Source organism: Coregonus clupeaformis, unplaced genomic scaffold, assembly GCF_020615455.1.
Source record: "Coregonus clupeaformis isolate EN_2021a unplaced genomic scaffold, ASM2061545v1 scaf0030, whole genome shotgun sequence".
Classification (NCBI taxonomy): domain Eukaryota; kingdom Metazoa; phylum Chordata; class Actinopteri; order Salmoniformes; family Salmonidae; genus Coregonus; species Coregonus clupeaformis.
This window is the reverse complement of record NW_025533485.1, coordinates 53,829-125,917: the sequence shown is the minus strand read 5'-3', so window position 1 is coordinate 125,917 and position 72,089 is coordinate 53,829. Positions and strand designations below refer to the sequence as shown.

Below are 72,089 nucleotides of genomic sequence, written 5' to 3'. Positions count from 1 at the left end.
ACCAGGACGACTGATCCGTGTAAAGGAAAGAATGAATAGGGCCATGTATCGTGAGATTTTGAGTGAAAACCTCCTTCCATCAGCAAGGGCATTGAAGATGAAACGTGGCTGGGTCTTTCAGCATGACAATGATCCCAAACACACCGCCCGGGCAACGAAGGAGTGGCTTCGTAAGAAGCATTTCAAGGTCCTGGAGTGGCCTAGCCAGTCTCCAGATCTCAACCCCATAGAAAATCTTTGGAGGGAGTTGAAAGTCCGTGTTGCCCAGCGACAGCCCCAAAACATCACTGCTCTATAGGAGATCTGCATGGAGGAATGGGCCAAAATACCAGCAACAGTGTGTGAAAACCTTGTGAAGACTTACAGAAAACCTTTGACCTGTGTCATTGCCAACAAAGGGTATATAACAAAGTATTGAGAAACTTTTGTTATTGACCAAATACTTATTTTCCACCATAATTTGCAAATAAATTCATTAAAAATCCTACAATGTGATTTTCTGAAATTTTTTTCCTCATTTTGTCTGTCATAGTTGGCGTGTACCTATGATGAAAATTACAGGCCTCTCTCATCTTTTTAAGTGGGAGAACTTGCACAATTGGTGGCTGACTAAATACTTTTTTTCCCCACTGTATGTATATATATATATATATATATATGTATGTATATGTATTTATATGTATGTGTAACCGGTGCTGTACTGCACGGCTGTATCTCTGCGTTGTGTGTGATTGATTGGGACTATAGACGTGGACTTCGGAGAGCAGGCTGTTTTAATGAATCAGAATTCTCTCTGCATCCAAAAGAAAAGACAAAACATTTGTAGAGCACAAACATGTTCTGCCCGTTGTCGCCTCTTTCTACAACATCGACGGACAATACAAAGGACTGGGATCAGTGGAGGAGCCTAGCCATCGTTCACACATACAATACCTTAGCTAGCTAGTAACCACATGTTGAACTGAACTGGGATCAGTGGAGGAGCTAGCCATCGTTCACACATACAATACCTTAGCTAGCTAGTAACCACATGTTGAACTGAACTGGGATCAGTGGAGGAGCTAGCCATCGTTCACACATACAATACCTTAGCTAGCTAGTAACCACATGTTGAATTGAACTGGGATCAGTGGAGGAGCTAGCCATCGTTCACACATACAATACCTTAGCTAGCTAGTAACCACATGTTGAACTGAACTGGGATCAGTGGAGGAGCTAGCCATCGTTCACACATACAATACCTTAGCTAGCTAGTAACCACATGTTGAACTGAACTGGGATCAGTGGAGGAACCTAGCCATCGTTCACACATACAATACCTTAGCTAGCTAGTAACCACATGTTGAATTGAACTGGGATCAGTGGAGGAGCCTAGACATCGTTCACACATACAATACCTTAGCTAGCTAGTAACCACATGTTGAATTCAGAATGTTAATATCATCCTAAAAAGTACAATTACAATTGCATCTTAACAATACCATCCACTTATGAGTAAACTCTAAATATACAACATTATTCATGAACAAAACACTGTGTGTCATGACTTTGTGCTTAAAGGAATCTAACTTTTCTGAAGACGACAGAAAAAGCGTGCCTACCTCTCATAGTGCATCAAAATGATTTGAGCACAACCACGCAGGCAGGGCCAAACGTAAGTACACAGTCCCCTATTCCCAGGATGCAGGCATGTGGATGCAGGCATAACACATCATTTTCTCTCTTTCTCTCTCTCACCCTCTCCCCTTTCAGATGTCTCTCTCTCTCTCTCTCTGTCTCTCTCTCTCTCTCTCTCAATTCAATTTCAATTTAAGGGCTTTATTGGCATGGGAAACATATGTTAACATTGCCAAAGCAAGTGAAACAGATAATAAACAAAAGTGAAATAAACAATAAATATTAACAGTAAACACTACACTCACAAAAGTTCCAAAAGAATAGAGACATTTCAAATGTCATATTATGTATATATACAGTGTTGTAACAATGTGCAAATAGTTCAAGTGCAAAAGGGAAAATAAATAAACATAAATATGGGTTTTATTTACAATGGTGTTTGTTCTTCACTGGTTGCCCTTTTCTTGTGGCAACAGGTCACAAATCAATCAATCACATTTATTTATAAAGCCCTTTTTACATCACAGAAATCTTGCTGCTGTGATGGCACGCTGTGGTATTTCACCCAGTAGATAAGGGAGTTTGTCAAAATTGGATTTGTTTTCAAATTCCTTGTTGGGTCTGTGTAACTTGAGGGAAATATGTGTCTCTAATATGGTCATACATTTGGCAGGAGGTTAGGAAATGCAGCTCAGTTTCCACTTCATTTTTTGGGCAGTGTGCACATAGCCTGTCTTCTCTTGAGAGCCAGGTCTGCCTACGGCAGCCTTTCTCAATAGCAAGGCTATGGTCACTGAGTCTGTACATAGTCAAAGCTTTCCTTAATTTTGGGTCAGTCACAGTGGTCAGGTATTCTGCCACTGTGTACTCTCTGTTTAGGGCCTAATAGCATTCTAGTTTGCTCTGTTTTTTTGTTAATTCTTTCAAATGTGTCAAGTAATTATCTTTTTGTTTTCTCTTGATTTGGTTGGGTCTAATTGTGTTGCTGTCCTGGGGCTCTGTGGGGTCTGTTTGTGTTTGCGAACAGAGACCCAGGACTCTGTAAGTGATGGCTTTGTTATGGAAGGTTTGGGAATCGTTTCCTTTTAGGTGGTTGTAGAAATTTAACAGCTCTTTTCTGGATTTTGATAATTAGCGGGTATCAGCCTAATTCTGCTCTGCATGCATTATTTGATGTTTTACATTGTACACAGAGGATGTTTTTGCAGAATTCTGCATGCAGTGTCAATTTGGTGTTTGTCCCATTTCGTGAATTCTTGGTTGGTGAGCGGACCCCAGACCTCACAACCATAAAGGGCAATAGGTTCTATAACTGATTCAAGTGTTTTTTGCCAGATCCTAATTGGGATGTCAAATTTTATGTTCCTTTTGATGGCGTAGAAGGCCCTTCTTGCCTTGTCTTTCAGATAATTCACAGCTATGTGGAAGTTACCTGTGGCGCTGATGTTTAGGCCGAGGTATGTATAGTTTTTTCTCTCTCCCTCCTCTCTCTCTCTCTCTCTCTCTCTCTCTCTCTCTCTCTCTTCCCTCTTCCCTCTTCCCTCTCCCCCCTATCCCCTTCTCTCTCTCTCATTCTCTCTCCTGTCTGTCCCATCCCCCTCTCTATATCCCCCCCTCTCTCTCTCTCTCTCTCTCTCTCTCTCTCTCTCTCTCTCTCTCTCTCTCTCTCTCTCTCTCTCTCTCTCTCTCTCTCTCTCTCTCTCTCTCTCTCTCTCTCTCTCTCTCTCTCTCTCTCTCAGGGCTAGATTGATAGGTCCTTTGGTTGGGTACGGGGCTTGGGGTCATGTGTCTGTCCGCCAGCAGCTGCTGTCCCCTGTCAGAACCGGGACTGACAGGCCTGGACAGCAGTGCTAGTGCTACATTAGCGTGTTAGCGTAGCCAGACCAAGGCCACGTCCCACATGAAACCCTATTCCTTTTATAGTGCACTACTATTGACCAGGGACCATAGGGCTTAGTGCCCTATGTAGGGATTAGGGTGCCATTTGGAATGGACACCAAGCCCTCTCAGAGTAGAGGCTAAGGTGCCCCCTGGATAGACGGCAGGATTAGTAATCCTATTACTGCACTGCAGCACAGTTTAATAAAATTGTGACATATAGGGGATATTGAAATTAAACAAACTTGGATAAACCATATTGATGGTCCAATGAAGGACATTTATTATAATCATATGGAGACAACTGCTACAGGGAATAACTAGTATGCTGTTTCCTCTATTTTATTTTTGATGTGTTGTTGCTGCTTATTTTTTTTTTGGTTCTATGACAGTGTTGTAATATTAAATGTGTCCACAAAGAGGCAGTGTTGTCCCATTCTTCATCGCAAAACCATGCAACAGATACTGTATCTTGAAATGAAGTTGAAAGGTGAGACCCTACTCTTTATTTTTTGTTTGGTTGTATGCACACCTCTATTAACGATATTTGATACATTCCACCACCAGATTAGGTTGATATCAACCCTTGACAAAAGTCAGACAGGAACAAGTTTAAGCGGAACCTCATAACGTAGTGTGTGGTATCCTACGGAAGGGATAACATACGCGCACTGCTATTTACCGGAACTGTTTCCTGTGTCAAAGGATCTTGCTAGCCGGAACGAAAAGTATCCACATTCAACTACTGTGTGGTAAAGAAAATAACTATCATTTTATGACACTATATTGTAAGGTGTATTCGTAATCTGATTATATAACGAGCTGTATTTTTTGGTACGTTGATTGTTCGTCAAACTGGAAGGCAACGACTGGTTAACTAGCTAGCTGACTTAGCACACAGCTAGCTAGCGTAATAGCTTCCGATAGCTTGGGGCTTCAGCTGTTGTTTGTACGGTTAGGTACTTGATGGCGTGTCTCTGATTCAGGGTTTCAAGTATTTGGGGCATGCCATGTTAAATGTTTAGTGCTGTCCCCTATAGCTAGGTGTCTAGCTAGTTCAATGCTACGACAATGTTTGTCAGCTAGCCAGCCAACTAACATTAGCTAGCTAGTCACCTGAAATGAGACATTTTTTAAATGTGGCCGAAGTGATTTTAATAAATGTCGTATGTTTCAGGGACAAGAGTTTCGGATTTCAAGACAAAATGGGTGAGAGAATGTTAAGGCGACATTTTTTTTTTTTGCATGTCACCAACTTAATGGAAGAAAAAAAACTAATGGAGTGTAAAGAATAGGCATAAATTACCTATAAATTGAAACGCAGTTCAACAGTCTCACTTTTTCCTCATCCACTCATTAGATGGTGAAGAGAAGACCTACGGTGGCTGTGAAGGCCCAGATGCCATGTATGTCAAGCTGATCTCCTCTGATGGCCATGAGTTCATAGTGAAGAGAGAACACGCCTTGACCTCAGGGACCATCAAAGCCATGTTGAGTGGACCAGGTAAGGCCCTTCACTTCAGGGACCATCAAAACCATGTTTGAGTGAACCAGGTAAGCCCTTGACCTCATGGACCATCAACGCCATGTTGACTGGACCATGTAAGTGGTGTTTGATTGATATAGCAAAGAATCTGCCGGGGGCTGGCCTAGTGGTAGAGCTGCTGCCCCTGGAGGCAGTGGTTCAATACCCTATTCTTCCACTAAATTTCTCTCCTGTAGCCCATTCATCCATCTCCTCATCTCATATTCTAATCTGTTGAGAGGGCCAGGTAAGCAGACATTCAAACTGTTGAGGCAGGACAGGACAACATGTTTGATTTACATGAAGAATGCAAAGGGTGTGCGGTCAATGAAGCCCATGACTGAAACAGCTTGCTAGTCCAATGAATCACATACTGGACATCCATTGAATTAGCTGTACACACATTTTAAATGTTCAATCCTGCTCATAATAGGTTCAAAGTATTGGCATTTTCATTACTTTTTTTAATATAATCCCAAATATTAGTTGAAATCCTGTTCCCAACTTGATCTCAATGCTTGTAGGCTGGGAGTGCCAACTGTTAGTCATTTTGAATAAACAGAAATGTTAGTTCTGAACCAAATCTCAGATCAATAAATCCTCGTTCTGTGTATCAAACTAACAAACGTATCACTTACTTTTTTTTTACCCCAGGTCAGTTTGCAGAGAATGAAACCAACGAAGTGAACTTCCGAGAGATCCCCTCCCATGTCCTGTCCAAGGTGTGCATGTACTTCACCTACAAGGTCCGTTACACCAACAGTTCTACAGAAATTCCAGAATTTCCCATCGCCCCCGAGATCGCTCTGGAGTTGCTCATGGCTGCAAACTTCTTGGATTGTTAAAACTCAAAGAAATGTAGCAACTTAAACATTTTTTCTTTTATATTTGTTTTGACTATTTAACTTGTTTGCCATGTTGCTTCAGATATAAAACAAAGTGAATGATTAGTACTTTGTCAGTATGCTTTGTAAGCTTTGTTTATATAAAAAAAAAATTGCCACAGGCTTTATGTCCAATTTTAATTGGTAGTAAAGACTTTCATTTGAATATAATAAACTGAAATGGCTGCACCAGTTGCTCCAGAATGTGGCGACCCCCTCGTACACAATCATTCCTTACCTCCACACCACAATAAAGTATGTTTGAGTGTTTTGGTGCTAAATGGGTCCCTTGTGTGATGAGCATTTACAGGTTTATATTACATTAGAACAGAATAGCTGTTGATCAAAAAGAAAGGAGGACCGAGGCACTCTTCATATAATTAATTAAAATGCCTTTATTAGTTTGACATGTTCAATAGAAGCGAGGTTTTTTTCAAATCTGACGCGTTTCGGCTGCATGGCCTTCGTCAGGGAGGCTGTTGTGTTCATCACATCCATTTATCTGTGGGCCTGGCAGAGCAGTCTTGCCTAACCGTTGTGATTTTGTGATTAGATGTTCATTAGGTCATACCTGTGAACATAATTGAATGAACCTACATAAACAGTAAAGTGTTCAATCTCTATTCACAAAGCTTCTGCGTAGAAGTGCTGATCTAGGGGCCTCCCGGGTGCTGCAGCGGACTAAGGCTGACCGGGAGACCCATGAGGTGGCCAGCGTTGTCCGGGTTAGGGGAGGGTTTGGTCGGCCGGGAAGTCGTTGTCCTATCGCGCTCTAGCGACTCCTTGTGGCGGGCCGGGCGCATGCACGCTGACTTCTGTCGCCAGTTGTACAGTGTTTCCTCCGAAACATTGGTGTGGCTGGCTTCTGGGTTAAGCGAGCAGTGTGTCAAGAAGCAGTGCGGCTTGGCAGGGTCGTGTTTCGGAGGACGCATGGCTCTCGACCTTCGCCTCTCCTGAGTCCGTACGGGAGTAGCAGCGAAGGGACAAGACTGTAACTACCAATTGGATATCACAAAATTGGGGAGAAAAGGGGGTAAAAAGTACACACACACACACAAAATGTGCTGATCCAGGATCAGTTTTGAATTTTAGTTCAAATCAAATGTTATTTACCACATGCGCCGAATACAACAGGTGTAGACGTTACAGTGAAATGCTTACTTACAAGCCCTTAACCAACAATGCAAAGTAAAACAAATAAAAAGTGTTAAGTAAAAAAAATAAAAGCAAATAACTAAAGAGCAGCAGTAAAATAAAATAGCAGTAGGGAGGCTATATACAGGGGGTACCGGTACAGAGTCAATGTGCGGGGGCACCGGCTAGTTGAGGTAGTTGAGGTAATATGTACATGTGGGTAGAGTTAAAGTGACTATGCATAAATAATTAACAGAGTAGCAGCAGCGTAAAAGGATGGGGTGGGGGGGCAGTGCAAATTGTCTGGGTAGCAATGATTAGCTGTTCAGGAGTCTTATGGCTTGGGGGTAGAAGCTGTTGAGAAGCCTTTTGGACCTAGACTTGGCGCTCCGGTACCGCTTGCCGTGCTGTAGCAGAGAGAACAGTCTATGACAATTTTGAGGGCCTTCCTCTGACACCGCCTGGTATAGAGGTCCTGGATGGCAGGAAGCTTGGCCCCAGTGATGTACTGGGCCGTACGCACTACCCTCTGTAGTGCCTTGTGGTCGGAGGCCGAGCAGTTGCCATACCAGGCAGTGATGCAACCAGTCAGGATGCTCTCGATGGTGCAGCTGTAGAACTTTTTGAGGATCTGAGGACCCATGCCAAATGTTTTCAGTCTCCTGAGGAGGAATAGGCTTTGTCGTGCCCTCTTCACGACTGTCTTGGTGTGTTTGGACCATGATAGTTCGTTGGTGATGTGGACACCAAGGAACTTGAAGCTCTCAACCTGTTCCACTACAGCCCCGTCGATGAGAATGGGGGCGTGCTCAGTCCTCTTTTTTTTCCTGTAGTCTGCAATCATCTCCTTTGTCTTGATCACGTTGAGGGAGAGGTTGTTGTCCTGGCACCACATGGCCAGGTCTCTGACCTCCTCCCTATAGGCTGTCTCATCATTGTTGGTGATCAGGCCTACAACTGTTGTGTCATCGGCAAACTTAATGAAGGTGTTGGAGTCGTGCCTGGCCATGCAGTCATGGGTGAACAGGGAGTACAGGTGGGGACTGAGCATGGACCCCTGAGGGGCCCCCATGTTGAGGATCAGCGTGGCAGATGTGTTGTTACCTACCCTTACCACCTGGGGGCGGCCCGTCAGGAAGTCCAGGATCCAGTTGCAGAGGGAGGTGTTTAGTCCCAGAATGCTGACTGTTTAAATGATTTTTGTACTAATCTAAATTTGACCCAGCTGATTATAAAGCCTACTCGTCCAAACTTAAAGGACCCTAAGAAATCGACTTTGACCTCATATTTACAAATACTCCAGAGAAATCTGCTGGGAGTGGGGTATTTGCTTTGGATATTAGTGACCACTGTCCCATGGTATGTGTCAGGGATATACGGATGCCTCGATCCAAACCTCGTTTTATCAACGAGGAATTTTAAACATTTCAGGCCTTTTTTTGTGACCTTTATTTTGGTGACTTTGATTGTATTGCTTCTATACCTGACCCAGAGTTGGCTCTGAACCACTCCTCAAATGTTTTCAATTGTATTGTAGATAAACATGCTCCCTTTAAAAAACAGAGAATTAAAAATAGGGTCTTGCCCTTGGTTCAGTCCAGAGCTATCTGAAGTCAGAGATGCTTCCTGGGCCAAAGATAGATTCACAGACTCGGGCCCAGACTGGCAGTCTCTCAGGCGATTTGAGAAATCTGTGTGTAAAACTAGTTAAAAAAGCAAAATCAGATGATCATGTTAATACACTATCTGAATGTACAGGGAACCCAGGTACATTTTGGAAAGCTGTTACGTCACTGAAGGGTTGCGTCTCCTCTTCTCTCCCCCAAGGAATTAATTTAGATTCTGGCCCTATTACTGACAGAATGGATATCATTAATGCATTTAATCACCATTTTATCTCTGTGGGCTATATATATATATTTGAATGTATTTCAAAGCCAGATCTTGAAAAGAGTAGTGTGGATGTTGATGGTGAAAATCTTTTGAATGATACTGAAAACGCTGTTCAGGAGTTTTCTTTTCGGAAATTCACTGATAAAGAAGTCTTGCTAACATTAGACAAAGATAAATCTACAGCGGCTGATCATCTGGAGCCTGGTCTGATCATCTGGAGCCTGGTCTGATCATCTGGAGCCTGGTCTGATCATCTGGAGCCTGGTCTGATCATCTGGAGCCTGGTCTGATCATCTGGAGCCTGGTCTGATCATCTGGAGCCTGGTCTGATCATCTGGAGCCTGTGGTCTGCTCATCTGGAGCCTGGTCTGATCATCTGGAGCCTGGTCTGATCATCTGGAGCCTGGTCTGATCATCTGGAGCCTGGTCTGATCATCTGGAGCCTGGTCTGATCATCTGGAGCCTGGTCTGATCATCTGGAGCCTGGTCTGATCATCTGGAGCCTGGTCTGATCATCTGGAGCCTGGTCTGATCATCTGGAGCCTGGTCTGATCATCTGGAGCCTGGTCTGATCATCTGGAGCCTGGTCTGATCATCTGGAGCCTGGTCTGATCATCTGGAGCCTGGTCTGATCATCTGGAGCCTGGTCTGATCATCTGGAGCCTGGTCTGATCATCTGGAGCCTGGTCTGATCATCTGGAGCCTGGTCTGATCATCTGGAGCCTGGTCTGATCATCTGGAGCCTGGTCTGCTTAAGTGTGCAGCTCCCTTTATTGCCGGCTCAGTAGCCCACGTTTTTTTATTTAACGTTGTTATCAGGAAGTATTCCAAAAGCATGGAAATCCGCAAAAAATATTCTGCCACTCCATAAGGGGTGGGGAAACAAATGATCTGGACAACTATCGCCCCATTTCAAGACTACCTTGTTCAGCTAAGATTCGTGAACCCTTGGATAATGTACAACTTCGTTCCTTTTTATCTGATAATTGTATTTTTAATATAAACCAATCAGGGTTTAGGCCTGGGCATAGTGCTACCACGGCAACCACGCTAGTTGTTAAGGATCTTATTCAATGCCTTGGATGATAAAAAGAGCTGTGCTGCCTCGTTTATTGACCTGTCAAAGGCGTTTGACACTGTTGATCTGTTTTGCTGAAGACGTTATCAAGAATGGGCCTGGGATATACAGCCTGTTTATGGTTTCAGAATGATCTTAGCGACACAACTCGGGCCATCTTGACAGATGGGGTTAAATCTGAATTTCTTGAGATTCAAAAAGGTGTCCCTCAGTGTTCTATTTTGGGTCCATTATTGTTCATCTTAACACTGTTAATACTTGTAACATTCCGCAATACGTTTTATCACAGGGGACAATTTTAGGACTCAGCATTGTAGTCTGTATAAAAATGTGGAATGGACCTCTCTGTCTGTAAGAAGAGAGCTGCATTCTCTTTTATTTATTTACAAAGCAATCTGACAGAAACTCCCTTCATATGTAACTTCATTAATTAAGTTAAGAATCATAAGTTACCGAATCCGTTCTCAGGAATGGATAACACTAAAGATCCCTTCAGTCTCTCAGAAATCTGCGTTTAGTATTTTTGCCCCTAATTTGTGGAACAATCTGCAGAGTTCACTGCAGTTCGATGTGCTGGTGCCACTCAGCCAGTTTAAATTAGTGATTGAGGACCTCTATGTAGTCGAATGTGATTAGTTTTTATTAAATATGTTTATTTTGTTATTGTGTGCTGAATGATATTGTTTTATACACATATACAGTAATCCCTCGTTTATCGCGGGGGTTACGTTCGAAAATGACCCGCGATAAGTGAAATCCGCGAAATAGAAAACTTTTTTTTTTACAATTAGCAACTATTACATGTATACAAATACAGTGACTCACGTGTAGGCCGTTTCACTGCTCTTCAGACTGGGCCGCTGCATCCTGACTGCGCTCTGCAGTGTTCTCTTCTTCTGAAGCCCGCGGTGCAGGTGTGTTTGTTCGGGAGAAGAACATAGTGATAGGCAGCTGTTGTCGCTCTTTTTTTCTTCTTTGCAAAAAGATCCTTGTACACCGACATGCCACCATCGATTACGTTGGAGAACTGTAACGAACGGCTCATCAAAGGGTCCCATTCCTCAGCTACTCGCTTAAGTTCAGTGGCCATTCGCACCATGGTTGCTAAGCGACCAAGCGTTAGTCCTTCCTCCTCATCTCTCGTGTCCTCTTCTCCCTCTTCTCTTTCATCGTCGCTTTGTGGCTTTGTCATTTCTGCCAGCTCTGCATCGGTCAGCGGCTGTGCGTCTCCATCAATCAGGGCGTTTATGTCATCCGGACTCATGTCATTAAAGCCGTCTCCTCCAAGCTGTTTTATGTACGTACACATAACTGCACGAGACGACAAAATGATAGCACAATTCGTAGCATGTTTTGATACAAGAAGCGGGAGTGAGTTTTTAGCGAATCAGAATGCAGAGCACAATGCACCAAAAAAAAAAAAATGCATTATGAAAATCCGCGAAATAAGCGAATCCGCTGATAAGTGAACCGCGAAGTGGCGAGGGATCACTGTATGTATGTTGTTTTATTATTCCGTTTTTATTGTAATGTATACAGGGCTCTCTTGTAAAATAGATTTTAATCTCAATGTGACTCCCTGTTTAAATAAAGGTTAAATAAAACAAATACAAAAATATGAGAAATACCTTTATTGCGGCGTGGAGAGAAATATCCCATTCTTCCTTACTGATAATAGGCTATGTGTGCGTGTGTTCAGTCAGGAAGTCATCCTCAGGGATCTGGGTGATACAGACAACAGGGAGGTGGTGATGCTGATGTTTCAGCGAGAGACAGGGTTTGGTTTTTGATGTCCTAGAGATTTACCGGCGGCGGAATGGTGAGACACCACCTGCACCTTGGTGACTGCAGGGAGATGCTGACAGACAGAGAGAGGAGGTGTTGCGCTCAGGGACCAGACACCTTGGTAACTGCAGGGAGATGCTGACAGACAGAGAGAGGAAGTGTTGCGTTCAGGGACCAGACCCCTTGGTAACTGCAGGGAGATGCTGACAGACAGAGAGAGGAAGTGTTGCGTTCAGGGACCAGACACCTTGGTAACTGCAGGGAGATGCTGACCGACAGAGAGAGGAGGTGTTGCGTTCAGGGACCAGACCCCTTGGTGACTGCAGGGAGATGCTGACAGACAGAGAGAGGAAGTGTTGCGTTCAGGGACCAGACCAAAGTGAAGGAATGTATTATTCGTTCGAGCTGCTGTCCCCAGAATCTTCAAACTGGTCAGACTCCTCTTCATCAGAATCTTCATCCACCTGTGATTCCTTTGAGGGACTCCAGGTCTCGTCAGCACCAATTTCATCATCCCAATCGATGCTGTCACAAATGAGACAGAACAATAATATAATGGTAAATTGTAAATACAAACAACAAAAGTATGCACACTGGCACATCACAAATACTAATACAAAGCTTCCACACTATTCATTAGGTCATTGACCTCATCTTCATTTACTTCTATGGTGTCTTCAGAGATGCTCATATTCATCAGGCTAAATAGAAGTCATGGAACATAACAAAAAAAGTTAATTTACTGAATAAGATCTTGTCAACAATGGCAATACACATATAGGGTGATGATGTCTGGGAATAGGTAACGAAACAAATATTTAGTTTAGCCTGTTTTGGCCTTCTGTTGCCTCCATGGTTCTCACATCTACCTCAACTACTCCAGGCTCCTCCATGGTGCTCCAATCTAGCTCAACCACTCCAGGCTCCTCCATGGTGCTCCCATCTAGCTCAACCACTCCAGGCTCCTCCACGGTGCTCCCATCTAGCTCAACCACTCCAGGCTCCTCCACGGTGCTCCCATCTAGCTCAACCACTCCAGGCTCCTCCATGGTGCTCCCATCTAGCTCAACCACTCCAGGCTCCTCCATGGTGCTCCCATCTAGCTCAACCACTCCAGGCTCCTCCATGGTGCTCCCACCTAGCTCAACCACTCCAGGTGCCTCCAGGTTATACTCCAAGCATACAGTATCTTCATTACTGGCTAACATTTTGAATACTAGAGAGGGAGACATGACAGTACCAGAGAGATACACCCCCACATAGGCTACTCAAAGAAGCCAGGCACAAAGAAAGGGACGTAAAAACACAGAAACCAACCATAAATGATGCACACACAAGAAAGATCACACTACCCAATAGCCATCATTGAAAATAATAGGAAAAAGGGTATCTAGCTATTCTCCTATTGAAATCAAGCATGTGTTCTCAGCTATCTGACTGTGTGTTGCTGGATGCCACTCCAATGCTTGATAAAGCAGGCTGCTGAGGTAACACGTTCCTTGGAGTGGATTGTGGTGGGACCTTTTCATATTTCACGCATGTCCCATTATTATGCCAGGCATGTCACATAATATCTAGCTAGCTAGCTAGCTTGCTAATGTATGTCACAAATCCTAGCTAGTGAGCTTGCTTGTCAACTCTCCACCAAGCTATATAATGTTAGCTAGCTAGCTTGCTAATGTATGTCACAAATCCTAGCTAGTGAGCTTGCTTGTCAACTCTCCACCAAGCTATATAATGTTAGCTAGCTAGCTTGCTAATGTATGTCACAAATCCTAGCTAGTGAGCTTGCTTGTCAACTCTCCACCAAGCTATATAATGTTAGTTAGCTAGCTAACATTGTTTCAGAAATGTTATGTGATAACTTTAGTCCCTTTGGAAGTCTCAAAAAGGCGAGGCAACTATACTGCCGAGCACCATCACAGCTGCCAACGTCACAGCTGAGCGCCATTACAGTTCTATCACTCTCAAACAGAGAAATGCACATGAAACGTTAGCTATCCGCCAATGCAAAATGTAAGTAGGTTCTGAATGATCACGACTCTCAAAAACACACGCTTATGTCAATATCCGGACTGGTTTTAGATCGTAAATACCATGTACACCTTAGTTATTTATCGAGACAGCCATATAATTTCGATATTATTGTGATGAAACAGGCAGGGAGCAGGTCTCGAACCCTCAACCTTCTAGCCCGAAGTCCAGCGCGCCATCGATATGGCAGAGTCGATATCCGGTCTTATAAACCCAGGGTCGTTACAGTATTGAGTAGTAAGCTAGCGGGAGGGAGTTGTGTAACGACCCTGGGTTTATAAACGCGGATATCGACTCTGCCACAGGAGCATGCTTTTGGGGGCACAGTCGATGGCGCGCTGGACTTCAGGCTAGAAGGTTGAGGGTTCGAGACCTGCTCCCCTGCCTGTTTCATTACAGTATAAAGCTAACCCGGATTCTCCAAGCACCAACATCACAGCTAGCTACTGTAGCTAGCTGGCGCCACGTCTTGGTAACGTTACCTGTCGAGCAGAAAACAGGCCGTATCAGCATCAGACTTCAGCCCTTTTAGGGCCATAACTTTTCTCCAGCCATTAAAATTGTTACCTATTAACTCTGGTTTTTCCCTGAGCCTTATCATTTAGTCGCTTGACTAAACTTGCTTTTTTTGGCACCTGTATCCGCAACCGGTGGGGTTGGACGCTTGCCTAGCGATGCAGGGGTTGACTCATAACCCGCTGTCCCGGCGGTTATATCCGCAGGGCTGACGGGGTTTAGGGCCGGTTGAATAAAGACAATCATTACCTTGAAAAATCTATAAATGTATAATTATTGTGCAATTTATATAGGCAACATTGAGGTTTTTCTTTCATTGGTTTAGTCTATATGGAATTACTGCATAAACCTAAACTTTAGGGCTTAGCTGTACATGCGCCATATAGCCTACACAGCCAATCGCCAAGTAATGCTTTTGGGAAGGGCAGAACAAGTTAACGTCAATCCACAAAGGCAATAAAGGACATTGTCGAAGTTTAATTCAATAAGACAAAAGCTGCGAAAGAAGAGTTGAAAATAAAGAGAAGGGAGGGCCAGAAAAGTAATGTTTGGGAAAGATTTGGTGAAGTGGTAAAAGAGGATGATAGCAGTGTGATGATTGTTATGTGTGATGATTGTGGGTTCGGTTTAGATGGGTTAACTGGAAACTGAAATCTGGACATTGACTAACCAGAATATCCTACTGTTTTTTTGGCAAACTCCAAAGTCCTCTGATAATACTAGTCCCGTGTGAATAGACATCCCTGTGTTTTGAGAGAAATGAGTTTGAGTTGACAGGTGTTGCTCGCGGTTTGAGCATCTTGAGAGAATGGAATCTGTAGAGCTGCTGTCGTCATCGTAAAAGCATCATAAAAGCTGATAGTATTTCAACCATATAAAATATGCATCCAAGCTGAACTGAAATCTTATCTTCGACTGGATCAGTGTCCTTATACTGGGACGGTTGCTGACCAACATGTGATATGTGACTAGAATGTTCCGGGACATAGACATGTCTTATATGGGCAGAAAGCTTAAATTCTTGTTAATCTAACAGAAGTGTACAATTTACAGTAGCTATTACAGCAGAAAAAGACCATGCTATTGTTTGAGGATAGTGCACAACAACAAAACACTTTTGTCACGGCAACTGGTTTGATACATTCACCTCTGATGGTAAATAATGTACTTACACTAGGCTTACATCCAGGCTCTGTCGTAGCCGGCCACGACCGGGAGAACCATGGGGCGGCGCACAATTGGCCCAGCGTCGTCCAGGGTAGGGGAGGGAATAGCCGGCAGGGATGTAGCTCAGTTGGTAGAGCATGGCGTTTGCAACGCCAGGGTTGTGGGTTCGATTCCCACAGGGGGCCAGTATGGGAAAAAAAAAAAAAAAAAAAAAGAATGTATGCACTCACTAAAATCGTAAGTCGCTCTGGATAAGAGCGTCTGCTAAATGACAAAAATGTAAAATGTAAATGTAATGTGTGAAGGTTAATGTACTTTCGGTAGGGAAGCTAATGATCCATCATGTATGACATTCCTGGGAGTGTGTAAACTTAAATGTGTTATTACCATAGCATTTTTGTATGTTCTCTATAGTTATGCACATGAAAATGTATAAATTGACCAATTTCGGAAAATTTGGGAAAACTCCTGGCAGACTTCATACAACATATTGTGTAGTAATGTAATTCTTCACTGGATAAGTCTGAAACTTTGTACACACAATGCTGCCATCTTGTGGACAAAATCTAAATGACATCTATATTCCTACATCACTGTCTGGCCTTTCTCTTGCATTTCAAAGAGGATGCAAAAAAATAATAATAGAAAACGCATGTTTTTTTGTTTGTGTAACCGGTGTGAAATGGCTAGCTAGTTAGCGGTGTGCACTAGTAGCGTTTCAATCGGTGACGTCACTTGCTCTGAGACCTTGAAATAGTTGTTTCCCTTGCTCTGCAAGGGCCGCGGCTTTTGTGGAGCGACGGGTAACGGTGCTTCGAGGGTGACTGTTGTCGATGTGTGCAGAGGGTCCCTGGTTCAAGCCCAGGTAGGGGCGAGGAGAGGGACAGAAGCAACACTGTTACATTTGTATTATCTTTTTACCAGATCTAATGTGTTATATTCTCCTACATGAATTTCACATTTCCACAAACTTCAATGTGTTTCCTTTCTAATGGTACCAAGAATATGCATATCCTTGCTTCAGGTCCTGAGCTACAGGCAGTTAGATTTGGGTATGTCATTTTAGGCGAAAATTGAAAAAAAGGGTACGAGCTTTAAGATAATTTATCAGAAACAGGTTGGGTCGTTTTCACAGCTTTGTTTTTCCTTACAACCGGTCAAACTGATGTCATTTGGACATTCTGCACAGAAAATCTTTCCCGTTTTTTTATTTTTATTATTGTATTTTCTCCCCGGTCCCTAAACGTCTTTTGCTCCGTGAAAGATGACAGAGAAAACTTCACCGATGTCAACTAGACTGTAGCATTCATTCTATAATCCATTACACATTATTCTGCTGAGTAAAGGTTTATTTAGTCTTCTAGGGTAACATATAATGACAGAAGAGAAGCTACATGTATCTAATTATAGACAAGTTGACTAACAAATAGCAAAATGTTGAAAATTATAATCAGAAACATCTAGATCAGGCAACAAAAACAAGTCCTGCAACCCCTGTCAAAAAATAAGGGTTAGGGTTGGGTTAGGGTTGGGTGTGGGTTGGGTGTGGGTTGGGTTAGGGTTGGGTTAGGGTTGGGTGTGGGTTGGGTTAGGGTTGGGTTAGGGTTGGGTTAGGGTTGTGCTAGGGTTGGGTTAGGGTTGGGTTAGGGTTGGGCTAGGGTTGGGCTAGGGTTGGGTTAGGATTGGGCTAGGATTGGGTTAGGGTTGGGTTAGGGTTGGGTTAGGGTTGGGTTAGGGTTGGGTTAGGGTTGGGTGTGGGTTGGGTTAGGGTTGGGCTAGGGTTGGGTTAGGGTTAGGGTTGGGTTAGGGTTGGGCTAGGGTTGGGTTAGGGTTGGGTTAGGGTTGGGTTAGGGTTGGGCTAGGGTTGGGCTAGGGTTGGGTTAGGGTTGGGTTAGGGTTGGGTTAGGGTTGGGTGTGGGCCTCAGATTTTCACTTTATCACAGTCGGGCGGTTGCGGATTAGTTATTAGCAATTGCGGGTGGGTGTTTTGGCAATGGCCAAAACAATATCATGATGACAATAAAGATGTCAAATGGATCATGATCATTCCTTTTATGTGAGAGGAAGAATATGCTATTCATCGTTGTAGTGATGTGCTCCCTCAGAGGAGAAGGGGGAGTGTTTTATCCCTGCACCAATTTCACTGAAGCCTTTCAGGCATCTGGCCAGCGCTCCTGGCTCCCTCCCAGCAGAGGAGAGGCTGTGTCTATGACCTAAAAAGGTCATTTGGGAGTCAGATTATCAGGCGCTCTGCAATAACACGGCTGACATGGATCCATTCTGCTCACGGGGACGTGAATAGGAGGAATAGTCTTAGTATCTAAACACACTGGTTCATCCAGAAAATAATTATGTTCAGAATGAAACAAGATAATATCTGGTATGTGTGAATGTGACCCAAAACAGATTTTTGTTGTGGAAATTGTGATCATAAAAAATGGCTCAGTGTGTGCTGACTGAGGTACAGTATGATAATGAGTGTGTTGGTGGGCTGGTATTCAACAGTCTGTAATAAAACCATCAATGTTATTCACTTTTCCACACCTAAAAGTGGTTATGATTATCTACAGGAAAATCTGTGGAATATGCAGTGGCGGCTCCTGAAAAAATTCTCAGGAGGGGCAATTTTTCTGATGATTTAGGTGACCTACACACATTTAAAAAAAAGATATGTCCAGCAACAACATGAAGACAGGGGCAGCATATAAGTCAATACCAGAAGCATTTATTGACTGATCTCAAAAGTGTTGGCTTACCAGGGTTGGTGGAGCCCTCAGTTTCATCTTTGCCTCGCAAAGCTAACTCAAACACTCCGCAAAACTTCACACACTGGATTAGCCGGCTGAGGATGTGGCGGTTCTTGCTAATGTCGTAGTAAATATATTTGTTATAGTGAATATGGAATATGATATGTTGAGTAAAATGTTGTGCTAAGATCTATTTAGGTCAGGAGCTGGTTATAAGTTCTGTTCCTATCCAATAACAATGGACAAAAGGGTCCTATCTTGTCAGCCTTGTCAGCAGGTGGCCAAGGACAACACCCACGCCATAGGCCTCTCAGTTCTTCCAACTCACGAGTTCTTGCTCTGAGGACACACACACACACAAACACACACACACACACACACATCATCACTGTTAAACACACACACACACACACACATCATCACTGTTAAACACACACACACACACACACACAAAAATCCCCTCTCTTAGGCTGAACATTTGAAGACAGAGAACCCGACTCAGAGCCAATGCAACAGTGACAGTAGCCTGGAGGTGACCTCGCCCAACTCATCAGGACCAATCAGAAGATCAGAACTACTAGATTGAACCTACTTCATTTATTGCATAAAATGTCTGCACACAATGTTTCGGGGCTCTCTTCAGATAATAATAATAATAATAATAATATGCCATTTAGCAGACGCTTTTATCCAAAGCGACTTACAGTCATGCGTGCATACATTTTTGTGTATGGGTGGTCCCGGGATCGAACCCACTACCTTGGCGTTACAAGCACCATGCTCTACCAGCTGAGCTACAGAAAGTGGATACTCATGGATGCGCATTGCAATTGTAAAATGTCAACACAATTGGAGACACCACGTCATTTTTGGAGACATGTTATTGACAGTAAACTATTGTAGATGCGACTGCTAACTAAATAAAACATTTTAGCTGGCTAGCTAATCATCTTAGCTAAATGTGGGGCAAACAATTCAGTTATTTACCGTTAATTTGAGTGATTGGGGTGAAAGAAATCGAGTTACATAGTGATACTTTACGATATACTGTATTGACAATATCGCAATATTTTAGCGCTAGTTGGCTGTACCTGCACCAAAACACCATTATTGTTCCTTCATAGCTTGTTCTCAATCTTTTCACATTGGGAGCCAATTAGTTTTCAGCACTTTTATTTCCATGACTGATCAAAACTCGTTCTCATGGCTTTCTGATCCCTCTGCAACAGACATATGGTGCGCAATAAAATCACAGTATCGAATCGCAATACGTATAGAATCATGAGACTCGCAATGCTGATGCATATATCTTATCGTGAGGTTCCTGGCAATTCCCAGGCCAAGTTCATTTGCCACAACAAATCTCTTCGCTAGCAAACGCGATGTCTTCTCCAAAACGACAATGTGTCTCCAGCAATGTTTACTTTTTTGACGTTCTATGGCATCTCCACTTTCCAAGCATATATGACCACATGTAATATTTTGGTAAGTGATGCAAATAGTGAACTATGTAGGGCCAGGATGTAAAATATATGTAGCTGCAGCAATTTCTCTTATCTGATATGGTAAGTAATGGGGCTTAATTTATAGCTCCCTAAGAGTTTGACGAACGGGTCCGTGAACGCGATTCCAGATATATTTACCTCTGAATAAACTGCCTTTATTACACCATATCCACATCCAGTAAACTTGTGATTATCAACACTAACCTCATCGTTGTGGCGGCGGACAGCTAGCCTGTATCCCTCGTCATCCAGTTGAGTGAGTGGCAATGTCTTTTTTCGTTCGTACCAATTTTTGGAAAATCCTCGGGTGTAGGACTTTCCGCCTTTAGTAGAAACCTGTTGAATTATTAAATTTGGTCTGGGAGGTCCTAATTGTTTCGTTGCCAATTTATCTTAATTTGTTCGCCGACAAAAAGGAACTTCTTTCAAAGACACAATCGAGTTGGACTGAAGCCTAGCCATTTTGATAGTAGTAGTGAATTGATTGAGGCTGCTACCTGGTCTTTTCTTAGTTACGTTCATTCGTGGTTACGTTATGTATGACGAAGCGCGTAAGTGCAAGCCCACAGACACCCATAGAGAATGTATTGAAAGCTTTGAAATGTGAAAAAAATAGATTTTACATGACAGGCTATGAGAGACTTCTGGGCGATTTTCAACCTGACTGAAATCGCCCAAAAACGGGCGGGGCCATTTGAAGCACGACTTTAGCCTGATTTGACATTTAGTGGCTGTCAGATCAGACGTGAACACTGATAACTGCTGTTGCCGTGATATAATTTTTTATAAATTTATAAAAAAAAATTTTTTTTTTTTTTTTTTTTTTATAATTGATTAGAAAAAAAATCCCTTCCTTTTCCCGTTTGGCAGTGCGTCGCCCATATCGCCCTATTGAACAAGCCGTCCCTGGGAATATGAGAAACAGTGTGAAAGGGCCCTTTATTTATCTTGACGCAACTACATGAGGTCAGTGACCTTTCAGTTTGCTTTTTTTCATTACAGTTTCTAGTCCATCGAGTGACATCTCAATTGAATTTACATTTCCAGATCAAATGCGCTGCTCTGGATTCAATTCAAGCGTCTTTGGTTACATTTTATGTTGCCCTACACAGTACCTACTGGGAAGGGAAATAATTGTCCGACTACATTTTCATAACGCTTGCCGCAATCAGCGCCCTTGTGTTTAGTTTGTGTTCCGTCAACACAACGCTTCCCGCATCCCATGTGATAGCCTGACGTAGCTTTCGTTCTGCGTTGCTTTGCTGTGATGCAGGGGGGTTTCCATCATGGCGTCGATGCAGGTAAAAAATTATACTGACAGTGATCTCTTTTTATTCTAATGTTGATCTTTTTCTCTGTTATTTCAAGTCAGTTAACACATTTTTAAATCAGTATGGCGAGTTTTCGTTTCAACCGTTATTTTATATCGTTAGTTTATACCTCAATGGTTTCAACGCCTGCACCTAACTAGTTATCATCAACAGCTAGGAAAAAGAGAGTTGCTAACGACGTTAGCAAGCTAGCTTGTTAAATACTCTCCGTCGGACTCTCAGTTGCACGTTTGAAGTAGTTAGCTAGCAAACTTAACTAACAAACATAGCTACCGGTAGTTATGAGTGCAGTGACATGGCAGAGAGCAACATAAACAGCTAGCTAGCAGACTAACTAGCTAAAGTTGTTCGCTACGTCAGGTGGCTGGGTAAGCTTGTCTGAATTCATGAAGTGGATTAGCTAGCTCTGTGTTCTGAAACCGTATCCAGCTGAAACCCTATCCAGGCAACTGGTTGTCAAAATGTTAGCTAGCTGTTATGATAGTAGCTAAACACTTATAAGCTAATAGCTGTGTAACGTTAGTTATATTACTGCTAGTGTAGACAGAGAGCTAATGCGAGGAGCAGAAGCAAGGTTAACGCGTCCGTATACATACACTGTATATACAAAAGTATGTGGACACCCTTTCAAATTAGTGAATTCGGCTATTTCAGCCACACCCGTTGCTGACAGGTATGAAATCGAGCACACAGCCATGCAATCTCTATAGACAAACATTGACAGTAGAATGGCCTTACTGGAGCGCTCAGTGACTTTCAACGTTGCACCATCATAGGATGCCACCTTTCCAACAAGTCAGTTCATCAAATTTCTGCCCTGCTAGAGCTGCCCCGGTCATCTGTAAGTGCTGTTATTGTGAAGAGGAAACGTTTAGGAGCAACAACGGCTCAGCCGTAGGCCACACAAGCTCACAGAACGGAACATCCGAGTGCTGAAGCCCGTAGCACGTACAAATCGTCTGTCCTCGGTTGCAGCACTCACTACCGAGTTCCAAACTGCCTCTGGAAGCAACGTCAGCACAATAACTGTTCGTCGGGAGCTTCATGAAATGGGTTTCCAAGGATGAGCAGCCGCACACAAGCCTAAGATTACCATGCGCAATGCCAAGCGTCGGCTGGAGTGGTGTAAAGCTCGCCGATATTGGACTCTGGAGCAGTGGAAACACGTTCTCTGGAGTGATGAATCACGCTTCACCATCTGGCAATCCGACGGACGAATCTGGGTGTGGCAGATGCCAGGAGAATGCTACCTGGCCGAATGCATAGTGCCAAATGTAAAGTTTGGTGGAGGAGGAATAATGGTCTGTGGCTGTTTTTCATGGTTTGGGCTAGGCCCCTTAGTTCCAGTGAAGGGAAATCTTAACGCTACAGCATACAATGATATTCTAGACGATTCTGTGCTTCCAACTTTGTGGCAACCATTTGGCGAAGGCCCTTTCCTGTTTCAGCATGACAATGCCCCCCTGCACAAAGCGAGATCCATACAGAAATGGTTTGTCGAGATCGGTGTGGAAGAACTTGACTGGCCTGCACAGAGCCCTGACCTCAACCCCATCGAACACCTTTGGGATGAATTGGAACGCCGACTGCGAGCCAGGCCTAATCGCCCAACATCAGTGCCCGACCTCACTAACGCTCTTGTGGCTCAATGGAAGCACGTCCCCCGCAGCAATGTTCCAACATCTAGTGGAAAGTCTTCCCAGAAGAGTGGAGGCTGTTATAGCAGCAAAGGGGGGACCAACTCCATATTAATGCTGGTGACTTTGGAATGAGATGTTCGATGAGTGGGTGTCCACATACTTTTGGTCATGTAGTGTATGTTCGGTTTGCTCCTAGCAGAACTCGGCTAGGTGAACATCTGTTAATTCTTCTTCTTCTTCTTCTTCTTCCCTAAAGACCGTCGCTTGGAAAACTAGAAAAAAGCGTCAATATTACTGTTTGACCCTCTTGAGCCATAAAACGTCCTCAAAATAGTCACGAAATCTGTAATTTTGAATTTTTTTTTTCAGAGGAGATCTTAGTCGCTCAATTTTACATCTAACTAAGATGTTTGGTGCAGTATTTCTCAAGTACATTTTTTTGCATGAAAACTACTCGAATGACAACAACTTAAAGATGCACAATGGAGAATTCGCTCCGCCATTTCCTGGTTGCTAAAATTCTAATAGTTCGCCTAATTTCAGTTTATGTGACAAAACAATAAATAATGTTGTGGAGAGGCTAAACTGCTCCTCCCACTGAGTGGCGCAGTGGTCTAAGGCGCCGCATCGCAGTGCTAACTGTGCCACTAGAGATCCTGGTTCGAATCCAGGCTCTGTCGCAGCCGGCCGCGACCGGGAGACTCATGTGGCGGCGCACAATTGTCCCAGCGTCGTCCAGGGTAGGGGAGGGAATGGCCGGCAGGGATGTAGCTCAGTTGATAGAGCATGGCGTTTGCAACGCCAGGGTTGTGGGTTCGTTTCCCCACGGGGGGCCAGTATAAAAAAAAATATATATATATATATATATGTATGTATGTATTCACTAACTGTAAGTCGCTCTGGATAAGAGCGTCTGCTAAATGACTAAAATGTCATGTAAATGTAAATATATTTTCCATAATCAAAAATATTGTATTTTCAGCTGTTTCAAGCTGGTTTACAACACCGAAAGTAAAAGATGCAAAAACGAAACTTAAGAACGGGAAGCATAGAAATAGCATCTAGAACAGATCTACCGCTTCTTAGACTGGCTTTCAATGAGAATGACAGATCTATGTGGGTTGCCTAAAAAGTTACATATTGCAGCTTTAATTGAAGAATCCCTTCCATAGTTCCCACTCCTACTAGGAGTAGTACTGTTGACCAATCACAGACTAGGGATATTGAGCTTGTGTGTGTGAACAGACCCCGCCCCCCCACAAAAAAAACACAAAAAAAAACACAGCCAAACACCAAAACAAACATAAACACCACAAAATGTCGTCATATGCGTGAACTGTTTAGACTGGGAACATTCGACAGGCTTTATTTAGCTCCAAGCTAGAGGACATCCAGCTGGCTAGATTTGTATCTTACTTGTCTATGAGCACTGACAGGAGATTATCATCTCGTCTGGGTTGCGTCAGTTTAGCTACAGTTGAAGTCTGAAGTTTACATACACTTAGTTTGGAGTCATTTAAAACTCGTTTTTCAACCACTCCACAAATTTCTTGTTAACAAACTATAGTTTTAGCAAGTCGGTTAGGACATCTGCTTTGTAAATGACACGAGTAATTTTTCCAACAATTGTTCACAGGCAGATTATTTCACTTATAATTCACTGTATCACAATTCCAGTGGGTCAGAAGTTTACATACACTAAGTTGACTGTGCCTTTAAACAGCTTGGAAAATTCCAGAAAATGATGTAATGGCTTTAGAAGCTTCTGATAGGCTAATTGACATAATTTGAGTCAATTGGAGATGTACCTGTGGATCTATTTCAATGCCTACCTTCAAACTCAGTGCCTCTTTGCTTGAAATCATGGGAAAATTAAAAGAAATCAGCCTTTGACCTTAGAAAAAAATGTGTAGACCTCCACAAGTCTGGTTCATCCTTGGGAGCAATTTCCAAACGCCTGAAGGTACCACGTTCATCTGTACAAACAATAGTACGCAAGTATAAACACCATGGGACCACGCAGCCGTCATACCTCTCAGGAAGGAGACACGTTCTGTCTCCTAGAGATGAACGTACTTTGGTGTGAAAAGTGCAAATCAATCCCAGAACAACAGCAAAGGACCTTGTGAAGATGCTGGAGGAAACAGGTACAAAAGTATCTATATCCACAGTAAAACGGGTCCTATATCGACATAACCTGAAAGGCCGCTCATCAAGGAAGAAGCCACTGCTCCAAAACCGCCATAACAAAAATAGAACTGTTTGGCCATAATGACCATCGTTACGTTTGGAGGAAAAAGGGGAAGGCTTGCAAGCCGAAGAACACCATCCCAACCGTGAAGAACGGGGGTGGCAGCATAATGCTGTGGGGCTGCTTTGCTGCAGGAGGGACTGGTGCACTTCACAAAATAAATGGCATCATGAGGAAGGAAAATTATGTGGATATATTGAAGCAACATCTCAAGACATCAGTCAGGAAGTTGAAGCTTGGTCGCAAATGGGTCTTCCAAATGGACAATGACCCCAAGCATACTTCCAAAGTTGTGGCAAAATGGCTTAAGGACAACAAAGTCAAGGTATTGGAGTGGCCATCACAAAGCCCTGACCTCAATCCTATAGAAAATGTGTGGGCAGAACTGAAAAAGCGTGTGCGAGCAAGGAAGCCTACAAACCTGACTCAGTTACACCAGCTCTGTCAGGAGGAATGGGCCAAAATTCACCCAACTTATTGTGGGAAGCTTGTGGAAGGCTACCCAAAATGTTTGACCCAAGTTAAACAATTTAAAGGCAATGCTACCAAATACTAATTGAGTGTATGTAAACTTCTGACCCACTGGGAATGTGATGAAAGAAATAAAAGCTGAAATAAATAATTCTCTCTACTATTATTCTGACATTTCACATTCTTAAAATAAAGTGGTGATCCTAACTGACCTAAGACAGGGAATTTTTTACTAGGATTAAATGTCAGGCTGAGTTTAAAAGTATTTGGGTAAGGTGTATGTAAACTTCCGACTTCAACTGTACATGTATCATGTTAACAATTTTCATGAAAATCTGAAATTGAACCTCAATATTGTAATCTAGCTACAGCTTAAACTTGTTTTTTTTCTTCTCTTATAGAAAAGACTACAAAAGGAACTAATGGCTTTGCAAAATGATCCGCCCCCTGGAATGACGCTCAATGAGAAAAGCGTACAGAATGCCATCACACAGTGAGTGTACCATCAGCTTGCTGAGTTATGTGCTGGTGTGGATATGCATGTCTTGCTTTGTTGCACAGGTCTGTAACATTTCCCACTGGCTCATTTTCGTTTTGAAGAAGAGAAACTCACAGTACCCACCAAGTACCTGCTCAGTACTCAGGGTCGTCAGTATGGATCTATCCATCTTTGTATAGAGGAAAACACAGTACACCCGTCCCAGGGACAGGTGGGTAGATGGCTTGTTAACTGATACATCTTCAGTTACAAAGCCCTGGATGCCAGTACCTGTCCAGCATGTCTATGGTCCTCTTCAGATACACCCAGCGATAAGGAAGCGGACTGCTTCTTTAGCCACGGCCACGCTGCTGGCCTGTGGAGTAAACGAGGTCATCCCCAGACCCAGTGACTTGTAGACTAGCTATTGTCGCGTTCACGTGCTAGTCGTAACTAGGAAACTCGGAAATGTCAGACACACTTACTGGTTGTAGTTATACACGTACCGCGTTCAACCATTTAGCAAGTTGGAAATGTCCTAGTTCCCACTAACACGTGAACACGGCATAAAGGCCAACAGTAGAGCATCTCTAATGTTCATCCTCATAAAATATAGTAGTTTAACAGGGTAGTGTGAGGGTAGTTTAACAGGGTAGTGTGAGGGTAGTTTAACAGGGTAGTGTGAGGGTAGTTTAACAGGGTAGTGTGAGGGTAGTTTAACAGGGTAGTGTGAGGGTAGTTTAACAGGGTAGTTTAACAGGGTAGTTTAACGGGGTAGTGTGAGGGTAGTTTAACAGGGTAGTGTGAGGGTAGTTTAACAGGGTAGTGTGAGGGTAGTTTAACTTGTAACAGTGTAGTGTAACAGGGTAGTGTGAGGGTAGTTTAACAGGGTAGTGTAATGGTAGTTTAACAGGGTAGTGTGAGGGTAGTTTAACAGGGTAGTGTGAGGGTAGTTTAACAGGGTAGTGTGAGGGTAGTTTAACAGGGTAGTGTAACAGTGTAGTGTAACAGGGTAGTGTGAGGGTAGTTTAACAGGGTAGTGTGAGGGTAGTTTAACAGGGTAGTTTAACAGGGTAGTGTGAGGGTAGTTTAACAGGGTAGTGTAATGGTAGTTTAACAGGGTAGTGTGAGGGTAGTTTAACAGGGTAGTGTAACAGTGTAGTGTAACAGGGTAGTGTGAGGGTAGTTTAACAGGGTAGTGTAATGGTAGTTTAACAGGGTAGTGTGAGGGTAGTTTAACAGGGTAGTGTAACAGTGTAGTGTAACAGGGTAGTGTGAGGGTAGTTTAACAGGGTAGTGTGAGGGTAGTTTAACAGGGTAGTTTAACAGGGTAGTGTGAGGGTAGTTTAACAGGGTAGTGTAATGGTAGTTTAACAGGGTAGTGTGAGGGTAGTGTAACAGGGTAGTGTGAGGGTAGTTTAACAGGGTAGTGTGAGGGTAGTTTAACAGGGTAGTGTGAGGGTAGTTTAACAGGGTAGTGTGAGGGTAGTTTAACAGGGTAGTGTGAGGGTAGTTTAACAGGGTAGTTTAACAGGGTAGTTTAACAGGGTAGTGTGAGGGTAGTTTAACAGGGTAGTGTGAGGGTAGTGTAACAGGGTAGTGTGAGGGTAGTGTAACAGGGTAGTGTGAGGGTAGTTTAACAGGGTAGTGTGAGGGTAGTTTAACAGGGTAGTGTGAGGGTAGTTTAACAGGGTAGTGTGAGGGTAGTTTAACAGGGTAGTGTGAGGGTAGTGTAACAGGGTAGTGTGAGGGTAGTTTAACAGGGTAGTGTGAGGGTAGTGTAGTGTAACAGTGTAGTGAGGGTAGTTTAACAGGGTAGTGTGAGGGTAGTGTAGTGTAGTGAGGGTAGTTTAACAGGGTAGTGTGAGGGTAGTGTAGTGTAACAGTGTAGTGAGGGTAGTTTAACAGGGTAGTGTGAGGGTAGTGTAGTGTAGTGAGGGTAGTTTAACAGGGTAGTGTGAGGGTAGTTTAACAGGGTAGTATGAGGGTAGTGTAACAGGGTAGTGTGAGGGTAGTGTAACAGTGTAGTGTGAGGGTAGTGTAACAGTGTAGTGAGGGTAGTTTAACAGGGTAGTGTGAGGGTAGTGTAACAGTGTAGTGTGAGGGTAGTGTAGTGTAGTGAGGGTAGTTTAACAGGGTAGTGTGAGGGTAGTGTAGTTTAACAGGGTAGTGTGAGGGTAGTTTAACAGGGTAGTGTGAGGGTAGTGTAACAGTGTAGTGAGGGTAGTGTAACAGTGTAGTGAGGGTAGTGTAACAGTGTAGTGTGAGGGTAGTGTAACAGTGTAGTGAGGGTAGTGTAACAGTGTAGTGAGGGTAGTTTAACAGGGTAGTGAGGGTAGTGTAACAGTGTAGTGTGAGGGTAGTGTAACAGTGTAGTGAGGGTAGTTTAACAGTGTAGTGAGGGTAGTGTAACAGTGTAGTGAGGGTAGTGTAACAGTGTAGTGTGAGGGTAGTGTAGTGTAACAGTGTAGTGAGGGTAGTGTAACAGTGTAGTGTGAGGGTAGTGTAACAGTGTAGTGAGGGTAGTGTAACAGGGTAGTGAGGGTAGTTTAACAGGGTAGTGTGAGGGTAGTGTAGTGTAACAGTGTAGTGAGGGTAGTGTAACAGTGTAGTGTGAGGGTAGTGTAACAGTGTAGTGTGAGGGTAGTGTAACAGTGTAGTGAGGGTAGTGTAACAGTGTAGTGAGGGTAGTTTAACAGTGTAGTGAGGGTAGTGTAACAGTGTAGTGAGGGTAGTGTAACAGTGTAGTGTGAGGGTAGTGTAGTGTAACAGTGTAGTGAGGGTAGTGTAACAGTGTAGTGTGAGGGTAGTGTAACAGTGTAGTGAGGGTAGTGTAACAGTGTAGTGAGGGTAGTGTAACAGTGTAGTGAGGGTAGTGTAACAGTGTAGTGAGGGTAGTGTAACAGTGTAGTGAGGGTAGTGTAACAGTGTAGTGTGAGGGTAGTCGTAGTGTAACAGTGTAGTGAGGGTAGTGTAACAGTGTAGTGTGAGGGTAGTGTAACAGTGTAGTGAGGGTAGTGTAACAGTGTAGTGAGGGTAGTGTAACAGTGTAGTGAGGGTAGTGTAACAGTGTAGTGAGGGTAGTGTAACAGGGTAGTGAGGGTAGTTTAACAGGGTAGTGTGAGGGTAGTGTAACAGGGTAGTGAGGGTAGTGTAACAGTGTAGTGTGAGGGTAGTGTAACAGGGTAGTGAGGGTAGTTTAACAGGGTAGTGTGAGGGTAGTGTAACAGGGTAGTGAGGGTAGTGTAACAGTGTAGTGAGGGTAGACCTGTGGCGTTTGTGAAAAATCATTAGTCAAGGTCTAATTTTGTGGTGGTAGGCCTAATAGTTGATGCTCTAATGCAGGAATGTGGTGACAGTGTTTTCTTGTGCAGTCTGGTGATTTAGCCATAAAAGGGTTTGAATAGGCACATCCCCCTCTTCACCGTAGCTGTTGGCTATAGCAGTTGTTGTGATTCATTTAAGTGTGAGAAATATTGTGGCCTAACCAATGTGGTAGGGAGTGAATTGTATTATTGTGTTTAGAAAGCTATGGTGTACTGATCTTTTCTTAAACTTTATCTTCAACCTAGCGAGGAATGATGTGAACTGAACAGTTGTGGGTTGTGGGTTCGATGTATGCACTCACTACTGTAGTCTCTCTGGATAAGAGCGTCTGCTAAATGACTCACTACTGTAGTCTCTCTGGATAGGAGCGTCTGCTAAATGACTCACTACTGTAGTCTCTCTGGATAGGAGCGTCTGCTAAATGACTCACTACTGTAGTGGCTCTGGATAAGAGTGTCTGCTAAATGACTCACTACTGTAGAGTCTCTGGATAAGAGCGTCTGCTAAATGACTCACTACTGTAGTGGCTCTGGATAAGAGCGTCTGCTAAATGACTCACTACTGTAGTGGCTCTGGATAAGAGCGTCTGCTAAATGACTCACTACTGTAGTGGCTCTGGATAAGAGTGTCTGCTAAATGACTCACTACTGTAGTCTCTCTGGATAAGAGCGTCTGCTAAATGACTCACTACTGTAGTCTCTCTGGATAGGAGCGTCTGTTAAATGACTCACTACTGTAGTGGCTCTGGATAAGAGCGTCTGCTAAATGACTCACTACTGTAGTGGCTCTGGATAGGAGCGTCTGCTAAATGACTCACTACTGTAGTGGCTCTGGATAGGAGCGTCTGCTAAATGACTCACTACTGTAGAGTCTCTGGATAAGAGCGTCTGCTAAATGACTCACTACTGTAGTGGCTCTGGATAAGAGCGTCTGCTAAATGACTCACTACTGTAGTGGCTCTGGATAAGAGCGTCTGCTAAATGACTCACTACTGTAGTGGCTCTGGATAAGAGTGTCTGCTAAATGACTCACTACTGTAGTGGCTCTGGATAAGAGAGTCTGCTAAATGACTCACTACTGTAGTGGCTCTGGATAAGAGCGTCTGCTAAATGACTCACTACTGTAGTGGCTCTGGATAGGAGCGTCTGCTAAATGACTCACTACTGTAGTGGCTCTGGATAAGAGCGTCTGCTAAATGACTCACTACTGTAGTGGCTCTGGATAAGAGCGTCTGCTAAATGACTCACTACTGTAGTGGCTCTGGATAAGAGAGTCTGCTAAATGACTCACTACTGTAGTGACTCTGGATAAGAGTGTCTGATAAATGACTCACTACTGTAAGTCTCTCTGGATAAGAGCGTCTGATAAATGACTCACTACTGTAGTGGCTCTGGATAAGAGCGTCTGCTAAATGACTCACTACTGTAGTGGCTCTGGATAAGAGCGTCTGCTAAATGACTCACTACTGTAGAGTCTCTGGATAGGAGCGTCTGCTAAATGACTCACTACTGTAGAGTCTCTGGATAAGAGCGTCTGCTAAATGACTCACTACTGTAGAGTCTCTGGATAAGAGTGTCTGCTAAATGACTCACTACTGTAAGTCTCTCTGGATAAGAGCGTCTGATAAATGACTCACTACTGTAGTGGCTCTGGATAAGAGTGTCTGCTAAATGACTCACTACTGTAGTGGCTCTGGATAAGAGTGTCTGCTAAATGACTCACTACTGTAGAGTGTCTGGATAAGAGCGTCTGCTAAATGACTCACTACTGTAGTGGCTCTGGATAAGAGCGTCTGCTAAATGACTCACTACTGTAGAGTCTCTGGATAAGAGCGTCTGCTAAATGACTCACTACTGTAGTGGCTCTGGATAAGAGCGTCTGCTAAATGACTCACTACTGTAGTGGCTCTGGATAAGAGCGTCTGCTAAATGACACATGCAGAAACTGAGGGGATGATGGATAGACTGAATGCTGCTGAGCAGAATGAGCTCAGTAGTTGTTTCAGCTGTTCTGCATTGCATAAGGAGACATTTGTCTAATAGAAACTCTTATTTTCATTGCAAAACGTTTTGCAACTGTTTGCTACGATATGCAATGCAACAATGAATACATCGCAGATCTCAATCTGTCAAGAATGGCTTGAATCACTGGAATGACAACATTCCAGAACCTGTTGAACTGGATCTTATTTTTGGTAGATCCTTGTTTTAGGGCGGTACGGCCCGGGGGTGTGGCTTTGTTGTTATTGGAGCATCAGCTTAGCAATACTCCGCGTGCCTGGCTGAATGTTTTTGGCTGAATGTTTTTGTCTGTCTGTTTTGAATTTTTCCACATTTTGTTACGTTACAGCCTTATTCTAAAATTGATTACATACTTTTTTCCCCTCAGCAATCTACACACAATACCCCATAATGAAAAAGTGAAAACAGATGTTTAGAAATATTTGCAAATGTATTAAAAATAAAAAACTGATACCTTATTTACATGAATATTCAGACCCTTTGCTATTAGACTTGAAATTGAGCTCAGGTGCATCCTGTTTCTATTGATCATCCGTGAGATGTTTCTACAACTTGATTGGAGTCCACCTGTGGTCAATTCAATTGATTGGACATGATTTGGAAAGGCACACACCTGTCAATATAAGGTCCCACAGTTGACAGTGCATGTCAGAGCAAAACCAAGCCATGAGGTTGAATGAATTGTCCGTAGAGCTCCGAGACAGGATTGTGTTGAGGCACAGATCTGGGGAAGAGTACCAAAAATGTTCTGCAGCATTGAAGGTCCCCAAGAACACAGTGGCCTCCATCGTTCTTAAATGGAAGTTTAGAACCACCAACACTTTTCCTAGAGCTGGCCACCCGGCCAAACTGAGCAATCGGGGGAGAAGGGCCTTGGTCAGGGAGGTGACCAAGAACCCGATGGTCACTCTGACATAGCTCTAGAGTTCCTCTGTGGAGATGGGAGAACCTTCCAGAAGGACAACCATCTCTGCAGCACTCCACCAATCAGGCCTTTATGGAGTGGCCAGACGGAAGCTACTCCTCAGTAAAAGGCACATGACAGCCCGCTTGGAGATTGCCATAAGGCACTGTTGTGACGTGACTTTCATTAATGTGATGACTGTTCTTTATCGAATGAACTAACTATGTTTAATTATTACCCAATATTTTTTTTTTAATTAATCAGGTAACAATTAACTCATAAGGAATTTGGGGCACCACGGAAGAAGTTGTTTAACGAGTTACCATCTCCCGAATTAAACTCGTAAGAAGATATATATCTTATATGTTGTATATCGATAACAGTCACTTATTAAATCATTACCTCATATCAGTCTCATTCTGAACGTCGCATACTTATTGAAATCTGCAAGAACCCTAACCTTATTGATGAATCAGCAATGCACAAATTGGCTTAATTATTTATTTACTAGCTAACTAAATAATAACACAGAATACATACAGTTGAAGTCGGAAGTTTACATTTACATTTACATTTTAGTCATTTAGCAGACGCTCTTATCCAGAGCGACTTACAGGAGCAATTAGGGTTAAGTGCCTTGCTCAAGGGCACATTAACGTCATTTAGCAGACGCTCTTAGCCAGAGCGACTCACAAATTGGTGCGTTCACCCTATAGCCAGTGGGATAACCACTTTACAATTTGGGGGGTTAGAAGGAATACTTTATCCTATCCCAGGTATTCCTTAAAGAGGTGGGGTTTCAAATGTCTCCGGAAGGTGGTGAGTGACTCCGCTGTCCTGGCGTCGTGAGGGAGCTTGTTCCACCATTGGGGTGCCAGAGCAGCGAACAGTTTTGACTGGGCTGAGCGGGAGCTATGCTTCCGCAGAGGAAGGGAGCCAGCAGGCCAGAGGTGGATGAACGCAATGCCCTCGTTTGGGTGTAGGGACTGATCAGAGCCTGAAGGTACAGAGGTGCCGTTCCCCTCACTGCTCCATAGGCAAGCACCATGGTCTTGTAGCGGATGCGAGCTTCAACTGGAAGCCAGTGGAGTGTGCGGAGGAGGGGGTGACGTGAGAGAACTTGGGAAGGTTGAACACCAGACGGGCTGCGGCATTCTGGATGAGTTGTAGGGGTTTAATGGCACAGGCAGGGAGGCCAGCCAACAGCGAGTTGCAGTAGTCCAGACGGGAGATGACAAGTGCCTGGACCAGGACCTGCGCCGCTTCCTGTGTAAGGCAGGGTCGCACTCTCCGAATGTTGTAGAGCATGAACCTGCAGGAGGCGGGTCACCGCCTTGATGTTGGCGGAGAACGACAGGGTGTTGTCCAGGGTCACGCCTAGGCTCTTCGCACTCTGGGAGGAGGACACAGCGGAGTTGTCAACCGTGATGGCGAGATCATGGAACGGGCAGTCCTTCCCCGGGAGGAAGAGCAGCTCCGTCTTGCCAGGGTTCAGCTTGAGGTGGTGATCCGTCATCCATACTGATATGTCTGCCAGACATGCAGAGATGCGATTCGCCACCTGGTTATCAGAAGGGGGAAAGGAGAAGATTAGTTGTGTATCGTCAGCGTAGCAATGATAGGAAAGGCCATGTGAGGATATGACAGAGCCAAGTGACTTGGTGTATAGGGAGAAAAGGAGAGGGCCTAGAACCGAGCCCTGGGGGACACCAGTGGTGAGAGCACGTGGTGCGGAGACAGCTTCCCGCCACGCCACTTGGTAGGAGCGACCGGTCAGGTAGGACGCAATCCAGGAGTGAGCCGCGCCGGAGATGCCCAGCTCGGAGAGGGTGGAGAGGAGGATCTGATGGTTCACAGTATCAAAGGCAGCAGACAGGTCTAGAAGGACAAGAGCAGAGGAGAGAGAGTTAGCTTTAGCAGTGCGGAGAGTCTCCGTGACACAGAGAAGAGCAGTCTCAGTTGAATGACCAGTCCTGAAACCTGATTGGTTTGGATCAAGAAGGTCATTCTGAGAGAGATAGCAAGAGAGTTGGCTAAAGACGGCACGCTCAATAGTTTTGGAAAGAAAAGAAAGAAGGGATACTGGTCTGTAGTTGTTGACATCAGTGGGGTCGAGTGTTGGTTTTTTGAGAAGGGGAGCAACTCTCGCTCTCATACACTTAGGTTGGAGTCATTAAATCTTGTTTTTCAACCATTCCACAAATTTCATGTTAACAAACTATAGTTTTGGCAAGTCGGTTAGGACATCTACTTTGCGCATGACACAAGTAATTTTTCCAACAATTGTTTACAGACAGATTATTTCACTTATAATTCACTGTATCACAATTCCAGTGGGTCAGAAGTTTACATACACTAAGTTGACTGTGCCTTTAAACAGCTTGGACAATTCCAGATAATGATGTCATGGCTTTAGAAGCTTCTGATAGGCTAATTGACATAATTTGAGTCAATTGGAGGTGTACCTGTGGATGTATTTCAAGGCCTACCTTCAAACTCAGAACCTCTTCGCTTGACATCATGGGAAAATCAAAAGAAATCAGCCAAGACCTCAGAAAAATAATTGTAGACCTCCACAAGTCTGGTTCATCCTTGGGAGCAATTTCCAAATGCCTGAAGGTACCACGTTCATCTGTACAAACAATAGTACGCAAGTATAAACACCATGGGACCACACAGCTGTCATACCGCTCAGGAAGGAGACGCGTTCTGTCTCCTAGAGATGAACGTACTTTGGTGCGAAAAGTGCAAATCAATCCCAGAACAACATCAAAGGACCTTGTGAAGATGCTGGAGGAAACAGGTACAAAAGTATCTATTTCCACAGTAAAACGAGTCCTATATCGACAGGAAGAAGCCACTGCTCCAAAACCGCCATAAAAAAGCCAGACTATGGTTTGCAACTGCACATGGGGACAAAGATTGTACTTTTTGGAGAAATATCCTCTGGTCTGATGAAACAAAAATAGAACTGTTTGGCCATAATGACCATCGTTATGTTTGGAGGAAAAAGGGGAACACTTGCAAGCCGAAGAACACCATCCCAACCGCGAAGCACGGGGGTGGCAGCATCATGCTGTGGGGGTGCTTTGCTGCAGGAGGGACTGGTGCACTTCACAAAATAGATGGCATCATGAGGAAGGAAAAGTATGTGTATATATTGATGCAACATCTCAAGACATCAGTCAGGAAGTTAAAGATTGGTCGCAAATGGGTCTTCCAACACTCTCACCTCTCATTAACAAAGGTGAGAGTGTTGACGAGGACAAGGCTGGAGATCACTGTGTCATGCTGATTGAGTTAGAATAACAGACTGGAAGCTTTAAAAGGAGGGTGGTGCTTGAAATCATTGTTCTTCCTCTGTTAACCATGGTTACCTGCAAGGAAACACGTGCCGTCATCATTGCTTTGCACAAAAAGGGCTTCACAGGGAAGGATATTGCTGCTAGTAAGATTGCACCTAAATTAACCATTTATTGTATCATCAAGAACTTCAAGGAGAGAGGTTCAATTGTTGTGAAGAAGGCTCCAGGGCGCCCAAGAAAGTCCAGCAAGCGCCAGGACCGTCTCCTAAAGTTGATTCAGCTGCGGGATCGGGGCACCACCAGTGCAGAGCTTGCTCAGGAATGGCAGCAAGCAGGTGTGAGTGCCCAAGAAGGGCAGCGAGGAAGCCACTTCTCTCCAGGAAAAACATCAGGGACAGACTGATATTCTGCAAAAGGTACAGGGATTGGACTGCTGAGGACTGGGGTAAAGTCATTTTCCCTGATGAATCCCCTTTCCGATTGTTTGGGGCATCTGGAAAAAAGCTTGACCGGAGAAGACAAGGTGAGCACTACCATCAGTCCTGTGTCATGCCAACAGTAAAGTATCCTGAGATGTGTGGGGTTGCTTCTCAGCCAAGGGAGTGGGCTCACTCACAATTTTGCCTAAGAACACAGCCATGAATAAAGAATGGTACCAACACATCCTCCGAGAGCAACTTTTCCCAATCATCCAAGAACAGTTTGGTGACGAACAATGCCTTTTCCAGCATGATGGACCACCTTGCCTTAAGGCAAAAGTGATAACTAAGTGGCTCTGGGAACAAAACATCGACATTTTGGGTCCATGGCCAGGAAACTCCCCAGACCTTAATCCCATTGAGAACTTGTGGTCAATCCTCAAGAGGCGGGTGGACAAAAAAAACCCCACAAATTCTGACAAACTCCAAGCATTGATTATGCAAGAATGGGCTGCCATCAGTCAGGATGTGGCCCAGAAGTTAATTGACAATATGCCAGGGCGGATTGCAGAGGTCTTGAAAAAGAAGGGTCAACAATGCAAATATTGACTCTTTGCATAAACTTAATGTAATTGTCAATAAAAGCCTTTGACACTTATGGAATGCTTATAATTATTATTCAGTATACCATAGTAACATCTGACAAAAATATCTAGAAAGCAGCAAACTTTGTGAAGACCAATACTTGTATCATTCTCAAACCTTTTGACCACGTCGGTATGTAAACTTCTGACCCACTGGGAATGTGATGAAATAAATAAAAGGTGAAATAAATCATTCTCTCTACTATTATTCTGACATTTTCACATTCTTAAAATAAAGTGGTGATCCTAACTGACCTAAGACAGGGAATTTTTACTAGGATTAAATGTCAGGAATTGAGAAACTGAGTTTAAATGTATTTGGCTAAGGTGTATGTAAACTTCAGACTTCAACTGTACATACTTTATACATGAGAAAAGTCCCTAGCGGACTAACAACAGCATGACTGCATGGGTTAGGGGAAGGAGGGGTCAATAGAAAGAGAGTGAAAGGCAGAGACAAAGATTCAATTTATTGTTGTTACATTTTGAAACTACGCTTACAGTAATCATAATACTTAGCACCCTAACCTAAACTTAGCTCATTCGGATAAGAAATGCAATGTATATTTACACGTAGCTGTCCCTGATCGTCGGCTCTCTGTTGAACCACTCGTCGGCTCTCTGTTGAACCACTATCCCACTTCGGTGAGACTCGGCTTGTCTTCTAGTGGAGTGTTCGTTAGAATAGATACTTCAGATGTACCAACGGTTGTCTGAGATGGAAAGTTCTAGACTACTTTACATACCAGCTGCAGACTGGTGACGCTACGGTCTAGTGAGTTTCTTGTGTAGAGAGTTTTCAGATTTTCTCACCATTTCGAACTTGTGGACGAATGTCTCACGATTCCTGGTCTTAGAGTGTCAACCATTTGTAACGTTCATCTCCGGCTGCATGTCGGCTGGTCTTTCTGGTCTAACCATTTTTAAGCCGTGTAGCCACACAGCTCCACGCTTCCTGGTCTTTGTCATTCAAAGCTCTAACCATTCTAAACGTGTAGTCTCACATTTTTTCTGGTCTAAATGTAAATTTCGTTACCAAGGTAACTAACTATCCTCGGGTAAAAAAGGGGGCGTTCCATCACACCGACCCAATGTCTGTGCTCACTTGGGCGTGGTTACTGACTGGGCAAAAAGTTTATATAGAACAATTCTCTCATTAAAAGAATAAAATCACATTGCTATCTTCACAAAAGTACTCTCATACTTAATCATATATTTTATACAACATTTAGATGTAAACTTGATAAATAGAACGTGTACACCTTCAGAGTTACAGTTATTCCGTTATACCATCCTTAATGACATCACAAACTAATAAACAATATGACATTATTATTCTTTAGGTCCCCACTGACCATTCCAAACATTTGGAGGTCAGGAATAATGTTCCAATGTCCACTTTTATTGACGTAAGTGTTTTTAGGCGGCAAAGAGTCTCTGGAACAAAGAAAATCTCAGTCTTCCCATACTAGAGACCACAAGGAGTCCTTTTCTGCAAACTATTTATGATGGGCTGTTATGTCATAAAACCATCCCAACTCCCCCTTCTCCTCTCCTGTGGGAGAGAGGGAGGGTCTGGCTATCTGTCAGCCATTTGCCAAGATGATCTGGCACCTTTGATCCTCACCAAGGAGAGAGTCATGACAGCACCTAAAGACTCTCAGACCATGAGAAACAAGATTCTCTGGTCTGATGAAACCAAGATTGAACTCTTTGGCCTGAATGCCAAGCGTCACGTCTGGAGGAAACCTGGCACCATCCCTACGGTGAAGCATGGGGGTGGCAGCATCATGCTGTAGGGATGTTATTCAGCGGCAGGGACTGGGAGACTAGTCAGGATCGAGGGGAAGATGAACGGAGCAAAGTACAGAGAGATCCTTGATGAAAACCTGCTCCAGAGCGCTCAGGACCTCAGACTTGGGCAAAGGTTCACCTTCCATCAGGACAACGACCCTAAGCACACAGCCAAGACAACGAAGGAGTGGCTTCGGGACAAGTCTCTGAATGTCCTTGCGTGGCCCAGCCAGAGCCCGGACTTGAACCCGATCTAACATCTCTGGAGTGACCTGAAAATAGCTGTGCAGCAACGCTCCCCATCCAACCTGACAGAGCTTGAGAGGATCTGCAGAGAAGAATGGGAGAAACACCCCAAATACAGGTGTGCCAAGCTTGTAGTGTCATACCCAATAAGACTCAAGGCTGCCAAAGGTGCTTCAGCAAAGTACTGATAAAGGGTCTGAATACTTATGTAAATGTGATATTTGAAATTATTATTATTTTTGCAAAAAGTTCTAAAAACCAGTTTTTTTATTTTTATTTATTTTTTTGCTTTGTCATTATGGGGTATTGCAAGCAGCACAAACAGAACTGGAGTTACAACCAGTTTTATGAGGGCGTGTCATTTTTAAAAATGATTTTCCCCCGTTGCCCCTCCTAATCCTGACAGTAGGGACTGCTCTGATCATTCTCCTGACAGAGGAATATGCGGTGCCCAGTTGATAATCACTGCGAAAATTGCCTCGAAACTGAACCTAAACTATCCCAAAACAAATTTCACACATTTAACAACAGATTCAATCAATTAAGTAAAGTATTCAATATATACAAAAGTATGTGGACACCCCTTCAAATTAGTGGATTCGGCTATTTCAGCCACACCCGTTGCTGACAGGTGTATAAAATCGAGCACACAGCCTTGCAATCTCCATAGACAAACATTGGCAGTAGATTGGCCTTATTGAAGAGCTCAGTGACTTTCAATGTGGCACCGTCCACAACTCAGTTCGTCAAATATCTGCCCTGCTTTAGCTGCCCCGGTTAACTGTAAGTGCTGTTATTGTGAAGTGGAAACGTCTAGGAGCAACAACGGCTCATCCGCAAAGTGGTAGGCCACACAAGCTTACAGAACGGGACCGCCGAGTGCTGAAGTACGTAGCGTGTAAAAATCGTCTGTCCTCGGTTGCAACACTCACTACCGAGTTCTAAACTGCCTCTGGAAGCAACGTCAGCACAATAATTGTTCGTCGGGAGGTTCATGAAATGGGTTTCCATGGCCGAGCAGCCGCACACAAGCCGTCTCACTTTCAGAATGATCACTAATTGAATGGATTATCCTCAGGCATGTTGACCAGGCCAGGGACCGATCCCATCCTCTCCATCTCTGATTGACCTACGACTCAGACCATACATGCACACACACACACGCACTTGTTTGTTTATATTGGAGAGTCAAATATACAGTAATATATAATCCTTTAATATGGTATCTGTTGTGTCTTGTCTTCCAGATGGATTGTAGATATGGAAGGAGCCACGGGCACGCTCTATGAAGGAGAGAAATTTCAGCTGCTTTTCAAATTCAGTAGTCGGTATCCTTTCGATTCACCTCAGGTAAGTAGCTAGCCTAGCTCCTCTTCATTGAGTACTGTAGCTACTATCTCGCTAGCTAGCCTAGCGCCTCTTCATTGAGTACTGTAGCTACTATCTCGCTAGCTAGCCTAGCGCCTCTTCATTGAGTACTGTAGCTACTAGCTCGCTAGCTAGCCTAGCGCCTCTTCATTGAGTACTGTAGCTACTAGCTCGCTAGCTAGCCTAGCGCCTCTTCATTGAGTACTGTAGCTACTAGCTCGCTAGCTAGCCTAGCGCCTCTTCATTGAGTACTGTAGCTACTAGCTCGCTAGCTAGCCTAGCGCCTCTTCATTGAGTACTGTAGCTACTAGCTCGCTAGCTAGCCTAGCGCTTCCTCATTGATGAGTACTGTAGCTACTAGCTAGCCTAGCGCCTCCTCATTGATGAGTACTGTAGCTACTAGCTAGCCTAGCGCCTCCTCATTGATCAGTACTGTAGCTACTAGCTAGCCTAGCGCCTGCTCATTGAGTACTGTAGCTACTAGCTAGCCTAGCGCCTCATTGATGAGTACTGTAGCTACTAGCTAGCCTAGCGCCTCCTCATTGATGAGTACTGTAGCTACTAGCTAGCCTAGCGCCTCCTCATTGATGAGTACTGTAGCTACTAGCTAGCCTAGCGCCTCCTCATTGAGTACTGTAGCTACTAGCTAGCCTAGCGCCTCATCATTGAAGAGTACTGTAGCTACTAGCTAGCCTAGTGCCTCCTCATTGATGAGTACTGTAGCTACTAGCTAGCCTAGCGCCTCCTCATTGACGAGTACTGTAGCTACTAGCTAGCCTAGCGCCTCATCATTGATGAGTACTGTAGCTACTAGCTAGCCTAGCGCCTCCTCATTGATGAATAGTGCTGTATAGCTTAGTGACTATTGAATCAGCAAGCTTAGGACACTGTCAATGACACAATATCCATCCATGCTCTGTGAGGACGCTGAGTGGGCATGTTGCTTAGTAATGGGTCATTTATCGAACTGAATGAAGATGGTGGAAATCATTCTGTAAGGTAGAGCTGGTAGAGGGTGGATATTTTGTCACCAAAGCCCCATATACTACCCACCATTGTGACCTGTACTCTCTCGTTGGCTGGCCCTCACTACATATTCGTCGCCAAACCCACTGGCTCCAGGTCATCTATAAATCACTGCTAGGCAAATCCCCGCCTTATCTTAGCTCATTGGTCACCATAGCAACACCCATCCGTAGTATGCGCTCCAGCAGGTATATCTCACTGGTCATCCCCAAAGCCAACACCTCCTTTGGCCGCCATTCCTTCCAGTTCTCTGCTGCCAATGACTGGAACGAACTGCAAAAATCTCTGAAGCTGGAGACTCTTATCTCCCTCACTAACTTTAAGCATCAGTTGTCAGAGCAGCTTACCGATCACTGTAATTAGCCCACCCAACTACCTCATCCCCCATATTGTTATTTATTTTGCTCATTTGCACCCCAGTATCTCTATTTGCACATCTTCTGCACATCTATCACTCCAGTGTTAATACTAAATTGTAATTATTTTGCACTATGGCCTATTTATTGCCTTACCTCCATAACTTACTACATTTGCACACACTGTATATAGATTTTCTATTTTCTATTGTGTTATTGACTGTACGTTTTTGTTTATTCCATATGTAACTCTGTGTTGTTGTTGTTTTTATCGCACTGCTTTGCTTTATCTTGGCCAGGTCGCAGTTGTAAATGATAAAAAATAGAGGGTTCCAGTCTATGACGCTGTTTTAAACACAGCATAAGAACTAGACTGACTTGAGTTCAGTTAGAGGATGGATGTTTGCTGTTTTATCAAGCAGGGCGAGAAGCATCCAGCTGCAGATAATGCACGCTGACTCCACCTGGTCTGCAAATCGCAAAGCGCATGCATCTCAGATGGTATTTTTGCAACCTGAACTCGTGACGTGTTCCAGGGCGGCGTCACACGGGGGAGAACGACTGCCCCCCCCTCCCCCTCATTGAAGCCACGGAAGTTCAAAGCCGACCGCGGTACAGGCATTGTTAGCAGAAAACAGGATCCCCCATTATAGTGAATGGGGAAAAATGGCAATCTTCGTGATCAATCTTCTTTCAAAAAAAAAAAAATGGAAGACAATTGCTTCTAATACACCAGATGTATGTCCTTGAACTGATTATTTAAAAATGTCACACAGAAGAAGTGATGAGGATAATTTAGTTGCTAATGGAAGCCTGCAGTACCCTGGACGGCCTATTCAATGAGAGGGGGCAGCACTGAGCTAGCATGCAACGTCACTTCCTGGAGTAGCTCAAACTGCGCATGTTATGTCTCCATGAGGCGCCATCTTTAACCGACTTCCTTTGGCTTCAATGCACTATTGAGTCTTCACATAGGAACGAATGGTGTCACGTGATCCATGGCTTTGTCCATTCATGTATACAGTCATTGGCTACGCACTTATCAGTTGGCGCACTAGCTCTTGTCCAAGGCGTTTATATTAGTACATTTGTATCAAAGTGGTCGAAGTTTGGGAGAGTTAGCTAGCTAGCTATGTGTTCGGGATGAATTGAGTTTTGATAATTTTTGGATACAATGTTAATGCCAAAATCTACTCTTGATTTAGCTGTCACCTGGATAAAGTGGCTATACTGACTGGCTAGCTAGCTAGCTAGAACTACTAATGTTAGCTAGCTAGTAGCTTAGTAATATCTGCTTTAGCTGTCACCTGGATAAAGTGGCTATACTGACTGGCTAGCTAGCTAGCTAGAACTACTAATGTTAGCTAGCTAGTAGCTTAGTAGTATCTGCTTTAGCTGCTGGAGAAGGAATCTGCTAGAGCCAACTCTATTGAGCTGGGCTAGTGTTAGTGATTCATTCTTGAATTGTGGTTTTGATACAAAGTAACTTGAGAAGAACTGTCAAGATGAACAATATGCTTTTTTGTTGATGTTTGGTTTACATGATTTCCCGCAGTTTCTGACCAAAATATTATATAACTCACTAGCCTGGGTCATATTCATTAGTGTACACTGTAGAAACACGTTGAAAAACGTTTTACAAAAATAATAAAGAGGTTGTCCATTGGACAAGTTTGGGTAGTCCCCTCTCCATTTTGGTCCATTTTCTTTTGTTTGATGTCTTGTAATACGACCCTGATGTCTAACACCATAAACACCACATTTTGATTAGATAGGATGGATCAAAACCATACTATTCAACCTCTGCCACCCTGCTTAGTGCTGATGCCATGATACCATCTGTGCCTGGATGCCAACACAATACGGCCGACACGTTGGCTTTGTGGCTCATAATGTGATCATGCCTTGGACACAGTGGAGACAGATCTCTCTCCCTCTGCTCTTATCTCTTTATCTAGCAGAGTATGGGAGCGGAGCGAGATTCCCAAAGGCTGGAGCGTCTGCCTTCTCGCCCGCTCCAATTTCGCTCCAGTAGCGCTCCCTTCACAAGCTCAGGGCGTGCCCGGCCCAGCATGCATTTGTGCTGCTATAGCCCCTTGCTTCAGCTACTGTCATGAAGTTCGCTGAATATTTTAATAAAGAAACGGATAAAACACACAGGTGCTAAATCAAGGTAACTTACGAAGATGAGGACCAAGAGCAACAGAGTGTGGTGATGTAGTGTCCACGACTAAATAATCATTGTGGAATCTGAAAAGACACGTACCCCGAAAGCATGATGGTGTACTTACTACGTTCACATGCTAAAAGAAAGGAATGAGGTGGGTAGATAACTGTGTCATTGTAGCAAAGTATTTATGAACAAAAGATTGTTTAAACATTTAGTTCATTTTCGTTCTATTATCTATACAATAGGCCATCATTGATTTTGGCCCAATAGACCTGGTATATTCCCACGTTCAAGGAGCTTTCCGGTTTGTTTGGGTTATTTTGCCTAAAAACATTTAGGCCTACCTATATAAAAAAATAAAATAAACTGCGTCTCTGCCCAGCCTGGCAAGCGTGGCCAAAAGGGTGTTTAGTATCCCCAGTGGCTCTGCAAGCGTGGAGAGGATGTTCTCCGCTGCACCATCGCATGAGCCTTAAGTCAGACTGGCCAAACTTGTGTTTCTAAAAATGTATCCTAAAAATGAATTCAAAGGCACGAAAGTCATTTAGTTTCATTTGTATTTAATGTTAAGTAAATCACAGCCTATACAGTGGCTTGCGAAAGTATTCACGCCCCTTGGCAGTTTTCCTATTTTGTTGCCTTACAACCTTTTTTGGGGGGGGTTTGTATCATTTGATTTACATAACATGCCTACCACTTTGAAGATGCAAAATATTTTTTTTTGTGAAACATAAGACAAATAAGACAAAAAAACAGAACTTGAGCGGGCATAACTATTCACCCCCCCCAAAATCAATACTTTGTAGAGCCACCTTTTGCAGCAATTACAGCTGCAAGTCTCTTGGGGTATGTCTCTATAAGCTTGGTACATCTAGCCACTGGGATTTTTGCCCATTCTTCAAGGCAAAACTACTCCAACTCCTTCAAGTCCTCTGTAGCTCAGCTGGTAGAGCACGGCGCTTGAAACGCCAGGGTAGTGGGTTCGATCCCCGGGACCACCCATACACAAAAATTTATGCACGCATGACTGTAAGTCGCTTTGGATAAAAGCGTCTGCTAAATGGCATAATAATAATAATAATAATAATAATAATAATAATAATAATAATAATAATAATAATAAAGTTGGATGGGTTCCGCTGGTGTACAGCAATCTTTAAGTCATACCACAGATTCTCAATTCGATTGAGGTCTGGGCTTTGACTAGGCCATTCCAAGACATTTAAATGTTTCCCCTTAAACCACTCAAGTGTTGCTTTAGCATTATGCTTAGGGTCATTGTCCTGCTGGAAGGTGAACCTCCGTCCCAGTCTCAAATCTCTGGAAGACTGAAACAGGTTTCCCTCAATAATTTCCCTGTATTTAGCGCCATCCATCATTCCTTCAATTCTGACCAGTTTCCCAGTCCCTGCCGATGAAAAACATCCCCACAGCATGATGCTGCCACCACCATGCTTTGCTGTGGGGATGGTGTTCTCGGGGTGATGAGAGGTGTTGGGTTTGTGCCAGACATAGCGTTTTCCTTGATGGCCAAAAAACTCAATTTTAGTCTCATCTGACCAGAGTACCTTCTTCCATATGTTTGGGGAGTCTCCCACATGGCTTTTGGCGAACACCAAACGTGTTTGCTTATTTTTTTCTTTAAGCAATGGCTTTTTTCTGGTCACTCTTCCGTAAAGCCCAGCTCTGTGGAGTTTACGGCTTAAAGTGGTCCTATGGACAGATACTCCAATCTCTGCTGTGGAGCTTTGCAGCTCCTTCAGGGTTATCTTTGATCTCTTTGTTGCCTCTCTGATTAATGCCCTCCTTGCCTGGTCCGTGAGTTTTGGTGGGCAGCCCTCTCTTGGCAGGTTTGTTGTGGTGCCATATTCTTTCCATTTTTAATAATGGATTTAATGGTGCTCCGTGGGATGTTCAAAGTTTCCGATATTTTTTTATAACCCAACCCTGATCTGTACTTCTCCACAACATTGTCCCTGACCTGTTTGGAGAGCTCCTTGGTCTTCATGGTGCCGCTTGCTTAGTGGTGTTGCAGACTCTGTGGCCTTTCAGAACAGGTGTGTATATATACTGAGATCATGTGACACTTAGATTTCACAGAAGTGGACTTTATTTAGCTAATTATGTGACTTCTGAAGGTAATTGGTTGCACCAGATCTTATTTAGGAGCTTCATAGCAAAGGGGGTGAATACATATGCACGCACCACTTTTCCGTTATTTATTTTGTAGAATTTTTTTAAACAAGTAATTTTTTTTCATTTCACTTCACCAATTTGGACTATTTTGTGTATGTCCATTACATGAAATCCAAATAAAAATCCATTTAAATTACAGGTTGGAATGCAACAAAATAGGATAAACGCCAAGGGATGATGAATACTTTTGCAAGGCGCCGTATGCACAATTTATAGACCTATAATGATTTAATAGAACAAAATGTTGTTTAGGTGCTGAGCGCTAAATGTCCCTACCAGCCTAGTGTGTCGCACTCGCTAATGCTCCACAATATATTTATTTGTTGGCTATAGCCTTGAAATAATAGAAATAACAACATAAATAATTCATTAAGGCTCCCTGTCTGTCTCCTGACCCATTTAGAGTGTTTATATGCTGTTTTAATATGACGTGTATCCTATTTGAAATGATGAGCGCTTCTTACAGTCACCTTTTCATGTTTATTCAAATACATAGGCTTTGGTTTCAATACTTCAAAATCAAATGAGCGAATTTGGAGCGGCAGTTTTTTTTGGGGGGGGGCACAGAACGTTTTTTAGCTGAGCGGTTAGAAAGGACATGGAGCGCTGGGAGGGGATTTCCAACCGCTCATGCTCTATCTAGCTCCTCTCTCTCTCTGTCTCTCTGTCTCTCTGTCTCTCTGTGTCTCTGTGTCTCTGTCTCTCTCTGTCTCTCTCTCTGTCTCTCTCTCTCTCTCTCTCTGTCTCTGTCTCTGTCTCTCTGTCTCTGTCTCTGTCTCTGTCTCTCTCTCTCTGTCTCTCTCTCTGTCTCTCTCTCTCTCTCTCTCTCTCTGTCTCTTTTTTCTCCCCCCTGCCAGTGTATTAAAGCCCATTGGCCTGGTTTGAGGGGATTAGCTTATCGTGACAATGTTATCAGCAGCAGCAGCCCTGCCTTATAGGAGAATATTAGATAAACAGCCCCACACCACAGATAACTACCAGAACAACACGGTCCTCTATATGGGACTCAGTCTCCTCTAGTGTTAAGTTTCTCACTGCTCCAGATAGAAGTTCCACTAAGGCACATATCTAGGATCAGTTTAATCCTTAAATCCTAACCTTAGACATTAGAGGGAAGTATCGAAACTGACCTGAGATCAGCGTCTAGGGGGCAACTTCATCCTACTCCCCTTCTGTGGTCCTCTGTAGCTCAGCTGGTAGAGCACGGCTCTTGTAACGCCAAGGTAGTGGGTTCGATCCCCAGGACCACCCATACACACACACACAAAAAAAAGTATGCACGCATGACTGTAAGTCGCTTTGGATAAAAGCGTCTGCTAAATGGCATATTATTGTTATTATTATAACACAGGCCTGATAGGAACGCTTGTCATAATGGGTGTCTGTGGCCACAGAAGTGACAGGACCCTGATGCACCCGGGGGGCTTTGTGTCTGCGTACTATGCCACCGCTTATAACTAGAAGTTAAGTATAACTATAAGAAATGTATAGAGGGCTCCAGCTTTGCATTTGGTTTTGCTAACTTGCTCGCTAAGTGGCTAGATGTCAAAATCAAGCTTCTTGGTGACAGCCTGAGCACCAGTCTCCTTTAGCTAGTATTCCTTGTCATTGGCAGAGAGACTGGCCCTTTTCTGCCATTTTCAAATATGAACATTCTATCATTAATGAGCTGGAGGAGAACAGAGGAGTTGATCCTGATTCGATAACCCTCACAGCCGTCCTCCAATCACAGCGATTGTCCAAATATTGGAACTCTTATCACTTTTTTTCTTCTCCACAGAACACGTTGGTATCCGGTTGCTAAGCAACCATTTTTTTTGTTTGTCCAAACTAAACCAGTCTGTCAAAAGTTGCTAGTTCACGTCTAAATTCTCAAACTAAATGCATTTCTAAATACAATTCTAAGCCTCAAAATACAACAGCTTGCCTAGCTAACAGCTGAATGTTTGTTTTGGACTTTGTTATCATTCTGATTCTATTTTCCAGGCTGCACATGTTGTCATGGAAAATATTAATGTTATTTCCAGCAACCAATGAGCAACTCCACCATAATTCCAGCTGCATATTGAATGTTGAGATTGACGAAAGGCCAGTCTCTTTGACAATGACATGGAGTGGCAAGCAGTGGAATGTTAGCTAAAAAGACTGGTTCCCAGCCTAGAGACATTCAAGCCTCTCCTGGATGAAGGTCCCTGAACCCCTAAACTGTTTCTGTGAAATAGCGCCCCTTGTGTGCACTTCCGGTAATAGCGCATACTTCGGTATGGTACAGAAACGGAATGAAGATTTGGATACCGCCCAACCCTAATATGAATACATTAGCATAAAGGGGTGGAACAGGGCAGCAACCACCTGCTCTGTCTACCCTACCTGTCCTCACCTGCTCTGTCTACCCTACCTGTCCTCACCTGCTCTGTCTACCCTACCTGTCCTCACCTGCTCTGTCTACCCTACCTGTCCTCACCTGCTCTGTCTACCCTACCTGTCCTCACCTGCTGTCTACCCTACCTGTCCTCACCTGCTCTGTCTACCCTACCTGTCCTCACCTGCTCTGTCTACCCTACCTGTCCTCACCTGCTGTCTACCCTACCTGTCCTCACCTGCTCTGTCTACCCTACCTGTCCTCACCTGCTCTGTCTACCCTACCTGTCCTCACCTGCTGTCTACCCTACCTGTCCTCACCTGCTCTGTACCCTACCTGTCCTCACCTGCTCTGTCTACCCTACCTGTCCTCACCTGCTCTGTCTACCCTACCTGTCCTCACCTGCTCTGTCTACCCTACCTGTCCTCACCTGCTCTGTCTACCCTACCTGTCCTCACCTGCTCTGTCTACCCTACCTGTCCTCACCTGCTCTGTCTACCCTACCTGTCCTCACCTGCTCTGTCTACCCCTACCTGTCCTCACCTGCTGTCTACCCTACCTGTCCTCACCTGCTCTGTCTACCCTACCTGTCCTCACCTGCTCTGTCTACCCTACCTGTCCTCACCTGCTGTCTACCCTACCTGTCCTCACCTGCTCTGTACCCTACCTGTCCTCACCTGCTCTGTCTACCCTACCTGTCCTCACCTGCTCTGTCTACCCTACCTGTCCTCACCTGCTCTGTCTACCCTACCTGTCCTCACCTGCTGTCTACCCTACCTGTCCTCACCTGCTCTGTCTACCCTACCTGTCCTCACCTGCTCTGTCTACCCTACCTGAACTCACCTGCTCTGTCTACCCTACCTGTCCTCACCTGCTCTGTCTACCCTACCTGAACTCACCTGCTCTGTCTACCCTACCTGTCCTCACCTGCTGTCTACCCTACCTGTCCTCACCTGCTCTGTCTACCCTACCTGTCCTCACCTGCTCTGTCTACCCTACCTGAACTCACCTGCTGTCTACCCTACCTGTCCTCACCTGCTGTCTACCCTACCTGAACTCACCTGCTCTGTCTACCCTACCTGAACTCACCTGCTGTCTACCCTACCTGTACTCACCTGATCTGTCTACCCTACCTGTCCTCACCTGCTGTCTACCCTACCTGAACTCACCTGCTCTGTCTACCCTACCTGAACTCACCTGCTGTCTACCCTACCTGAACTCACCTGATCTGTCTACCCTACCTGAACTCACCTGCTCTGTCTACCCTACCTGTCCTCACCTGCTGTCTACCCTACCTGTCCTCACCTGCTCTGTCTACCCTACCTGAACTCACCTGCTGTCTACCCTACCTGTCCTCACCTGCTGTCTACCCTACCTGTCCTCACCTGCTGTCTACCCTACCTGTCCTCACCTGCTGTCTACCCTACCTGTCCTCACCTGCTCTGTCTACCCTACCTGTCCTCACCTGCTCTGTCTACCCTACCTGTCCTCACCTGCTCTGTCTACCCTACCTGTCCTCACCTGCTCTGTCTACCCTACCTGTCCTCACCTGCTCTGTCTACCCTACCTGTCCTCACCTGCTGTCTACCCTACCTGTCCTCACCTGCTGTCTACCCTACCTGTCCTCACCTGCTGTCTACCCTACCTGTCCTCACCTGCTGTCTACCCTACCTGTCCTCACCTGCTGTCTACCCTACCTGTCCTCACCTGCTCTGTCTACCCTACCTGTCCTCACCTGCTGTCTACCCTACCTGTCCTCACCTGCTGTCTACCCTACCTGTCCTCACCTGCTGTCTACCCTACCTGTCCTCACCTGCTGTCTACCCTACCTGTCCTCACCTGCTCTGTCTACCCTACCTGTCCTGACCTGCTCTGTCTACCCTACCTGTCCTCACCTGCTCTGTCTACCCTACATGTCCTCACCTGCTCTGTCTACCCTACCTGTCCTCACCTGCTCTGTCTACCCTACCTGTCCTCACCTGCTCTGTCTACCCTACCTGTCCTCCACCTGCTCTGTCTACCCTACCTGTCCTCACCTGCTCTGTCTACCCTACCTGTCCTCACCTGCTCTGTCTACCCTACCTGTCCTCCACCTGCTCTGTCTACCCTACCTGTCCTCACCTGCTCTGTCTACCCTACCTGTCCTCACCTGCTCTGTCTACCCTACCTGTCCTCACCTGCTCTGTCTACCCTACCTGTCCTCCACCTGCTCTGTCTACCCTACCTGTCCTCACCTGCTCTGTCTACCCTACCTGTCCTCACCTGCTCTGTCTACCCTACCTGTCCTCACCTGCTCTGTCTACCCTACCTGTCCTCACCTGCTCTGTCTACCCTACCTGTCCTCACCTGCTCTGTCTACCCTACCTGTCCTCACCTGCTCTGTCTACCCTACCTGTCCTCACCTGCTCTGTCTACCCTACCTGTCCTCACCTGCTCTGTCTACCCTACCTGTCCTCACCTGCTCTGTCTACCCTACCTGTCCTCACCTGCTCTGTCTACCCTACCTGTCCTCACCTGCTCTGTCTACCCTACCTGTCCTCACCTGCTCTGTCTACCCTACCTGTCCTCACCTGCTCTGTCTACCCTACCTGTCCTCACCTGCTCTGTCTACCCTACCTGTCCTCACCTGCTCCGTCTACCCTACCTGTCCTCACCTGCTCCGTCTACCCTACCTGTCCTCACCTGCTCTGTCTAGACTGCCTCAGTAATTACTGTTGTCACGTTCTGTTGCATAATTAAAAACACATTTCCTGCAATTCTATGCATTTTGCCATGGCTAATTCTGTGTTCTTTTTCAATACTGCTAAATTCCTTGTTTTTGGAATTTTCAATTCTCACTAAATGTCTAGCTTTTATTTTGGTGATTGTTAGTTTTCAAAGATTATATGATTTAAAAAAAATAGGTCCATTATCTTTCTACATACTTTATATCTGGTTTTAGTCGGTTAAGTTTACACTGAAAGCATTTTTCCATCCCAAAAATGAATAATAAAAAGTCCAAGGATTTCAATGTCAGAAAAATCCCTGACTGAATGCACCCTTTGTACGTACAGCAGCGCTGTAGAGCGAGAGCTGTGACGTCACGTTATCCTCCCTAAGGAAGTGTGCAGCGCTCTCTCTCTTCCCCTCCCTTAACCACCCTTCTTCCTCTCCTCCTCTCCTCTCCTCTCCTCTCCTCTCCTCTCCTCTCCTCTCCTCTCCTCTCCTCTCCTCTCCTCTCCTCTCCTCTCCTCTCCTCTCCTCTCTCTCCTCTCCTCTCCTCTCCTCTCCTCTCCTCTCTCTCCTCTCCTCTCCTCTCCTCTCCTCTCCTCTCCTCTCCTCTCCTCTCCTCTCCTCTCCCTCTCCTCTCCTCTCCTCTCCTCTCCTCTCCTCTCCTCTCCTCTCTCCTCTCCTCTCCCTCTCCTCTCCTCTCCTCTCCTCTCCTCTCCTCTCCTCTCCTCTCCTCTCCTCTCCTCTCCTCTCCTCTCCTCTCCTCTCCTCTCCTCTCCTCTCCTCTCCTCTCCTCTCCTCTCCTCTCCTCTCCTCTCCTCTCCCTCTCCTCTCCTCTCCTCTCCTCTCCTCTCCTCTCCCTCTCCTCTCCTCTCCTCTCCTCTCCTCTCCTCTCCTCTCCTCTCCTCTCCTCTCCTCTCCTCTCCTCTCCTCTCCTCTCCCTCTCCTCTCCTCTCCTCTCCTCTCCTCTCCTCTCCTCTCCTCTCCTCTCCTCTCCTCTCCTCTCCTCTCCTCTCCTCTCCTCTCCTCTCCTCTCCTCTCCTCTCCTCTCCCTCTCCTCTCCTCTCCTCTCCTCTCCTCTCCTCTCCTCTCCTCTCCTCTCCTCTCCTCTCCTCTCCTCTCCTCTCCTCTCTCTCCTCTCCCTCTCCTCTCCTCTCCCTCTCCTCTCTCTCCTCTCCTCTCCTCTCCTCTCTCCTCTCCTCTCCTCTCCTCTCCTCTCCTCTCCTCTCCTCTCCTCTCCTCTCCTCTCCTCTCCTCTCCTCTCCTCTCCTCTCCTCTCCTCTCCTCTCCTCTCCTCTCCCTCTCCTCTCCTCTCCTCTCCCTCTCCTCTCCTCTCCTCTCCTCTCCTCTCCTCTCCTCTCCTCTCCTCTCCCTCTCCTCTCCTCTCCTCTCCTCTCCTCTCCTCTCCTCTCCTCTCCTCTCCTCTCCTCTCCTCTCCCTCTCCTCTCCCTCTCTCCTCTCCTCTCCTCTCCCTCTCCTCTCCTCTCCTCTCCTCTCCTCTCCTCTCCTCTCCCTCTCCTCTCCTCTCCTCTCCTCTCCTCTCCTCTCCTCTCCTCTCCTCTCCTCTCCTCTCCTCTCCTCTCCTCTCCTCTCCTCTCCTCTCCTCTCCTCTCCCCATCCCCATCACCATCCCGTCCCTACTGCCAATGTGCAAAAAATTCAAAAAACCTGTTTTCGCTTTGTCATTATGGGGTATTGTGTGTCGATCGATGAGGATTCTTATTTATTTAATCAATTTTACAATAAGGCTGTAACGTAACAAAATGTGGAAAAAGTCAAGGGTTCTGAATAATTTCCGAATACACTGTATATAGTAGATGGATCTCTCTTTAACAAGGAAAATTGATTAGGAATGTGTCTAATCACGTTGTTGGTTTTCCATTTCAGGTAATGTTCATGGGAGAGAATATACCTGTCCATCCTCACGTTTATAGCAACGGTCACATCTGTCTTTCAATACTAACAGAAGACTGGTCACCAGCCCTGTCAGTGCAGTCAGTCTGTCTCAGCATTATCAGCATGCTGTCCAGCTGCAAAGAAAAGGTAAGTGGGCAACAGCCTTTCCCTTTGGGAACGCCAAATCATATAATATTATAAAAGCCTGGTATAATGTTACTGTTACAGGGGTTAGTTCATTATACACTGAACAAAAATATAAACCCAACATGGTAAAGTGTTGGTCCCACGTTAAAATGAGATGAAAAAATATCCCAGAAAATGTTCCATACGCACAAAAAGCTTATTTCTCTCAAATGTTGTGCACAAATTTGTTTACGTCCTTGTTAGTGAGCATTTCTCCTTTGCCAAGATAATCCATCCACCTGACGGGTGTGGCATCAAGAAGCTGATTATTACACAGGTGCACCTTGTGCTGGTAACAATAAAGGCCACTCTAAAATGTGCAGTTTTGTCACACAACACAATGCCACAGATGTCTTAAGTTTGAGGAAGCGTGCAATTGGCATGCTTACTGCAGGAATGTCCACCAGAGCTGTTGCTAGAGAATTACATTTTAATTTCTCTACCATAAGCCGCCTCCAACATCGTTTTAGAGAATTTGGCAGTACGTCCAACCGGCCTCATAACCGCAGACCTGATGTCTACGTTGTGAATAGAGTGCCCCATGGTGGCGGTGGGGTTATAGTATGGGCAGGCATAAGCTACGGACAACGAACACAATTGCATTTTATCGATGGCAATTTGAATGCACAGAGATACCGTAACGAGATCCTGAGGCCCGTTGTCGTGCCATTCATCCACTGCCATCACCTCATGTTTCAGCATGATAATGCACAGCCTCATGTCGCAGGGATCTGTACACAATTCCTGGAAGCTAAAAATGTCCCAATTCTTCCATGGGCTGCATACTCACCAGACATGTCACCCATTGAGCATTTTTTGGGATGCTCTGGATCGACGTGTACGACGGCGTGTTCCAGTTCCCGCCAATATCCAGCAACTTCGGACAGCCATTGAAGAGGAGTGGGACAACATTCCACAGGCCACAATCAACAGCCTGATCAACTCTATGCGAAGGAGATGTGTCGAGCTGCATGAGGCAAATGGTGGTCACACCAGATACTGACTGGTTTTATGATCCACACACTTTTTTTTTTTTAAGGGTTTCTGTGACCAACGGATGCATATCTGTATTCCCAGTCATGTGAAATCCATACATTAGGGCCTAATTAATTTATTTCAATTGGCTGATTTCCTTATGAACTGTAACTCAGTCAAATGTTGAAATTGTTGCATGTTGCGTTTTATTGTTGTTCAGTATACATCATTTTAAGCATGCCCCGTTGACACAGCACTCTATAGGACAGAAGGGATGTCACGGTCACTCCATGGGAGGGCCCAGTGTCGGCTGCTTTAAGCTCTGTCCTTTCAATCTGTGGACTATTAACACCTTTAGAACCAGGTGAGGGGAGGTCCTTAACTAATCAATGACCTTAATTCATCAATCATGTACAAGGGAGGAGCAAAAACCCGGCAGACACACACGGCCCTCTGGAATGAGTTTGACGCGTGAAGTAGAGGGATGATTTAGTAAAGGCTGAATCAGAATAAAGACGTCTCTGCACTATTTGAACCTCAATCTAAATGTCCACGCTGGAGTTTCCAGCGTCTTAGAGGCCAACTTCACCCTTGCTCTGAATGACGTTGCCCTCTGCATGCCATGTTTATGCCAGCACTTCTCTGATGATGATGATGTTTGTCTCTCTGCAGAGACGGCCCCCTGATAACTCCTTTTACGTAAGAACATGTAACAAAAATCCAAAGAAGACAAAATGGTGGTATCACGGTGAGTAGTTAGGTTACGTCCTCTGTTGTAGCCAGTTATTTAGATAACCGTGTTTAATATGTAAAAGGGTTAAACCATTCCATCCTCACACAGACGTTATGTTTACCTATTACTATTAGAATGGTTATCCTGTCTAGTTAATGGGGATGTACATACAGTGGGGAAAAAAAGTATTTAGTCAGCCACCAATTGTGCAAGTTCTCCCACTTAAAAAGATGAGAGAGGCCTGTAATTTTCATCATAGGTACACGTCAACTATGACAGACAAATTGAGAAAAAAATTCCAGAAAATCACATTGTAGGATTTTTTATGAATTTATTTGCAAATGATGGTGGAAAATAAGTATTTGGTCACCTACAAACAAGCAAGATTTCTGGCTCTCACAGACCTGTAACTTCTTCTTTAAGAGGCTCCTCTGTCCTCCACTCGTTACCTGTATTAATGGCACCTGTTTGAACTTGTTATCAGTATAAAAGACACCTGTCCACAACCTCAAACAGTCACACTCCAAACTCCACTATGGCCAAGACCAAAGAGCTGTCAAAGGACACCAGAAACAAAATTGTAGACCTGCACCAGGCTGGGAAGACTGAATCTGCAATAGGTAAGCAGCTTGGTTTGAAGAAATCAACTGTGGGAGCAATTATTAGGAAATGGAAGACATACAAGACCACTGATAATCTCCCTCGATCTGGGGCTCCACGCAAGATCTCACCCCGTGGGGTCAAAATGATCACAAGAACGGTGAGCAAAAATCCCAGAACCACACGGGGGGGACCTAGTGAATGACCTGCAGAGAGCTGGGACCAAAGTAACAAAGCCTACCATCAGTAACACTACGCCGCCAGGGACTCAAATCCTGCAGTGCAAGACGTGTCCCCCCTGCTTAAGCCATTACATGTCCAGGCCCATCTGAAGTTTGCCAGAGTGCATTTGGATGATCCAGAAGAGGATTGGGAGAATGTCATATGGTCAGATGAAACCAAAATATAACTTTTTTGGTAAAAACTCAACTCGTCGTGTTTGGAGGACAAAGAATGCTGAGTTGCATCCAAAGAACACCATATCTACTGTGAAGCATGGGGGTGGAAACATCATGCTTTGGGGCTGTTTTTCTGCAAAGGGACCAGGACGACTGATCCGTGTAAAGGAAAGAATGAATGGGGCCATGTATCGTGAGATTTTGAGTGAAAACCTCCTTCCATCAGCAAGGGCATTGAAGATGAAACGTGGCTGGGTCTTTCAGCATGACAATGATCCCAAACACACCGCCCGGGCAACGAAGGAGTGGCTTCGTAAGAAGCACTTCAAGGTCCTGGAGTGGCCTAGCCAGTCTCCAGATCTCAACCCCATAGAAAATCTTTGGAGGGAGTTGAAAGTCCGTGTTGCCCAGCGACAGCCCCAAAACATCACTGCTCTAGAGGAGATATGCATGGAGGAATGGGCCAAAATACCAGCAAAAGTGTGTGAAAACCTTGTGAAGACTTACAGAAAACGTTTGACCTGTGTCATTGCCAACAAAGGGTATATAACAAAGTATTGAGAAACTTTTGTTATTGACCAAATACTTATTTTCCACCATAATTTGCAAATACATTCATTAAAAATCCTACAATGTGATTTTCTGGAAATTTTTTCCTCATTTTGTCTGTCATAGTTGACGTGTACCTATGATGAAAATTACAGGCCTCTCTCATCTTTTTAAGTGGGAGAACTTGCACAACTGGTGGCTGACTAAATACTTTTTTTCCCCACTGTAAATCCTATTAGAATGGTTATCCTGTCTAGTTAATGGAGATGCACATAAATCCTATTAGAATGGTTATCCTGTCTAGTTAATGGAAATGTTCATAAATCCTATTAGAATGGTTATCCTGTCTAGTTAATGGAGATGTACATAAATCCTATTAGAATGGTTATCCTGTCTAGTTAATGGAGATGTACATAAATCCTATTAGAATGGTTATCCTGTCTAGTTAATGGAGATGTACATAAATCCTATTAGAATGGTTATCCTGTCTAGTTAATGGAGATGTACATAAATCCTATTAGAATGGTTATCCTGTCTAGTTAATGGAGATGTACATAAATCCTATTAGAATGGTTATCCTGTCTAGTTAATGGAGATGTACATAAATCCTATTAGAATGGTTATCCTGTCTAGTTAATGGGAATGTTCATAAATCCTATTAGAATGGTTACTCTGTCTAGTTAATGGGAATGTTCATAAATCCTATTAGAATGGTTATCCTGTCTAGTTAATGGGAATGTTCATGAATCTTATTAGAATGGTTATCCTGTCTAGTTAATGGGAATGTTCATAAATCCTATTAGAATGGTTATCCTGTCTAGTTAATGGGAATGTTCATGAATCCTATTAGAATGGTTATCCTGTCTAGTTAATGGGAATGTACATAAATCCTATTAGAATGGTTATCCTGTCTAGTTAATGGGAATGTTCATGAATCCTATTAGAATGGTTATCCTGTCTAGTTAATGGGAATGTACATAAATCCTATTAGAATGGTTATCCTGTCTCGTTAATGGGAATGTACATAAATCCTATTAGAATGGTTATCCTGTCTCGTTAATGGGAATGTTCATAAATCCTATTAGAATGGTTATCCTGTCTAGTTAACGGGAATGTACATAAATCCAATACTGAACTACAGATTCTAGTAGGATGAATGAATATGGAAGCACATTAACATCCATATGATAATGTCCATGTATTTGATAGTGAAATTGTGTGTGTGTGTGTGTGTGTGCCCTCGCGTGCGTGCTTGTGTGTGTTTTCTTTCCCAGATGATACATGCTAATGTACAAACTTTGTAATCGTCCTAGAAGAAAGAAGTCATACTGATCCACATAAAGCACTTTTTAATCATACAGTCACTGAACTCTGACCTTTGACTGGAACAATGGACACCATGATGCGCTGGAGACTCTTTTTGAACTGCATTTCCCATTGGGCAGTTGGGTGCATGTTTTAGCCAGTTGTAATATACAAAATGAGAAAATAAAGGAATATTTATATGTACCAACAATGGATTGTTTTGGCAAAAAGGTTATGTGGCCAGCGATAGAAATGGTTTTGTAGTGAGATTATTATTATATTACTATTGTTTTAAGAAGATTCTTATTTCCTTTTGTGTTTGTTTGGGTAAATTTTAAAGGTTGTCATCGTGTGTTGTGTAAAAATAACAATGGTGGATGCATGCTTGGGCCTACAAAGACGTTATTTCAGGAAGAGGATCTGAGCATCTTATACCCCAAGAAAATGCTTCATCTTTTTGTTTTTACTGAAATTAAATGCACTGTGAAAAAAATCTAGAGGTACCACTCAATGTTAGTTATTCCAGACATGCAGTTAACTTCTACTGTAAAACCACAAACATCACCACTTCCTGTTTTCAGGGGATAATAGGGTTTTAAGTTGCTTTACTTTTAACCCTTAAAATCAAGAGCAGTACTTCCTCTCCGCCTTCCATCTTCCAAGGACAGACTTGATTTGAGAAGTTGTGTATTTGTCTGGTCTATGTGTTGGTACTGAACAGGTTGACACCAGAACGATGGTTAGAACTATTTCGTTCACTGAAGGACTGTTACGTACCTCTCTAGAATAATATGGGCTGAAGTCATTTAATGGTGTTTGCTAGTCCATTCTGCAAAGCCCAGCGGTGTATGAAAACATCACTTCCATGTAAAGCCCAGAGGTGTATGAAAACATCACTTCCATGTAAAGCCCAGAGGTGTATGAAAACATCACTTCCATGTAAAGCCCAGAGGTGTATGAAAACATCACTTCCATGTAAAGCCCAGAGGTGTATGAAAACATCACTTCCATGTAAAGCCCAGAGGTGTATGAAAACATCACTTCCATGTAAAGCCCAGAGGTGTATGAAAACATCACTTCCATGTAAAGCCCAGAGGTGTATGAAAACATCACTTCCATGTAAAGCCCAGAGGTGTATGAAAACATCACTTCCATGTAAAGCCCAGAGGTGTATGTCTGTTGTTGTGATCCATTTGTATGATACCTTGGTTTGGTTTGTTTTTGATGAGATTAATGCTTTAATCTTCTAAAAACATTTATCTGATTTTTACGATGTTTGTCTTGAGTTGTTTTTGTACTGTTTTACAGCTAGCTGACACTTTTTAAAGGGGGAGTTGTGTATTTAATTTAAAATCTCTATTTTCATCTCCAGAGTGGTAGTAATGGTGAAAGGAATAGTGTGAAAACTGTTGTTAATGACTAGGCTAGACGGATTCCCCCGGTCAGAGATTGGCTAGGCTAGACGGATTCCCCCGGTCAGAGATTGGCTAGGCTAGACGGATTCCCCCGGTCAGAGATTGGCTAGGCTAGACGGATTCCCCCGGTCAGAGATTGGCTAGGCTAGACGGATTCCCCCGGTCAGAGATTGGCTAGGCTAGACGGATTCCCCCGGTCAGAGATTGGCTCAGGTACTTTTTCAATACGAGATCACCTCTGAAAAATATATCCTATCAGATATTTTGCATTTAACTATATTTTCACCAAAAAGAGACTTATGTTGTGAAATCACAACGTATGAAACGATTCTATATATGTCTTAACAAATTGTAGAGATGACGGTATTGCGGAAGTTAGAAATGGGTGCGTTCATGTTTTTATTTTTACTAATTAGAGTGACTATAATAGGATCGCTTTATTACTTTGAGTTTCTCTGCGATGTTTCTGGTCAATAGGATGTGTACAGTTAGTTTTCAACAACACAACTACTGTTTCTCTGACCAGGTTGGTAGTTAAACTGTAGAGATTCATATGCACGTTTGTGCCATTAAAATCAAGCAAAACTTCTGAAGTCTAAAACAAAATTCTTAGTTTTGCAAACTAAAATGATGATATTGCAAACAAAGCATAAACCCAAAAGTATTGAGAGCAAAAATATATATATATTGCAAGGAAATAATTTTGAAATGTGCGAACAAATGAATTCAGTTATTTTATTTATTTTTTCACGTTTTGGCACGTTCATTGCAGCGACATAGCACCCTCCATCCCACTTCTGGTTTGCCTCTGAAGCTATGCAGGGTCGGTCCTGGTCGGTCCCAGGATGTGAGACCAGATGTTGCTGGAAGGCCAGTAGGGGCATCAGGCAAAGACGGAGGTGTTTGAACACAATCAAGTGATCATTTTAAAATGTTTCACTGAAAACTTTTTTGAAATTCATTTGTTCACATTTCAAAATGATTTCCTTGCAATATATATATTTTTTGCACTCAGTACTATTGGGTTTTATGCTTTGCTTTCCAAGTTGTTCTCGACTTCAGACGTTTTGCTTGATTATTAATAGTTTAAACTTATGCAGTTAATTTTGTGCTGTTATTTCTGTACTGGGAAACAAACACATCTACACCTTGTTACCATGGTTACTATGGGATGGAATCAGCAGCCCTCAACTGACTAAGAGGCTGTAGGCCTACATCCCAAATGGCTCCCTATATAGTGCACTACTTTAGACCAGAGAATGGCACCCTATTCCCTATATAGTGCACTACTTTAGACCAGAGAATGGCACCCTATTCCCTATATAGTGCACTACTTTAGACCAGAGAATGGCACCCTATTCCCTATATAGTGCACTACTTTAGACCAGAGAATGGCACCCTATTCCCTATATAGTGCACTACTTTAGACCAGAGATTGGCACCCTATTCCCTATATAGTGCACTACTTTAGACCAGAGAATGGCACCCTATTCCCTATATAGTGCACTACTTTAGACCAGAGAATGGCACCCTATTCCCTATATAGTGCACTACTTTAGACCAGAGATTGGCACCCTATTCCCTATATAGTGCACTACTTTAGACCAGAGAATGGCACTCTATTCCCTATATAGTGCACTACTTTAGACCAGAGAATGGCACCCTATTCCCTATATAGTGCACTACTTTAGACCAGAGAATGGCACCCTATTCCTATATAGTGCACTACTTTAGACCAGAGAATGGCACCCTATTCCCTATATAGTGCACTACTTTAGACCAGAGATTGGCACCCTATTCCCTATATAGTGCACTACTTTAGACCAGAGAATGGCACCCTATTCCCTATATAGTGCACTACTTTAGACCAGAGAATGGCACCCTATTCCTATATAGTGCACTACTTTAGACCAGAGATTGGCACCCTATTCCCTATATAGTGCACTACTTTAGACCAGAGAATGGCACCCTATTCCCTATATAGTGCACTACTTTAGACCAGAGATTGGCACCCTATTCCCTATATAGTGCACTACTTTAGACCAGAGATTGGCACCCTATTCCCTATATAGTGCACTACTTTAGACCAGAGATTGGCACCCTATTCCCTATATAGTGCACTACTTTAGACCAGAGAATGGCACCCTATTCCCAATATAGTGCACTACTTTTGACCAGAGCCATGTGTACCATGGTCAAAAGTAGTGCACTATAAAGAGAATCATCGGGTGACATTTGGGACGCGACCAGCCAGTGTGTTGCAGCAGATCTCTTGTCGTTTCTGACTTCAATCACTCCCATTCCTATAGTTGTGTCCTGTCGCCATCCATTCAGAAATACTTCCTCCCATCACGGGTTGTTTGTATTATATCTGGTTCTCTTTTCCTTTGGGTCTATAGAGGAGTTATTTCTTCACAATATGAAACCTCTTGACTCAGTGAATGTGTTGTAGATATGACCGGGGTACATTTGGTATCCAGGAACCGTATTTATTACTATATAAAGGCGTCTTATCTATTTAACCAATGTATGACACTGCAGAAGGGTTATCTGCTTCCTGGTGTTGACAAACAGTAGTTGATTGTGACAGACTGTGGCTTACTTCCCAAATTGCACCCTATTCCCTACATAGTGCACTACTTTAGACCAGAGTATGGGCCCTGGTCAACAGTAGTGCACTACGTACGGAATAGGGTGCAATTTGGGAAGTAAGCCACAGTCTGTCACATTATGGTATTAGTGCAGGGGGCAAAAAGCCTGCATCCACAGATCAGTGGAAATGTCGAAAACCAGGAGTGGATGGGTCAACATGGTTCGGATGTGTCTCTCTTTTGTCTTACTGGTTTTATTAGGGTCTATTTTTTTCCTTTTTTAATGTGGTTTGGATTCTTGGCCTGCAGATTGTTGTGATTAATCAACACCAATGAGGGTTGCAATGTTATATTTCTAATATATTTTGAGATGTACATTGTCAGAGGTGTCTGTTCATTTTAATAAACAATAATAATAATAAAAAAGCAGAGATTCACTTTTAATTCATCCTTGTCTCACACTTTGCTGATCTGATTTGATTCCATTAAGGGAATAGGGTGAGACTGACTTAGTGTTATTATGGCACCTTGCTGTCAGTGAATCATAGGAAACTCCACAATGCGGGCCACATTTAAAATGGGTTTAATTGTAATTTTTGGTCAATCTACACAAAATACTCTGTCAAAGTGGAAGAAAAATTCTAACATTTGTAAATATATATATATATATATATATATATATATATATATATATATATATATATATATATATATATATATAAAAAATAAGATCTTGATTAGATAAGTATTCAACCCCCTGATTCAATACATGTTAGAATCACCTTTGGCAGCGATCACAGGTGTGAGTCTTTCTGGGTAAGTCTCTAAGAGCTTTGCACACCTGGATTGTACAATATTAGCACATTATTCTTTAAAAAATTATTCTTGTTGATTATTGCTAGACGGCCATTTTCAAGTCTTGCCATAGATTTTCAAGCCGATTTGAGTCCAAACTGTAAATAGGCCATTCAAGAACATTCAATGTCATCTTGGTAAGCAACTTTATTGTACAGTTGGCCTTGTGTTTTAGGTTATTGTCCTGCTGAAAGGTGAATTCATCTCCCAGTGTCTGGTGGAAAGCAGACTAAACCAGGTTTTCCTCTAGGATGTTGCCTGTGCTTGGCTCTATTCCGTTTCTTTTTATCCTAACAAACTCCCTAGTCCTTGCTGATGACAAGCATACCCATAACATGATGCAGCCACCACCATGCTTGATAATATGAAGAGTGGTACTCAGTAATGTGTTGTTGGATTTTATCAAACATAATGCTTTGTATTTAGGACAAAGTTAATTTATTTAGCACATTAGTGCCTTATTGCAAACAGGATGCATGTTTTGGAATATGTGTATTCTGTACAGGCTTCCTTCTTTTCACTCTGTAATTTTAAGTTAGTATTGTGGAGTAAATACAATGTTGTTGATCCATTCCACAGCCTTTAAACTGTGTTTTAAAGTCACCATTGGCCTCATGGTGAAATCCCTGAGCAGTTTCCTTCCTCTCTGGCAACTGAGTTAAAGGACGCCTGTATCTTTGTAGTGACTGGGTGTATTGATACAAAGTGTAATTAATAACTTCACCATGCTCAAAGGGATATTCAATGTCTGCTTTTTTATTTATTTTTGCCATCTACCAATAGGTGCCCTTCTTTGTGAGGCATTGGAAAACCTCCCTGGTCTTTCTGGTTGAATTTGTGTTTGAAATTCACTGCTCGACTGATGGACCTTGCATATAATACTATGTGTGGGTTAGGTGCAGAGATGAGGTCGCCGTTCAAAAATTATGTTAAAGACTATTAATGTACACAGAGTGAGTCGATGCAACTTATGTAACTTGTTAATCACATTTTTACTCCTGAACTTATTTAGGCTTGCCATAACAAAGGGGTTGAATACTTATTGACTCAAGAACATTTTCTAAAAACATAATTCCACTTTGACATTATGGGGTATTATTGTGTGTAGGCCAGTGACACAAAATCTCAATTTAATCCATTTTAAATTAAGGCTGTAACACAACAAAATGTTTAGTGGTTTGAATACTTTCTGAAGGCGGGGTAGGCCCAAGAAGGGAAACGTGATACATTGGCACCATCTGTTGGTCATGTCTAGAAATGACCAGCAGAGAAACGCACAGCTCTGCAAGGAGCTGTTCATTATGAACTGATGAAAACTAACCAAGCGCTCCAGGACACGTTGTCTACAGAAGGAAAGGAGCTTAAAATCAAGAAATTCAACCGAGACAAAAAAAGACAAGGCTGAGGACAAAGTCTACTTCTGGAGAAACCCTGACAAGAGGTTCTGCTCCTCCTCTCCATGACAGACGCAGGAGGGAGGCCGCTAACTTCTATCCACTCCCATCTGACCAGCGCTCTACAACCAGCGCCTCATCTGCTTACAGTGGCAGTTTTTTTTATCCAACGAGAGACTGGGCCGACAGAAGCGCGGAGGTGGCCGCGGTGTCTTTAATTTATCAAGCAAGATATTGAGCACAGTCCATGTCTCCTTGCTTAATAAAGGGTTATATTTTGTGCCTACAACTCAGTGCAATGATTTCGATGTTAAGGTAGACATTTTTTAAGTTTTTTGGAAAATCATTTTTTCCCCCATAATTTACCTAGGGATGAAAAACAAGCTTTGCTTGATTTACAATCCGATACGTCAGTCCTTACACGCCCTGCTGAAAAGGGTGGGTCGGTTGCATAGGACAGTTTATATAAATGAGTGTCACAGACAACTGCTTGACAACAGCATTTACAAGAAACTCAGAAGTGACCCCACTTCCCAATTTCAGAACACTATCATTACTGTCCTAGATGAGTATTTTAAATTCTGGTCAAATTACCAAAAAGGAACACGACTTTTTGACAATTCAACACTCTAAAATTGCCACATTCTATACTTTGCCGAAATTACACAAGAACGTTACAAAACCTCCAGGGCGCCATATTGTAGCAGGCATCGATGCAGTAACAGCCCCTTTATCAACCTTTGTTGACTTTTTTATTAGACCAGTCGCAGAACAGCTCCCCTCCTTTGTAAAGGACACCAGCAGTATGATCTCTATTGTTGAATCTCTTGATCCTCTCCCTGATAATACATTGTTAGTTACTTTTGATGTTGAGTCGTTATACACTAATATGCCACACGAAAGCGGTATTGAAGCCATGGAACATTTTCTTCAGCAGCGTGACCCAAATGAACTACCTTCCAGTGCATGCATTATAACATTGGTTGAAATAGTACTCACACACAACTACTTCATGTTTTTAAATGATTTCTTTATTCAGACGAAGGGTACTGCTATGGGATCCCCTATGGCTCCTAACTATGCTAATTTGTATGTGGGTTACATGGAGAAACAGTCAATCTTCAATCCTCTAAAAAATGTTTTCTTGCCTAACATTATTATTTGGAAACGGTACATTCATGATATTTTTGTTCTATATAGGGGTGATGCAAAACAACTCCAGGCATTCCATGCTTTTTTAAAACTCTTGTTCTGAGCGCCTGAGATTTACTGTGCAATCTGACACACGTAAAATCAGTTTCCTTGATCTTCTGATTTTGTGTGAGGATAATGTTCTATACACTGATCTTTACAGGAAACCTACTGATCGTAACAGTTTGTTGAGGGCTGATAGTTGTCACCCGCTTCCCTTGAAAAACTGTTTTCCCTACAGCCAATTCTGTCGAAGCAAAAATAATATGCCAAAAACAATCAGATTTCGAAAGAAAATTAAAGGAGACGGGGTACAAAAATGGTCAGATTAATACTGCCATTGAGAAAATTCCAAACAAATCGAGACCTGATCTCTTTCAAGGACAGTCTCGCAAAAAGAAGCATTCTTACTACCCGCTATTCAAAGTGCTCTGAACAAATTAAGGGAATCGTTCACAAACATTGGCGCGTTGTAAGATCCGATGACAGTATTGGTAATGTGTTTTCGGACCCTCCCTTGGTCGTATTCTCGCGGGGCAGACATCTCAGAGATCAATTGGTAAACTCTGATTTACCACCCCAAAATATCCCTGCACAACGTCTATTTGCTCCTCTACCGGATGGAAACTACAAGTGTAATGGCTGCGCTCAATGCAATGGCACTTACAAATGTAGATCCTTCAAACACCCCCAAACAGGGAAACAGATCCCAATCAAAGGTGTTTATCTTATAACTTGTCTTTGTGGTAAAAATGATGTGGGTAAAACGAAGCGTGAATTAAATGTACGAATCTCGGAGCATCGTAGCACCATTAGGTGCAAAAACTCGACATACCCAGTTGCGGCCCACTTTTTGGAAGCGAACCACTCGATTTCGACCCTACGTTATATCGGCATGGAACACGTCACCCTCCCTAGGAGAGGGGGTGACTTCTACAATTTATTGTTAAAACGAGATGCTGCCTGGATCTTTAATTTTAAAGACCATTGCTCCCTTCGGTGTCAACATAGACTTTGATCTGAAGCCATTCTTGTGGTTTTGCTATTCATTGTAAATGTTTGTTTGTAGGCCTATGTAGCCAAATTGTATCTATGATCGTTATCCATTCATGTTTTTGTTTGTTGTATTTATATCTGTAAATTAACCAATGATATCAGGCCACACCCGGCCATGATTAGACACCTGTGTGTGTCCTTTGACACTATATAAACTAGTGACCCGCAGTGTTTGTCATTATACCCTGGTGAAGACAGCTTGTGTGTCCAAACTTTGGTTATAAATTATTCCATCTGAGCTCCTAGAGTGAACTCTCCATTTCTTTTTCAGGTGTTCTACTCCGCTAGCCAGCACCTCTCCTAAACAGGTGTTCTACTCCGCTAGCCAGCACCTCTCCTAAACAGGTGTTCTACTCTGCTAGCCAGCACCTCTCCTAAACAGGTGTTCTACTCCGCTAGCCAGCACCTCTCCTAAACAGGTGTTCTACTCTGCTAGCCAGCACCTCTCCTAAACAGGTGTTCTACTCCGCTAGCCAGCACCTCTCCTAAACAGGTGTTCTACTCTGCTAGCCAGCACCTCTCCTAAACAGGTGTTCTACTCTGTTAGCCAGCACCTCTCCTAAACAGGTGTTCTACTCTGCTAGCCAGCACCTCTCCTAACCAGGTGTTCTACTCTGCTACCCAGCACCTCTCCTAAACAGGTGTTCTACTCTGCTAGCCAGCACCTCTCCTAAACAGGTGTTCTACTCTGCTAGCCAGCACCTCTCCTAAACAGGTGTTCTACTCTGCTAGCCAGCACCTCTCCTAAACAGGTGTTCTACTCTGCTAGCCAGCACCTCTCCTAAACAGGTGTTCTACTCTGCTAGCCAGCACCTCTCCTAAACAGGTGTTCTACTCTGTTAGCCAGCACCTCTCCTAAACAGGTGTTCTACTCTGCTAGCCAGCACCTCTCCTAAACAGGTGTTCTACTCTGCTAGCCAGCACCTCTCCTAAACAGGTGTTCTACTCTGCTAGCCAGCACCTCTCCTAAACAGGTGTTCTACTCTGCTAGCCAGCACCTCTCCTAAACAGGTGTTCTACTCTGCTAGCCAGCACCTCACCTAAACAGGTGTGCATTTCTTTAGCCTCCAGACATGTCTAGAAAGTCCCCAGGTTAAGACCAACCATTCATTTCAGCTTGCCATTATTGTCAGCTAATGTCTTTGATTCACTTTTTCACCCATCAGTCCAGTATGAGATATGTACTGCCTTTTTATTGAAATAGCCTGCAGTCTGTTAGAATAAAATACTTTTTTGATCCATTTTCCTTGCAGTCCACAGAAAAAGTGTCTCCTGATTTGATACCAACCGCTCCGAACGACACACACACACACAGGTTGGAGCAGAGGGCAGCGCTCTATAAGCAGTGTGAGGGTTTAAGTGCCTTGCTCAAGGGCACAACGGCAGGATAAGACATGTTACTTGAAATGTATGTCTATGTCCTGTGAAATGAAGGACTGCGGACCTGGATTCTCTACAGAGGAAACATATAAAAAAAACATGTCTTTAAATACGCTACATGACCAAAAGTATGTGGACACCTGCTCGTCGAACATCTCATTCCAAAGTCACCAGCATTAATATAAAGTAGGTCCCCCCCCTTTGCTGCTAGAACAGCCTCCAATCTTCTGGGAAGGCTTTCCACTAGATGTTGGAACATTTCTGCGGGGACTTGCTTCCATTCAGCCACAAGAGCATTACTGATGTTGGGCAATTAGGCGCTGGCTCACAGTCGGCGTTCCAATTAATCCCAAAGGTGTTCGATGGGGTTGAGGTCAGGGCTCTGTGCATGTCAGTCAAATTCTTCCACGCCAAAATATAGGCCTTAGAAATATATCCACAGGTACACCTCCAATTGACTCAAATGATGTAAATTAGCCTATCAGAAGCTTCTAAAGCCATGACATAATTTTCTGGAATTTTCCAAGCTGTTTAAAAGGCACAGTCAACTTAGTGTATGTAAACTTCTGACCCACTGGAATTGTGATACAGTGAATTATAAGTGAAAGAATCTGTCTGTAAACAATTGTTGGAAAAATTACTTGTGTCATGCACAAAGTAGATGTCCTAACCGACTTGCCAAAACTATCGTTTGTTAACAAGAAATTTGTGGAGTGGTTGAAAAAGGAGTTTTAATGACTCCAACCTAAGTGTATGTAAACTTCCGACATCAACTGTACCTGTCAGCAACGGGTGGTACTGAAATAGCCGAATCCACTAATTTGAAGGGGTGTCCACATATTTTTTTATTTTTTAGTCATTTAGCAGACGCTCTTATCCAGAGCGACTAACAGTTAGTGGGTGCATATATTTTTGATACTGGCCCCCCGTGGGAAACGAACCCACAACCCTGGCGTTGCAAACGCCATGCTCTACCAACTGAGCTACAGGGGACAGTACTTTTGTGTATGTATAAAGCACATTCTACTTGGTAAAATGGTCAATGGATCAGCACAGGCTCCAACGAAGAGTTGACCTGCTCCTCAATGGTCAACGGATCAGCACAGGCTCCAATGAAGAGCTGACCTGCTCCTCAATGGTCAACGGATCAGCACAGGCTCCAATGAAGAGTTGACCTGCTCCTCAATGGTCAACGGATCAGCACAGGCTCCAATGAAGAGCTGACCTACTCCTCAATGGTCAACGGATCAGCACAGGCTCCAATGAAGAGCTGACCTGCTCCTCAATGGTCAACGGATCAGCACAGGCTCCAATGAAGAGCTGACCTGCTCCTCAAGTCCTCAATGTCTAAGGAGGAAGCTTAACCCATTTCTAAGTAATCATTAAGCACAACAACAGAGTGCATCAAGTTCTTGTGACATATTCCAAATGTGACATTTCCAAGTATTCTTTCTATTAGGCAAACAAGTTATATGAAACAGAAACATTGCATTCTCGCTAAATCACTAGTCACTCAAAGTTGATAATTTCTAACTTAAAATGAATTACATTAAGCCTATCATTAATAAATCCCAACACAATTCAATATTATTATAATCATTCAGCTGACATTGCTATAAATATAGTAATTCCGTAACATGCATGGCTAAATGAACTTGATGACTACATTGATTGTGATGGTCTCAGCTCAGCTGTGTACCCCGCTGGAAGCAAGACTGAACCATTCTCACTGGAGAAACGGGTGTCATCAAACATATCACAACGCTTCTATCAGTGCCTACCTGTCGCGTACGACCTCTTGCAATGGTGACAAAGTAACATGCAACATGCAGGTGTACTTACTGTGTGCAAAAACCACATTTTCGGTGTCGAATATAATACTTTTGCCCGGAATTGTGATGTGGTCTGTTCCTAGATCCATCAGTTCTCTTTAGTGTTTGCCAATGTTGGAGGTGTAACTGGGGTCTGGCCCTGGACAAAGGTAAATAAGTGCCGATTTATTAGCGATACATTCATGTTCAGATAGCCCTTAGCTTTTTTGTTCGAACTTGTCACCTGTGAATATGTGTTGTCCTGGTGAATTATATCGGGCTGAATGCTATGTGGGGGACGCTAACTGAAGGGGTGTTCGCTGTTCGGCCATGATGCCGACTCTGCACTGGAAGACTTCTTAAACCGGTTAGCCAGCTTGCTAACCAAGAGCTGGCTAATGATCTAACCGAATGCAGAATACATGTGCATTCATTGAACGTATGCATGGTTACATCTGTAATATGTATTTTATATAGCTAAACGCTTACGGCACGTTTTGAAGGGGGTTAAGTGCTGTCAGTTGACATAGTTGGTGGCAGTCCGTGTCAATTGTGGCGGCTGTGCAGTCAGCTAACGTCACGTTAGCACAGCAGGAAGCAGCTACAGTTTGCTTAGCTAGCTAGCTAGCTAGCATGGAATGTCATGCATTAATATCAGAGTATATTGATTGAACATCATTACAGATGTTCTTAGGCAGCTAGCAAGCTAGCTAGTGGTGTTGGCAGCTAGCTGTTATTGTAACTAGGTAGTTAGCTTGTTAGTTCAATTGGCTAATAATAACACACACGCTAACTTAATAGTTGTATATTTTGCATCTTGTCAGGACCGCTAACTACTAGCCATACATGGACGACAATTTTTTAAAATTGAAATTGTAATGTGACATATGTTATGATCAGGAAGAAATTGTGTAACGTAACCTAATGTAGGCTAGCTAAAATAAACAAAATGTTCTGATCAACTAATTACTGGATCATGTGGTAAGCCTGACTACTGATGCATTGCTTTATTATAACTCAAATGCTTATTATAATTCAAAGTGAAAACTAAAACCACTTTGAAAACGTTTTATTCCATCCATCGGTTATCTGATGGTTTCTACCCAGATCTCATTTGATAGTTTCTACCCGAGTCATTAAATAAAGGGTTGCATTTGCACATAGGTCCTTCACAATGACCATAGCATCAAACACACACAGAAGTACTGTAATCTACAGTAGAATCAGCTTTGTGCATCTAAAGACTCTGTGGCCCTCAGGGAGAAGGGCCACTCTCCTGGGGAATCAAATCAAATCAAATGTTACATGTGCCGAATACAACGGGTGTAGACCTTACCGTGAAATGCTTACTTACAAGCCCTTAACCAACAATGCAGTTCAAGAAATAGAGTTAAGAAAATATTTACTAAATAAAGTTAAAAAATACAATAAAAAGTTACACAATAAAATAACAATAATGAGGCTATATACAGAGGGTACAGGTACTGAGTCAATGTGCGGGGGTACAGGTTAGTTGAGGTAATTTGTACATGTAACAACAACTAATAACAACAAGATAACTAATGTAAAGCATACTGTGTCCATAATAAGTATATAGGTTATAGGTTGAGAGCTTTTGTGAAAGAGCACAGTTGGAAAGATATGGCATATAGAAGCAAACCGGATGGACATCATGAAAATGATCGGAGAGGTTGAGGGTAGAGGAAGTTCAGGAGTAAAAACAAACAAAATAGAATTATTGTAAAATTGACTGTGTCCATAAAATGTTAATAGTATGTATAAGCTGGAAGTAGAGGCCTAAGCATTGTTGTTTACTCCAGTTAGGGAAGGGGTGGTGGGGTAGGAAAGTAATAAAATATATTTCCCTTTAAAAAATGATATCTATATGTAAGTATATGTGTGTGTGTGTGTATGTATATGTATGTATGTATATATATATATATATATATATATATATATATATATATATATATATATATATATATATATATATATATATACACACACACACAGTGAGGGGGAAAAAGTATTTGATCCCCTGCTGATTTTGTACGTTTGCCCACTGACAAAGACATGATCAGTCTATAATTTTAATGGTAGGTTTATTTGAATAGTGAGAGACAGAATAACAGCAAAAAAATCCAGAAAAACGCATGTCAAAAATGTTATAAATTGATTTGCATTTTAATGAGGGAAATAAGTATTTGACCCCTCTGCAAAACATGACTTAGTAATTGGTGGCAAAACCCTTGTTGGCAATCACAGAGGTCAGACGTTTCTTGTAGTTGGCCACCAGGTTTGCACACATCTCAGGAGGGATTTTGTCCCACTCTTCTTTGCAGATCTTCTCCAAGTCATTAAGATTTCGAGGCTGACGTTTGGCAACTCGAAACTTCAGCTCCCTCCACAGATTTTCTATGGGATTAAGGTCTGGAGACTGGCTAGGCCACTCCAGGACCTTAATGTGCTTCTTCTTGAGCCACTCCTTTGTTGCCTTGGCCATGTGTTTTGGGTCATTGTCATGCTGGAATACCCATCCACGACCCATTTTCAATTCCCTGGCTGAGGGAAGGAGGTTCTCACCCAAGATTTGACAGTACATGGCCCCGTCCATCGTCCCTTTGATGCGGTGAAGTTGTCCTGTCCCCTTAGCAGAAAAACACCCCCAAAGCATAATGTTTCCACCTCCATGTTTGACGGTGTGGATGGTGTTCTTGGGGTCATAGGCAGCATTCCTCCTCCTCCAAACACGGCGAGTTGAGTTGATGTCAAAGAGCTAAATTTTGGTCTCATCTGACCATAACACTTTCACCCAGTTCTCCTCTGAATCATTCAGATGTTCATTGGCAAACTTCAGACGGGCCTGTATATGTGCTTTCTTGAGCAGGGGGACCTTGCGGGCGCTGCAGGATTTCAGTCCTTCACGGCATAGTGTGTTACCAATTGTTTTCTTGGTGACTATGGTCCCAGCTG

General features: G+C 43.5%; 3 protein-coding genes across 5 annotated transcripts in view; all 3 read left to right on the top strand.

Moving 5' to 3' along the window:
- The first annotated feature begins 4,147 nt into the window (after nucleotides 1-4,147).
- LOC121555308 (elongin-C) lies at nucleotides 4,148-6,174 on the top strand. Its single transcript, XM_041869132.1, has 4 exons — nucleotides 4,148-4,247; nucleotides 4,673-4,704; nucleotides 4,856-4,999; nucleotides 5,675-6,174. The coding sequence occupies exons 2-4, from the start codon at nucleotides 4,701-4,703 to the stop codon at nucleotides 5,863-5,865; spliced, it is 339 nt and encodes a 112-aa protein (XP_041725066.1). The 5' UTR covers nucleotides 4,148-4,247; nucleotides 4,673-4,700; the 3' UTR covers nucleotides 5,866-6,174.
- Nucleotides 6,175-20,777: 14,603 nt separating this feature from the next.
- LOC121555304 (ubiquitin-conjugating enzyme E2 W-like) lies at nucleotides 20,778-58,693 on the top strand. Of its 3 annotated transcripts, none has more exons than XR_005997876.2 (7): nucleotides 20,778-21,064; nucleotides 25,858-25,949; nucleotides 39,842-39,944; nucleotides 52,669-52,824; nucleotides 54,511-54,586; nucleotides 57,393-58,267; nucleotides 58,304-58,693. XR_005997876.2 is itself a non-coding variant. In XM_041869129.2 (6 exons), exons 1-6 carry the CDS (start codon nucleotides 21,050-21,052, stop codon nucleotides 57,404-57,406), a joined length of 456 nt encoding a protein of 151 aa, XP_041725063.1. In that variant the 5' UTR covers nucleotides 20,778-21,049; the 3' UTR covers nucleotides 57,407-58,693. The 3 variants fall into 3 exon arrangements, 1 of the variants encoding a protein (XP_041725063.1); XR_005997875.2 differs by having other exon boundaries at nucleotides 57,393-58,555; nucleotides 58,592-58,693; XM_041869129.2 differs by having other exon boundaries at nucleotides 57,393-58,693.
- Nucleotides 58,694-69,193: 10,500 nt separating this feature from the next.
- Nucleotides 69,194-72,089, top strand: part of LOC123483109 (double-stranded RNA-binding protein Staufen homolog 2-like) — a 15,257-nt gene continuing 12,361 nt past the window's right edge. Inside the window, exon 1 of the mRNA XM_045212605.1 lies at nucleotides 69,194-69,286. The gene's annotated coding sequence lies outside the window, so the exon portion shown is untranslated. The remainder of the gene's footprint in view (nucleotides 69,287-72,089) is intronic.

Bases quoted from the DNA above. Each gene is read 5' to 3' on its own strand.
- LOC121555308 (XM_041869132.1), top strand. The intron at 5,000-5,674 runs GTAAGGCCCTTC...TTTTTACCCCAG, and splicing joins AGCCATGTTGAGTGGACCAG to GTCAGTTTGCAGAGAATGAA.
- LOC121555304 (XM_041869129.2), top strand. The intron at 39,945-52,668 runs GTAAGTAGCTAG...TTTCCATTTCAG, and splicing joins ATCCTTTCGATTCACCTCAG to GTAATGTTCATGGGAGAGAA. The intron at 52,825-54,510 runs GTAAGTGGGCAA...GTCTCTCTGCAG, and splicing joins TGTCCAGCTGCAAAGAAAAG to AGACGGCCCCCTGATAACTC.